This window comes from Melanaphis sacchari, unplaced genomic scaffold, assembly GCF_002803265.2.
Source record: "Melanaphis sacchari strain LSU unplaced genomic scaffold, SCAv2.0 Contig48_pilon_pilon, whole genome shotgun sequence".
Lineage (NCBI taxonomy): Eukaryota > Metazoa > Arthropoda > Insecta > Hemiptera > Aphididae > Melanaphis > Melanaphis sacchari.
This window is the reverse complement of record NW_020271327.1, coordinates 3,340,146-3,412,234: the sequence shown is the minus strand read 5'-3', so window position 1 is coordinate 3,412,234 and position 72,089 is coordinate 3,340,146. Positions and strand designations below refer to the sequence as shown.

At 25.3% G+C, this 72,089-nt stretch overlaps 4 protein-coding genes across 4 annotated transcripts; 2 read left to right on the top strand and 2 right to left on the bottom strand.

The window, feature by feature from the left end:
* Nucleotides 1–19,585: 19,585 nt before the first annotated feature.
* On the top strand, nucleotides 19,586–32,342 carry LOC112598433 (uridine phosphorylase 2). Its single transcript, XM_025344896.1, has 7 exons — nucleotides 19,586–20,036; nucleotides 25,498–25,624; nucleotides 27,036–27,197; nucleotides 27,375–27,560; nucleotides 27,676–27,814; nucleotides 30,907–31,100; nucleotides 31,902–32,342. Exons 1-7 carry the CDS (start codon nucleotides 20,008–20,010, stop codon nucleotides 32,082–32,084), a joined length of 1,020 nt encoding a protein of 339 aa, XP_025200681.1. The 5' UTR covers nucleotides 19,586–20,007; the 3' UTR covers nucleotides 32,085–32,342.
* A 5,275-nt stretch (nucleotides 32,343–37,617) lies between these two features.
* LOC112598438 (general transcription factor IIE subunit 1) lies at nucleotides 37,618–41,120 on the top strand. Its single transcript, XM_025344900.1, has 7 exons — nucleotides 37,618–37,785; nucleotides 38,000–38,292; nucleotides 38,360–38,488; nucleotides 38,903–39,120; nucleotides 39,195–39,402; nucleotides 40,139–40,343; nucleotides 40,634–41,120. Exons 2-7 carry the CDS (start codon nucleotides 38,002–38,004, stop codon nucleotides 40,819–40,821), a joined length of 1,239 nt encoding a protein of 412 aa, XP_025200685.1. The 5' UTR covers nucleotides 37,618–37,785; nucleotides 38,000–38,001; the 3' UTR covers nucleotides 40,822–41,120.
* Nucleotides 41,121–43,490: 2,370 nt separating this feature from the next.
* Nucleotides 43,491–55,757, bottom strand: LOC112598586 (peroxidase-like). Its single transcript, XM_025345110.1, has 13 exons — nucleotides 55,743–55,757; nucleotides 53,012–53,116; nucleotides 51,202–51,388; nucleotides 50,476–50,652; nucleotides 48,821–48,996; nucleotides 47,490–47,688; nucleotides 47,200–47,397; nucleotides 47,002–47,134; nucleotides 45,766–45,922; nucleotides 44,820–44,996; nucleotides 44,551–44,749; nucleotides 43,704–43,806; nucleotides 43,491–43,569 (listed from the first exon to the last, which is right to left on the bottom strand). Exons 1-13 carry the CDS (start codon nucleotides 55,755–55,757, stop codon nucleotides 43,491–43,493), a joined length of 1,905 nt encoding a protein of 634 aa, XP_025200895.1.
* Nucleotides 55,758–56,733: 976 nt separating this feature from the next.
* LOC112598439 (peroxidase-like) lies at nucleotides 56,734–64,281 on the bottom strand. The gene is made up of 13 exons (XM_025344901.1): nucleotides 64,096–64,281; nucleotides 63,877–64,030; nucleotides 61,259–61,460; nucleotides 59,904–60,086; nucleotides 59,612–59,778; nucleotides 58,759–58,939; nucleotides 58,480–58,677; nucleotides 58,222–58,354; nucleotides 57,980–58,136; nucleotides 57,717–57,887; nucleotides 57,293–57,491; nucleotides 57,083–57,185; nucleotides 56,734–56,906 (listed from the first exon to the last, which is right to left on the bottom strand). The coding sequence occupies exons 1-13, from the start codon at nucleotides 64,143–64,145 to the stop codon at nucleotides 56,825–56,827; spliced, it is 1,980 nt and encodes a 659-aa protein (XP_025200686.1). The 5' UTR covers nucleotides 64,146–64,281; the 3' UTR covers nucleotides 56,734–56,824.
* Between the last annotated feature and the right edge of the window lie 7,808 nt (nucleotides 64,282–72,089).

The window sequence follows — 72,089 nt, the reverse complement described above, 5'->3', positions numbered from 1 at the left end:
TATATTATATTCTTAAGATTAGTTTATCCACCAACCAAGATTGAGACTCGGGTAAGAAGTATAATTAATAGTTTTTTTTTTTTTTGATATTAGATAAAATAGAATATTTACAATCTATAATATTTATATACATATAATAAGTAAATTTGATAATATAATAAAGGAACAACACGAATGGCGTGAGGAGGGAGGCCCACCAGTGTGGATACGCTCTAGCTTGGGGGGGGGAATTAATAGTTAAGTACTATTAGATACAATAATAATTAATAGTATAATATAATTATAATATTTTATTACATTATTATTTATACAATAATTGTACGGCTATACCTAATTAAAATTCATTATCGCTGTACAGTTTAAATAGGTTTCTTATTATTTGGGATCTATCACTAAGACTTTATGTACTAGGTTGATAAAATTATCTATTAATTTATAGGTAAAAATTAACGTTTTGTGTAGATAACTTAGATAATTGCAGTGTTAAAATGATCCACTACGATAATTTGACTAATTACACGACCTACCTGGAAAATTTATACGTATAAAATAAAATATTTAGGTATTTAAATACCGACAGACAGGATAGATTGCCGAGTTCCACATGATGTTACTCGGTTTCCCAATTAGGTTTAGGTACCTACCTCATTAGTCATTTCACATCAAGTAAACGATTTTGAATTCTTTATTTTACGATTTATTTATGAGTTTAATTAATTTATACTTTATTTATGGAAAAATTGAAATTAAACGGTTGTAACTGCAGTTAACGTATGTGTACTCTAACTCTATTAACGAGTACGAATAAAATCAACACAGCTATACATACGTATACGAAGTATTTATAAGATTCGTATTATATAATGTTGGTACACTCTTTACTGTACCTTTAACGACATCATGTTGTTAGGATGTTAGTTACCTATTGCTTAGATACATAAATATTGATATTCGTCACTAAGTAACGCGCAGTCAACTTTAAAATATATACCAAGGTATATCAATGTTGTACACAGCTGCATAGGTTTGCAGTGTGCACTACTGCACTAGTATAAAGTGGAGTAGTACCAGTGATCTGTGACCTTATCCGGAAAATAAAACTGATGAATCAGAATCGCATACAGTTGTCCCGAACTAGTACACTGAAAAATAAATTAGGATGCGTAAAATTTAGTTTGGAAAAAATTATATTGTACAACAGTTTTCTCATATAAGCGCATATCCTAAGCATTCAACCGTATTTACTTAAACTTTGCAAATCCTTCCTTTTATTTTTTAAACCTTATTGATATGATAAGCATTTTTCAAATAGTTTAAGTAGTGATATTTTTCAAATAATATGATTATTTAAAATAAATTTAATTCTGTGTTCTTTAAGAGTTAAGAAATTATTTCCTCTATAACATTTTATTCTTTTTGTTTATTTATCTCGGACAAATTTGCAACCAGCTTACTCCAATACCTAAATACTTTCTTACTTAATATAAATCAAGCAATTATTAAGTTACAACACTATGAAAAATTGCAAAATTTACTTCAAAATTATTTAAATCTATAAACTTATCTTAAACTATTAGAATCCAATATAACCTGATAGTCCACTACTTAGTACTTAGTAAATAATAATCGAATTCTGACTTTTCGTTGTGAAAAAAAAATAGTGCAGAGCCATCTTAATATCTTATAATCTAAAATTTAACTTGGTAATCATTATTAGATCATCTAGTTATCAATGATACGAACTAAAACCTATAACATCTTACCTTCGTACACTCTATAAGTTAATGATATTATCAAAAAATGAATTTGACCAACTCTGATAATTTACATCATCGAACGATAATGTGAGTACGTTTATTGCTTTTACGTTTGTTCCCTTTTTTAAACCTGATTAACTCAATGTCTTGTATACCCTAGCGGCCCATTCTAACTTAGTCAGTCCTTTCAGAAAAAACGTCATTAACGAATCAATGGTTGTATACCTTAGCCTAGGCCCTGGATTAGTCCTCAAAAATTGAATGTAAAACGAATGGAAGAAAAAAATACAAACAAATATTATGGTCTGAAACACGTATTTTATTACATTTAAATATCGTTTGAGGTCTGTATGACGTTTGTTTGCATTTTTGTGTAAAATCGTCGCACCTACAATGCTCCTGGCGAATTCTATGACATAAGCGGCATTAAATTATATATTATTATGTTGCTTCAATACAATTCGCTTTTCGGGCCCTCCCTATGTTAGTGACTATTACATGTTCATGATATATATATTTCGTATATGACTTATATCTATATTATAATATTGTGTAATGTGTTCCTATTATGCTACATATAAATTATATTATATTATAAATGTTTATAGTTGTATTTTTTTTTTGTAAGCGACATAATTGATAATTTTATGTGAACTCAATTTAACAGTTTAAGTTAGTCCAACTTACCATAATGTTTTTTTATCAAACACAATGATTTATAATTGAATTAAAATTGAATGTTTCCATTATAGTGTATAATATCTTCTCAATGACATAGTGCATTAAACACCAGATAGGTTTATACAACAAAACGACTTCTCTGAATTTTCGTTGTATTGTTAACGTATTAAAAATTTTGATTTATAAAATTTGTAAGCAGCTAATTGACTTAAATTATAATAACTGCTTAATATAATGTATCTATACTACTTTTAATTTAACTATTAAAAATGAATTTTGGGTACCGTACTCATATATTTTCTGTAAACCAATTTTCGGTTTTATGAAACAAAAGTAAGCACTTATTTTAAATATTTAAAATGTATTTTAATTTCTCTTAATTATTTTACTTGCCATTAATAATTACTAGTTTAACTTATTTAAAATGAAAAAAAATTTTTATTTAAAATGTTCAGAAATACATGTGTAATGGGATCATTTTTTTTTTATTGTCCCATATTTAAATTATTTTTAATATAAGGAATGCATACATTTTAAAACCCACAATAACATATTATATAATGCATGCAATACGTGTTGTGTTAGATTTAATTTTCAGGATTATGTAAAATGTCCTAAGGGTAAATATTAAAATTTGCGGATCCTAATAAATTCCACCGATTATCATTACGTGTTTATTAGCTATACGTATATAGTAGGTATCTGTGTAGACAAATTTTTCTCTATGTCATATTATTTATTCGTTCAAAATTAATTAAAATATAACTTTGAAAACGAAATTTATCTTATTCTTTCAGTTGATATGATAAACTTACGCATGCATAATTAATAATGTGAAAAAGTGTATACATTGTTTGTGCCTTACACACGGTATATGTAATATTTTAAATATAAAAATCAAAAAATGTCCACTCATATTCTTGGTATAAACGATAAAACAATATTATAATATTTTAATTTATAATTATTTTTATCTAGCAATCCAAATAAAATAGTAACTGTAGGTACTTCAAAATCAATTATATAATATAAGATATGTAAAGTATTTATAATATAGTGGACCTTAGTATTTCCTAAGATAGAACACATTTTTTAGAATTCATACTACTTAATAAGCGTGATACGGTTTATTATTATTATTTTATTTTTTATGATCATAAAAATACTAAAACGTATTCAATTTTTCGTTAAAACCCGGCGCTTACCTATAATATGTTTAGATTACTACTTCTTTCTTTGTGTGAAATTTCCGACTTAGAAAATCTGATTATGAACTGTCGGATTCTTTTTACTTTATAAAAACTATAAATGATAAAATGGTATAGTTGTATCAATTTTCTAAGTTAACAAAAACAATATTTTAATAAAATTGCAATATTGTCAACGTAAGTACTAAGAGATCAGACTAATCACTCGCACCTTTTAGCATGTTCGATTATGTATATTAGTATATCTATTGATATATTCAGACAAACTTGACATCCTGAAAGTGCTAACCACGTTATGTAACACAAATACGTGACGAAGGGTGATTGATCACGTGATGGTTAGTGGTCAAATAATGTAATTTAATATTAAATGTATACAACAAAATATATGGTTCAAGTACGTAAACAAAAATTCTTTGGCGGTTTTGATCCTGATATTTTTATTTCTAATACCTAGTTATTTTATTTTTAATTGACAAAATATAACGCTACAACTAAACCTAACGTTCCACCGGTGGGAGTTAATGAAATATATCAGATGTTTGAGGTGTTCTATAGTTAAATTTATAAATAATATAATAAAATTATACAACTTGTAAAAAGTATTGTAATTGTATGTGTCTAAACATTATACCTACATGTTTAACCAATATTATATCAAATTATAAAAATAAAATTTATTTACTAATCAGCTGAAGATTAATTTATTTTTAATGTTTTATCAAATTTATAATTCAATCTTCACTAAATTCAACGTTTGGGTGTACTAAAAAAGTAGCTTTTTTTTAATTGATCTGTGAATTATAATAGAAATTAATTGCCTAGACGAAACTCCTAAATAAAACGATGTAAGTGAAGTAAGTATTGTTTCAAAATAATGAAGCAATAAGCATTACAATAAATTTTCCTGATAATCATAATATTATATACACTCGATAATAATTTTTGTTAAATGTACTTTCATAATGATATTTTTTACGTCTTAAGTCTTAACGATTGTATAAAAACTTAAGATTATTGTAAATGTTGTGAGTTAACCTATAGACTGTGGCACGGGCGCACAGCATGTTATTATTTTATAAAATTATAAGTAATACATTTTCTGGTAATAAAATATTTTAGATTCTGAGCAGAGCGATAAGCTTATTAATTTTATAATGTTGTGTGTGTTTTTTTTGTATGCCTGTATTCACAATAAACAGTTGAAAAAAATAAAAATGTATTGATGTTAAACTTTGAGGACGGTTTTTGATATAAAATTGGATTTTGGTTGTTGAATGGTAAAATTGAAAAAATGTCCATTATTTTTTTTAAATAATTGAGAAGCACAAACATAAATTATGGGAAAGCTTGAATTTTTACGCAAAACCAGTTTTTGACAAAATTTATATTATTTTTATAGTGTAACTCAAAAACTAATAAGTATAGATACTTGTAATTTTCACTAAATGTTTATGTGATTATTTCTTACATATTATAATATAATTTTCAAGATACTTTAATTCTTTTATTCTTTTGAGTTATAAAAAGACTTGAAATTTTCTATTTTTACATTTTTTTTTTTTATAATTATTGATAACAGTTTTTTTATTTTTGGATAAAAGTTCTCGAACATTGTTGAAGAAATTTATTATAAGTATTCATTTACCAATTAAACATATCAAAAACTTAATTAACATTGTTTTACGTTGATATTGACTCAAAAATTAATACAAATTACGAGTATATGATATGTGGTAAACATACAAAATTATAAACATAATAAATTCATTTTTTTTTTTTTTTTGGAAAAAAATTAAATCAACCTACTATCTTATTATTAATAAAATAAATTACTTTAATAACAATATCATGAAATTTATTTAGTAGTATAGGCTAACAAATCTTCTTTGCTCAGAATCGTTTTTCGTAAACAATGATTTATGTTTCATTGAATTCAAATTTAATATATAAATTATTACTGTGATACCTTCAATATCTACCAAACAATATAATGGAATCCTTATTGCCTGCCTTTTTAATGTTAAACAGTGAATTATAATTTTTTTTAAAATTAATTGAAATTAGAAAACACTACCATTTCTACCCTGCTGTAATAGTAAGTGAATGAAAATAATATTCTATCATAAACATAAAATTTAATACGTAAAAAGATTCACTTCGATATATTTTATATTATCTCAAAACCTCGAATTCTCGACGAAATAGCACGTTATGTCTACAAATTTACGGTAAGAAGAGTGGTTTTCAATTGGAAAAATAAAGAGTTTGTATAGTCACATAACATTAAATGGGTACGAAAAAACTAAGTAATTATTTGAAGAAAATAGCTCTTTAAGTGTACTTAAAAATTTTAAAATGCAATAGTAAAGGATAAAAGGGTCTCGGAGATGCATGCTTGGTGAATGAAAGTGTACAATGTATATTGTACATTTCATAAATTATTATATGCATGCTCTGCGGGAGAATTTCGAAATATATATCATAATCAACCTAGTGTTCTCAACACGAGCACGACGTAGACAGCGACGGAACTCGGTAATAATAGTTTATATCGCATAATATATTGTTATATATAGGTGGGTATACATAAAGAGTATCCGATGGTGTCTGCGAAGATAAAACGGAAATTATATACACTACTCGTATACATTTACTATACCTCGTATAATTAAATATATATCATATAATTCTAGCTAGGCAAAGGTTTTGTATGCAATAGAACTATATATATAGGCTGTAGGCACTATGTATAAGTGTATAACTTGTAAGTAGTATAAGTACGCATTCCGTTCGAGTGTATATTACATAGACGGCACTCGACGACAGGTCCGGTAACTGACCCCACTCGTCAAATCAATGCGCGCGCGGACGAAATTCCAATTACTACAACACGTAAACGTGTTTCGTACACCCACGTACAAGATATCATAATAACATATACATATGTATGAGTATGTGTAAGGGTGTGTGTGTATGTGTACACATCAGAATTTTCTCGAGCGAAATGCCGAAACACACTTACAAATGTTCACTCACTCTTGCGCGCGTGCGCCGTCATCATTCAGTGAGCTATTTGACACACCCGCTCGATTAACCCTCGTGTGGTGCTCTTGTCATCAAGCTCTTGACTGTTGTTCTTGAGTGAGTAATGTGTTATTATTATTATTATTTTGCGTTGCTTTATTTTTCTATATAAAATGTATTTTTTATCGACGTCGTGTAAAGTTATCATCGGGAGTCGACCACCGAGTTCGAAACTGCAACAATATTTGTTATTATATTTTTTATGAAATTTAACCAATATAAATTGTAATGTATAAAGGCAATATTCACTAAGATTTTTACGAAGAGTAATACCAAAGAGCCGTCAAACTTTTAGATTTAAGCGTGTAATAGCGGAGCGCCAACTATAATTATATGTTTCTGGACTATGGTTTTGGGCTTTGGCATCGTATATTAACATTTAATCTCTTCATGGTGAAACAGTATTACAATTCTGTTATGGATTTCATGGAACTTAATACTAGATTTAAATGTGGTCAACAAATACACATTAATAACATTGTGTATGCGTTTAAGTGTAAATATTAATAGATAATACTAAAACACCTATTGTATAATAAAATAAATTGAAATATTAATTGTTCACTGCATACTGTGTACGGAGTACGGAAATACAACTTAAAACAATTAAACTAAATGTCTGCTAAACTTACTATAATACTTATATAATGTTATTTTTAATATAATTTTTTTCTTCTTTTTCATATCAGATATTTTATAAAATGAACCTATAATACACTAATTTATTCATTGAAATCATTATGTTATATTAGCCCAGTGGCGAATTGAACTTGTTTGCCAGTGAGACAAAAAAATTTCCTTTGCATTAACCACATATGTTATTCGCTGAATACCACAGGCTTTGTAAACAGACAATTTAACACGATTTTATGGGAAATAATAGATTTTAACGTGAATTCTTAATACCTACCTACACTTTCTTATTTAATTTTTTTTTTCAAAAGTACTGAATTTGAAAATGTAAAAAAAAATACATTCTTTTAAATTTTGAGCGAATACGTTGAATACATTATTACCGAATTGGTTTACAATGATGCTCATTGGTATTTATTATTATTTTGTGTTTATCTTCTTTGTTCTTTGGATCAGTAAAAATGCTTGAATCTTTAACATTAAACGTGGCTTCTTAGTAAAAATTTGAATTTTACACTAAATATTTAGGTATGTAAGAATTTTTCAATAACTCAATGTAATAATTTTCAAAATATTTTGACTCTATTTGTGCTATTAATAAACAATGAATTATCTACTTTTTTATTTTTTTATTTTAAATCTATATATATGTATTACATGTGATTAAATTTTAGTTTATAAGAAAAAAATGCTCGAAAATGTTATACATGGTTTTCATAAGTTTTCTTATAACAATCTAAAATTATCAAAAACAACAACTTTTAATCACATATCAAGTTCAAATTTTAATAAAAACATCGATTTTAATTATTTTAGTTTATATTATTACCTATAATAGCAAAATTACTTTCCTTTAGTTTTTAATTATATACATTTTTACTATAGTTTATATATTGAATTAATTTTCTTCGTCACCTTTTAGATAAAGGCAAAGGGTAAGATACTTAAATGTTTTTCTAAGGCGCCGCGTGTTTTAACATCTGTCTGGCTGTCTATACTATTTATTGCATTTAATGATTTTTTTTTTCTTAACAGATAGTTACGAACTTCTATACTGATGTGCGATGACTTACTAACTGCGTAAGCTACTAATAATATAGGTAGCTAAACTGGAAATTAATCAAAATAACTTAATAGTTTGATTTTTATGTTCGTTGTTTTTAGTAACTTTTTATTATTTTAATATGTAAGTGATCAATAGCAATTAGCAGACCATTTGGAGGGAGGGTAGTGTTAAAAGACAAGTAATTATATATTTTAGTGAATTGTGTGAAGTTTAATAATGAAAATGTTTAATTTTTATACTATATTAAAGTTTAAATTAACGCATAAAAAATTAAAAAAATTACGATTAGTTACAGTAAGTAATATAAACGTATCGATTATGAATTATAAAATACTTGTATTATGTATTAATAATATTATGTTATGTAAAATAATGCTAAAATTTAATTTTTCACATCAAAAAACTTACATATTTGTTTTTTGTAATTTTCTACATAATTTCATCAACACACGCACACATTAAAAACTAACTGGAATGAAATTTAAATTTAATTTTTTTAATAACCTATGAGTATCATGATTTATGACATTAATTTAAAAATTATAATTTTAATAAAATAAATAATTATAAAATATTTTTAATTGTGTATATCTATATTTTTTTTTGTCCCAAAATAGCTTATCATTCAATATTAATCAATTGGTAGTTGGTACTCTGACAATTTTCATTTAACTAAAAAAGATAAGGTATGATTTTGATAGAAAATCAATTTAAAAAAAAATAAATGAACAATAAAATAGGGTTAAATATTAATATATTTATATAGATAGGTATACTTAATTTAAAAAGGAATTTGTATAATGATTTTTTTTTATATTTTATCAAGGAGGGATATTTTCATGTATTGTGTATATCATATTTGAAATGAAAATAATAAATACAACAAATAAAAAAATAATAGCTGTATTGTTTAAAATTTTTATTTATAATTTAATCTTTATACAGTTATACATAATATATAAATATTTATAGTTAAATCATAAGAGTTTTAGATGAATGAAGTTCATAAGAATTTTATCAACATAATCTGGCATCTGATATGTAACATATTATCATCAATCCGGAGAATATTATTTTTATGTTCACATTAAGAAGATTCACCGAATTCATATAATATATTGTGTTTTGTATAATCTAAAATAATCCATCATAATTATTAGTACATCGAGTACGTATAAATTATTCCGAATAACAAATATCGTTTTATTTAAACTATAAATAAGCACATTGTTAGTAAAACATTTTTTACTAAGTAGTAAGTACTTATGTATTCTGTGTATATAAATATATGTATATAGTATAAACTGCAGAACGTGTCAAAAGTTCTAAATGTAATTTTGAAAAATAAGTCTGTGATGATTAACACATTTTTTATAACTCTTCAGTTAAACTAATAGTCAATATATAAGTACGTACATTTATATAAGAATAAAATAGAATAAATTGAGTTAAAAAATATCTTAGTTTGTTTTTCAATTTTCTCAAGCTAAAAGTTACCTATACGTACTCTAATATTTATTGTAATTTTAAATTATCTAAGTTAGTTTTAATTTTTAACTTATCATTAATGGCTAGAATTATGACTACAAGAATATTATATGAAAAATCTGTAAAACTTAATATTTTAATTAATAAGAAGTGTAATAATTATTATAAGATATACATTAGCTTTAGTGTAACATTTATTTCCCCCGTATAATACTTAATATTCTATAAATTATATTATAAGAAATAATGAACATTAATTTTTTACTATCAGGTATCATAATATTCATATTATAATGAATAATAAATTTAAAAAAATTATTAGAAAAGTTCACTCACAACTCCTAATAATTTCAATACGATTTAAAAGATTCCTAACATAAAAGTGAATCTGGAGGGGTCTGATAATGTTGTACATTGTTCTTAAATTTTACTTTTAAGTAGGTATGTTAAAATTTTCAAAACCCAGATATAGGTATCATGTATAGTATTTTAAAGTTTGACTGTAGATGTTTATGGATTGTCTATTTCCTATTTGTATTTTTATTCGTAGATACTTAAATAATATAGGTAGGTATCAATATTCGACACGAAATCAGTCAGAACGGTATTCTACGGAAACTACACGTTTATTTATTGCTTTCGCAGAGTAATATTATAGTAATAATAATGAAAAGTTACGTTTACTAAGACTAATTCAAACTAAGTACATGATATTATAAAACTACAGTCACGAAACGAAAGATTTAAAATGTGGTTTTGCGATTTGCTGTGACACAGCAGCTGAGTATGAAATACTACACAGATAACAAATATTATATATAATAATATACTTTATGTATATACAGCAGAGCCTCTCTAATCAGTCACTTCTAGGACTAAGGTTATGGTTAGAACGCAGAAAAGGTCAGATTATCAGAAAATAAAGAAAAATACAGAATTATAATATGTAAAATATTAAATAAATACAACTTACTGTACGTGTATTAATAACAAAAAAATTGAATATAAGCCTACATCATGTAGTATAAAATTATAAAATTACTTAGAAAAAAGTCAATTATAAATATTATATTTTATAATTTTATATACCCATAATTCGTAGATCTAAATGTATTTTTAAAGCAACTTACTTTAAATATTGATAATACCGTGGCTGGATCAACAGAGTAACAGACTAGTCGAGGGTGGACGAGATAGATTCTACTGTATAATTATTTATGCACGCAGCTCGCTGACAGCCTCTTAAAACTTACAATAATTAATGGTCATTAAATAATCATCATATACTATGTATTAAATATTAGTATTATATAATATATTAAGTTTAAAACGGAATTATAAAATACAAAAAAATATTTATTTAGTTAATTGAATAATATGATATTATGTGGTTCTTTTACTGAATTGATTTTATAAAAAAAAATTCATCGTGCATAATATATTATTATATAGGAAAAAAACCATCGAGTAATAATAATAATAATAATAATAATAATAATACATACCAATAATTTTTAACCAGTAAAAAGAGTAAAATAAATTATAGTTGGCAAATAATATTACGCTACATAAAATAAAAAATAAAATACGAGTATAATAATGGAATATGCGCCTTTGTAATTTACCTTTTATTGACATTTATTAATGGAATAAAAGAAAAATTTACTTGGAAAAAGCTGTGATAAATTATTATATACTAAATAAAATATTGAAGAATGCTTAAAAACTTGATAGTTTGGTTAATCATGATAATTTATATAAAAAATAAAAAAAACGTCGCAAGTGTATCAGTAGTAATATGCTAACGTTTAAATTATACAGGGGAAAAAATCAAGATAGTCCTAAGTGATGACGTTGTATTAATACATTTTTCGTGTATTACTAAGTATCATATAAATTATACATAATAGTCTGTATGCTGGCAAGATATTTATATAATATAGAATGACAAAACAGTGTGTTAAAAATGTGCAATTATATTACAAGATAAGTATTTATTAATTAAAAACAAATCAATTAACAATTAAAAAAAATATATATACATTATATTATGGTATATATATAATACCTTAATATTATTACTTTAAATGAAATGGTTGAATTTAATTTTAATTTTGATTATTCGTGATCAGTGTATCGTAATTACTGACTTAGTCATAAAAACATCTTCTGTTGTATAATAATATAAGGCATTCACCATTCACTGCACAATGGCTTGCAGTGCAGGGTGACAAACAATTTATTACGTAGTATTAATTTTCTTATACAATATATATACTATTTAGTGTAAGATGCGTAGACCGTTAATTTTCATTAGTAGTAGCCGTCTACAGCAGCTGTACAATATGTATTATAATAAACTATATTTTTTTTCGATTTTAAAGTTTATGAGAGACTGTGATTGGAAGAAAGATAGAAATTAGAAGTGAACACTGAATGAAAGGTAGAAGAGGAATAGATGAGCAAGTGTAGCTTGCAGGGATTATCAAAATAACTTGGCTTGAATTCTACACGTATAATCATTATTAATTATTACTAATGTATGTCATTTTTTTATACATAATGATACTTTTTAAATGTTGGAAAAAATGTTTAGATATTTAAAGGTATTTTAAGTTTTCAATTTTTTTTAGGTTTTTTGTTTTTAAATATATATTTTTTTCGACAAAATACTTGTATATGTAATATAAGGGATTCTCTTAAGTTGTATTTATGAAAATTTAAAAATGTGAAAAATTTAATATTCAAATATGTATGCAGAATATTTTTTTATAAATATTTGAAGTTTAAATTTTTACGAAAACGAATATTAAAATTAATATTTCATCGATACCCGTTATTTAGATGGTAAATTAAGCTATTCAGTATTCACCATTACGCATATTATTATTATATTTTTTTATTGAACATTTATAGGTACATCAGTTAAACCTACACTAGGCCATTAGTTAATAGCTTACATTGTATTTACGTCGGAGTTAGAGAAGAGATAAATTAAGGCTTATATTAGGTTGTATAATTTAATTTCTTTTAAGAAGTTGATCATGTTTATATTGATTGGAGATCAGGTGTTGAAGGGCTTTTTTTAGAATATGAGATATATGGTAGATATTTCTTGATTCTTTGTATTTGAGGCATTCTGTTAATATGTGTTTAATTGTAATGTCTATTCTACATGATTTATATTTAAGAGGGTCATTTCTGGTCGTGAGGTGATTGTGTGTTGTAAATGTATACCCTATTCTGAGACGATTTAAAATGGTTTCGTCTTTCTTGTTGAAGTTCAAGTTTAGCCATATATGAATATTGTTTTTAATGGTATTTAATTTAGTGTTTTGTTTTATCTAGTGGTTTTGTCATTTGAGACATAGAATCTTCTGGGTGTATTTTTTTGTGTCTGTGTAGTAGATTAAGTTTAGAGTTGGGGTGCCAGTAAAGGAGACCGACGCATATTATTATTTTTATGCAATTAAATTTTCAAAATATTTAGACCAATTATATATCACAATTAGATTCACACCGTTTTAAAATATGTGGATTTATAATTAAAATGATTGTTATAGGCATATAATAATTAATAATACATATAATTTGTTCATTCATGTGATAGTTTTGGAAATCTTTAGTTAAAAATTTATTTAAAAATTTAAGTTAATTGACTATTTCGAGTATTTTGTTTATAAAACATATATGTATTGCGATTTATTTTTAAATTCAAATTTAACACGAATTCTTTCAGTAATTTACTCAATGACAAAGTACACTCGAAACGTGATTATGCAGCAGAGCAAGTTTCCTTATATTTACATGAATAAAAACTACAATTTTCTCTTTTATTACTTGTATAATGCTGTGTGATGACGTTTTAGGAAGGACGTGTGGGTCAGCTGGCCCTCATCGCCATAAATATTCAATTAAAATTAAAGAAATATTCGAAAATAAATATTAATTATTAATAAATATTTAATTTTCATTGTTAATAATTTATTAAATATTTATTAATGATTATTAAATATTGTTTGAACCGTTTAGATAAGTTTTCATGAATATTGAAAATTAATATTTAATGGTAGTTTTTTAATGTTTAATATGTATTGTATAAATATAATTTAATCAAACATAAATGTATATAAAACATTTACTTAATATGGTATTTTTTTTAAATATATAATGTATATTATACATACATATATTCATTAAAGATATTAGTATATGACTTTTGGAAGGGGATTCAATATATAATATAATTTAGTGGTACTTTTCACCCCCCTCCAATCTAAAAAAAGAAAAACGTCGGATACGTATGTATTTTTAACTCCTAATAACTGATAAAGATTATATATTTATATAATAATTACATTGTTAGTATAATATTGTATGATTAACTTTTTAAAAATTGTGGGTGGATGCAGATTGGTAAATTTTTAAAATCAGAAGTCTAAAGTACTCTGTAACAACATCTATTTTATTGATTTATTAAAATTTATGTTGTAAGTAAATTTTTTTTATTTTGCTTCTTCATGTTGAATGGTGCTTGAGCAAGAATGTATTTTATAACATCTTCTAATTCACTTTAAAACATTTGTTTAAATTTGGTTTGAATTTTAACAGCATCCAAAAAACCATAGTAATGAAAAATTAGTATTAAAAATATATTATGATTATAACATATTTATGTATTAAAAACAAAAATGTTCAAAAGTTTATCGATATAACATATAACACATTCATGAACTTCCCCGCAACCTAAAATGGCCCGAATGTAAGTAGATAAGCCTTGGTATAAATAACAGGATAGACTTTATAAAGTATGAAGATATTAGTATCTCATAAAATAAGTTTAAAATGAAAATAATTAGCTGGAATTTATTAAATTCTATTAGTTTTTATTTATAATTATCATATATATTACACTAAAAAAATATTTAAAATTGGAAAATTAATTTGGTTTTTTTTTAATTATCTATTTATTTTTATTACATATGAAAAATACTGAAATTACTCAGTATATATCACAATGTAATGAAAAATAATAGCTTATTGAAGAAATGATGGATTTTAATCGCTAGTAATCTAAATGGCTCCTGAGTAATTAAGTAAATAATTCAGTTTTTGTCGTAAGCATTCTATAATGACTACTATAACATAATACTATCTATATGTTATGTAACTGGTAAGCTTATGGTAGTTATTATAGAGTTAAATTAATTTGTTTTCTCTGCTAACATGGGTTACCATTATATTATGAAATGTTACCATTTTGAATTAATACATAATCTTACTAAATATAACTGAACAAATTGACAAGAATGAAAACTTTTTTCCCTTTTTTTTCCAGTATATGAAAAGTTTTTAAGCAATTCATTTTTAAACAATTTACCCGTGAGCCTTTTAGTTATAGATTTGACATGTTTGTCGCCTAAATAGGATAACTGATTTACTTATATCAGGGATGGGCAACTCAAAGTTATTATAGGGCCAATTTTCAGAAATTTAAAATATAGCGGGCCAGAAGATGGAAAGCAAAAAAAAAAAGAGCATTTATTTTTTATATAATGAAATAGGACATAGGTTAGGTTAGGTTTATATAATAGTAATGAATAAAAAATGAATAATTATTAATTAATTTTTATTTTGGAGTTTTTATATAGTATTACTAAATTTATGTGGAATGCACCATATTCAGAAATCATACTTCAAATATTTCAATATTTTGTAAATTATCTAATGGTAATAAATAACTACTTTTCACATCTGTTATTGGTGTAGATGACTTATTCATACTATCAGACAAGTCAGATGATGACATTTTTTCTAAAACACTTTCCATTATATCAAATCTTTGAGTAAAATCCCTTTGGTTGTTTACTATTTATTTTAATTCATGTTTTATAAAAGACAGAGTATGAAGGACTTCTTTTTGAAACTCTTTGCCTATTCATAACAAAAAAAAAACTATTAATGAAAGAAAGTACAAATTAAGTGAATATTAACAGTATCACATCACATAAAAGTAAACTGACCAAGTTCAGTTGGCGTAATAAGACCTTTTGGTGTTTCTGCTAATGATGATCTAGATGCTGGTGTTACAATTATTATTTGTGGACTTTTTTTATTAGCTAAAACTAATATATCGGATGTTAATAAGTTTTAATTTTTATAAAAAATTATATTTACTATATTTGATCTCAGCCAATCTTAATGAATTATGATTATAATTGCTGTTACTACCAGTAGTATAATCATTTTCATCATTATCATCACCGCTGATTTCATAGCCTACCAAAAAAAATAGATAGAAGATTATCATAATCAAAGTTATGATTTTAGAGACACAAAGAATATTAAAATAAATGAATTTATAAAATGTCAATATTTGTTTAAAGGAACACACAACACAAAAATAAAATTTCTTTAAATTATTATTAAATGTTAAATTATTGTATTCGGAACAACTAAAAACGAATTGGTCAAAGTCCATCTAAAAAAAAAAAATAATACCTAAGGAGATATTGAGATATAAATAAGAAAACACCACAGATACAATAAAAATTATAAAATATACTTTAAAGATAGGTAAATTATTGTGTGAAGCAATAAAATTTACTTCTTAAAAGATTCATAGGCAATTACCACAAGTCAAGTCCAATATTATATTGGCATCTTTTTTTAATTGCTCATAACACATAATTTAATCAATACTTATAAATTATAATATTACAGGTATTTGTTATATAAGTTTAATACATTATCGTTTGAAATACTTAACTTTTTATGGAAATAAATACTAAATTTAATATTCTTTAACCACTTATTCATTTTTCCTTTATCACTTTTAACAGGAGATTCATTGTAAGACAATTTTTTACTATTGATGGCCTTTGAGTAAAAGTTGTACTAATGCTAGATGTAGGTTGTGTAATGGAATTGATAAAAATGGATGAATTAAGCTGAACTTTCTGTGCTACAAATCGATAAGAATAAGATCAAAGCATTATTATAATATTATAATAATTATATTTATATATGTTTGTTTTCTTTAAATTTATATGTATTTTGTTATTAGACATTTGATTTTGAAAGAACACAAAATTAGAATTTAACGTTCAATATAAATTATTGAGTGAATTTTTGATATTTAATCTATAATAATATTATTCTAAGTAATTTAAATAAATATTAAAATGTATGTAATGTAAAATTTGTTTTATTTTTTAAATATTTGTTTATTTGTTGTCAAATGTTAATTAATTTTTATTAAATATTTAAATCATAACATTAAAAATTAAATAACTATTCAATGTTGGACAAAGTTTTAATTTAAAATATTTAAATTCCAATCCAAAGTTAAACATTGATACAATCATTATGATTAACAAATTCTGTGTGGAGCTATTAAAAGTAGGTACCTATAATACATTTGATATTTTAATCCTTAGTCAAACTATGATAAGCACAAATATCTGAAATATCACATAAATTAGTATTTGTATTAAAGGCTGGGTTTTTTTGACATTTGTACTTCAAAGGAACATATTACTGTTTCAGATATTTACCATCATTGACATATTCCTTTTCGCCGTTGAAAAAAAATTACGTTTACGTCATTGTGATGAAATTTAAGCTAGCATGTATAGTAAATCCGGATATCGCCTATAAACTAGGGAGTGGCATGCTAAGGCAATTATTTGCAAAAATCTATAACAAGACCACGTGCTGCGTTTAACGTGTTTTGTCTTCCAATCTGGGCAACATCTACGTAGAGAGATGTACTGCATTTAATATTACGACCATCCCGAAAATAATAAATGAAACGTATCGTAAAATCTAAATGGCTTTGCTTAGAACACCATAAGCCGTCCGTCGAAACGACTTCAACTATGACCACCACTATAATGAAGCTATACAACATATAACTATAATATAATACATATGAACGGTAAAAAGATCATTACGAAAATCTGTATTACATCAATTATCGTGCAATAGTTACCATGGCATTTAATCAATGCCACTGCGTTGCTTTCCCGTTATCAAATTCGCTGCAGGATTTAATAAAATAATGACCATGCGAGTTCTCTTCGTATATAAACATACGCCTGGGGAACATAATTTATAGTACTTACTGTAATACTTAGTGTGAACTAGTATACTATTATACATTTATACAAGTATAGTCAATATAGAAAATATGTGTATAGTGCGTATAAAGTGTGCACTGTGCATGTGTAGCACACAATATGAATATGGATCTAATGTGTGACTATTTAATTGATTGAATAATCTTTTTTTTTGATTTGTCTGTAAAATATAATAATAACGAAAAAAATGTAGAAATTCACAAACTGTAGTACTCGTAAACACGATTCATGTACATTATTGTTATTATAATAACCACACTCTTCGACGGCGTGCGGCAGTAGTGTTTTAATTCATAGTGCACACAGAGTGCGTGCGTATACACTATAAACATTACATCGGTTATAAGACGGCCGACGCGCATAAGTCTGTGATTAATGAATACATAACTAGCGAAAATAAATTTTTTTTAATAAAAACTTTATTTTCTCGTTGTATATTTTTATTGTCACGATCGAGAAAACGATGAAATCACACACTCAGTGGTGGGTATTTTATGTATATTACAGAATGATTCATCAGCCATGCTCACCCCCGATATTCCATTAATTCCAATTACGAATGTTTTCGCACTTTGATTTTTGGAATTTTCGAGTTTACTTATGACCAATTCTTTGACTTTCTAATTAGATATTTAATGCCATTCAAGAAGCGTCTTTTTGTGAGAATTTTTTTTTTCAAATGAAAACGGCTTTTTTTCGTGTACTATCATTTTTAATTTTATTTGTTGTGTACGCCAATGATTTTTTTTTAAATGTTGATAAATATAAATAAAAATGTATTGAGTAGTTTCTGAATAATTAACAATAGCTTTATAGAGGTACTAAAGATAATGCTCATGATAATAAATCCAATTAGTTTAAAAATCATATGTAGGCAATTATAATTTTTAAATATTTAATTAATAATTAATTATTAGCATTTTTAATTTTGTATAAACTGCTTAAATATTAATTAAGTATTAAATAAAATATTACATTAGTTTTAAAACCTGATGTAAGCCCATTAAAAGGAATGTGAATTATTATCTTTGATACATAACGTTTAATAATTCAGAAACTATTGAGTTAAAACTTCAAATAGGATTATTTGACATTTACAAAAAAAAAAAAAAAAAAAGAGACCATTCAATTATAGCTTACCGTAAAAAAAAAGGATACAAATTACAAAACATTATTCGATCAATGGTATAAGAATACGAGTAAATGCGTGAGAATATTACGATTTTTAGAAGCGTCGAAAAAAAAAATTCCAAGTATCATAATTTTAATAAATGCGTTTTGAAACGATATAAGTGTGGGGGGGGGGTGTGCTCGGCGAATCACCCTGTATGCACGAATGTGTGTGTATATATATATGTATATAATATAGTACTGCGATCGCATCGATCGGCGGCGTTTTACGGCGACGACGTTGGCCGCCGAGCTGGCGAACAACGATGGGCATGCGCCTCGATCGGATAATGTACACACACACACCCACACACATACACACACTCACTAACGCCTCAACGCCGCGCGTCCAGTGTTCGTTGGAATAGTGAGCACCGCAAGCGCGTGCAACTGTTGATATATATATATATATATATATATATATTTATATATTTATATTTATATATATATATATATTGTCAAGTATATCGGTTCGGGCGAATTTATTTTTTTTTTTTGTTCCGCCGCCGCCGCCGTGCAGTGGGAGCTCTGAGTCCTTTCAGTATTCGCGTCCACTCGTCCCCCGAAGGAAATTATTATTGTAGTGTAACCGGTGGCGCATATTGGTTCTTACGCGTCGTCACACAGTGTTGTCGCCGAGAAGAAATCCCTCACAGCTCCGCTACCGCAAAACGATTAAATATAATTAATAGATATACACACATATTACAATAATATTACAGTCTATTGAATATTAAAGTCTTACACCGTCGCCAGCGCCGAACCGAAGATTCACAATGTCTTTCTTTCAGGAGGAGAACGACGAGTAAGTGTAATCGTACAATTCAGTAGATCCAAGATAATAATAGTGTTTTAACGAAATTTAAACCATACGTAGAAAACATAAATTTTAATATCATGTATTATGCATCGTCTCTGATAGCAACGCGAATAAAACGTATCCGAACGTGTTAGTTCGCATTCGTATATTTTTAATGTTTATGTTACATATTGTATAATAGTAATATTATACCTTTAATATAGTTGTTTACCTTGCTGATGGAGTTTTATACTTATGTATTTCATACTCGGCATAATAATAAATAATAATATTATCATAAAGCGATTCGTTCCGAAATATTATGTATACATCTACCTACCTACTCATAACTGTCATAACCGTTTCAAGTGTATCGTGACTGTATTAATATTTAATGACAAAATAAAAAAGAACGATACGACTGCATTATTGTACACCTATACATAAATATACATGTTTATCATATATATTTTTTTTAATTAAATAATATATTAATGTTCGGTTCACATAATATTTTACTATAATGTATTATAAAACATTACCTGCACTAGCAAAAAACATTTTTACGATTTTACTATTCTCGGAAATATTAATATGCTAACAGCAGGTACCTACCTATAATACAATATATATATAATAATATTCTAATATATTTAGTTATATGGTGTAGTTTATTGTTTAAAAACCAATATAATATGAGAAAAAAATAATATATTTATTTGAATATTGTGTTTGGTGTAATGTAAAATTATTGAAATAAATATTAAATTATTTTCAAAATTGAAAATCACATAGAAATATGTAATTTAAAATACTATAAAAAATATTTTTGTAAAATGTGTATTTAATATAAATTTTACATATTCCCGTATTAAAATTATTCAAGAAAAAAATGATTTTAAAACCCGATAAAAGATAAATATTTTTTTTCAACTTTAAAAATATGAATCCTTAAAACTAAAAAAAGAATTTATTTATTTTTAAAAGACTTTTAATAAACTTTTACACAAAAAATATAAGATGTTCTTAACCTTTGATGTCTGCAAACAACATAGAAACAAACAACAAAATAATTCAACAACAAAGAGTAAAAATCAATAGTGTGAAAGTTTCTGAGTTTTTAACTAAAAAAATAATAAGTCAAATTTTCACTCAAGAAGATATTTACTACCAAGCGCTGTGATAATTAATTTCTTTAATTTTAATTTCAAATTTAAAATGCAATATTTAAATAACATTGATAAACATTTGAAATTAGAGTAAAATTATATATTAAAATAAATTGATTAGTCGTTAATTTAAGTACATTATAGTTTTTTATGCAAACATTGTGAGACAATCAAATAATATATCTTGCATTTATGTTTATGGAAAACGTTGTGGTAGACAGTATTATTATAATCTTGCGTTGTGTAGTATACTAGTATATAAAGTATAAATATTTACTATAACATAAACACAGTAATTTATTGGTTGGTAACAATAATTTAATAATAATATGTATAATAAGCAAATTTAGGTATATAAGTATGTTTTGTAAAAATTTATCTGTACTCATTCAATTTTATCATGAAAGTGACCCTTGTAATTTTAAAGATTTTAATTAGCATCTATGTTGTTTTTATATAATATTATATTTTATCAAACATTATAAACTCGCTCGATTAATCAATGAAAAGAAATCATGATGTTTAAAAAATGAATGTGCGATCACGATAAGTCAGATTATCAATTAGTTTTATTATTATAATCTATATAGTATACTATAAGGTTATTAATTATGAATGGGGCTAAGGCTTAAAAAACATTTATTGTTTGGGTGATGCAAAAATAACAGAAAGGTCATAGCTCATAGATGTGTAACACTATGTACGAGTCCAATGCTCAAATTGTAGAGTGGTGTGGGGGGCAGAGTTTCTCTCTAATTTTTTTTTCATATTTTGAGAGCACTCCTTCTATTTTTTTTGAAATAGAACGGTGAGACAGAACGATTTATTTTGTCAAAATAATATTAAAATTTTGTAATTTTTATCTCGTAAAGTTGTACCTACTACCTACCTATTCAGTGAGATATTAAAATTCAATTTTAAAATTTTTTTCATGATAAATGATAATTGATAACGTGATCAAAAGTACTGACTAAGATATGGTAGGTATAATATTTTAGTTTATGGTCAAAAGTCTTTTATCTATTTATCATTAATATAAAATTTATGATTAATTAACTTTGATAATCGGTTAATTCAAAATAATCACGTGATATTATAAATAAACAATAATCATATCACATAATATCTCGATTAATATTTTTTCAGAATTTTCTGTTTAAAGACAAATAAACTTACATTTTAATGTATTAGATCAAAACAATTGACCTGACAATTGTAATATTTAATACGGCGATGGTATGTCGTCAGGCGATTAGTAAAAACATTTCAAGTTAATGAAAAGTCAATAATGTGTGGCTTTCGAGAATTTAAAGATACTAAAAATAAATTTTCATTACAAAATCTAAACTTTCTGTTGACTGTAATAAAGACAATAAAATTGTTATATCATCAAGTGGGCGTGAACATGCTCTTAGTTATATGAAAAATTTAATGATTATCAATAGAAATACATTAAGTTCTATTCAAATTCTTCCCCTAGTGTTAATAAATTGTATTGGACATCCAGTTAAACATTTTTAAATTAGAATCGTATATATTGTTTTGGATACGCAAAGGAAAGATATCCGCTGAAAATTTTTTTCTTGTTTATTAAAGAAATAACTTTTTGGGGCATTGAAAATTTTAAATTACTCCGATAAGTGATATTTTATATGCATTGAAACTATTAGGATACAAATTACAATTGTTATAGCAAATGAATTATTTTTAATTTTCTGTATTCATATTGCAAAGAAAATTGGATAACAGTGATATTGACAATAAACTTGCTGCCGTCAAATCTTTATTAAATTAACAAAAACATTTCAATATACAAGTTATGTGATATGAATATTAAATAACAATTATCGTTATATTTTATGAATATTAAGTGTGTCTACGTGATTGTGTAGATAATAAATATAACTGTATAAAAACACTCAGAACTATATAATATAATCTACAGACTATTTTAAAGTATACTTAAGTATCAAATTTATTATTTAAAAAATTAAAAACAATGTTCAGTATATTCGAAATTTTTTTCTATGCACAGATATAGAAATTTTTTTGACAAAACCTATTTGAGTTCTTGAGTTTAATATTCAAGAGAAAACGTCATTATTTTTATTTTGCTTTATTCAATGTGCAAGAATAATTATACAAAAGAAATATGAAATACTTATTTCTATTTTGTTGTTATTGTATATGCTTGTTGATTATATTTTATATTAAAATCTATACACCATTCCAACTTTGCAGTGTACTATTTTTAAATAGAATGATTCAAAAATTTAGTATAATACTGTAATATGTACGTTGTAATTTAGAGCTGTTATTCTCTCAAAATCTTAAAACTCTTAATGCATTATCGTAATTTATAGTTACATAAAATGAACTAATAATACTGTGCGTTTTTATTAAAAACTAACAACACGTTGACTGAAGGTTATTGAAATATATTTCTATGACTTCAGTAATAATATATGAACGCGTCAACTGTTCTTTTGTCAACACTCATAGGAGCAAATAGTTACAGTCGTTTGTTTGATAGTAGTTTTTAAGACATATCTACTTGTATTTATTTATAATATACCTACTAAATTAAACAAGAATTAAATAATAATATAATATAATATTATGCTTCTTTTTATGCATTGCGTATACTTGTATGATTGTTATTGTAATACAATATTTATCCAATAAATTCCAGACAATATAATAGACAATATAAATGCTCGCTTAAACTCTTAACTTTAAGCGTTTTATCTTTTATATATTATATTAGTAAGTACGAGTAGTAGGTAAATCGTAGTTACAAATAATATAAATTAACGCACACGTAAACGCGTAATGTAAGTCCTCGTTTAACGTTGAAGTTAAATTCCTATAAAAAACGATGTTAACCGAAAAAAAATGTTAATGAAAACATTTTTTACATACACTTTTTTAATTGCGCGATGTAATTATTTGAATTCAATTATATATTATGCTAAAAATTAACGAACAATTATAATCAAATACACGTACTTATTTACAATTTATTTTTTAAAAAATGTAAAACGATTACGGGTTATATACTACATAAAATAAATAAAAATAGTAGCTAAGTATGGTAGGTATGTCTACAAAAACGTTAACAGTATTATCTGAAAAAGGTCGACGAAATTAAATTACTTATTGTATCGACTTATACGAAATTTAGATACATATAACAAAAATTTGATGAACACATATATTACAAACGACGTTATACTGAAACCGTTGCAGTATTAAACGAAACACAAGGACTTAAACTTCTACGACGTAATAGTTATACAACACTAAATTGAGGCGACGTTAAACGAGGACTTACTGTATACATCTTTTATCTAAAACCATGTGTCTGTATCGACATAATAGGTACCTATGAGGCATGAGCTATGATTTAATAAGTAGTAGTCGTCATGGGTGTACGAGATATTATCTTTATCGTCGAAACATTTTTAAACAATTTTTGTAGATGCGCTCGATTTTAATCGTTCATTTATGAAATGCATTTTATCTTTTTATTTTTATTTTAGCGATGGTGAATTTAATGTATGAATATTCTTTATTAATACACGGGAATTGTATAGATTACATTACTACAGCAATCTTATGAATATTATATCATAGTGATCGCGGTAATAAATTCCCAATTTGACTAGATGTTAAAATGCATAACACCAGTATATTCTTACACAATAATATTGATTACAAAATAATGAGAGTACATATAAGAGGTATTATATTATGTGTAAATGTATAGTATACTTATGTTTATTTCGATCGAAGAAAATTGAGTTAATAAAATAAAATATATATTCCAGTGAAAGTTGAACTACATCACTTTAATATATTATGGTAATAAATATAATGTAAAATAATGTATGATGGTTATAGTCTGTAAAGTATGTATATTCAAAAGTTATATACTTAAATTGACTTTCACTTTTCCGAGCTTTCTATCTTATTCCATCAAACTAATAATAAAATATTACGCAATAATTATTATAATTTTATTATATTATGTAAATATAATCTGGTATATTGATATCATATCATTTTAAAATAATACCATTGATACCCCCTATTATAATAATACAATTTATGGTATAAAAATATTCAAAATAAAAAGAACATAAAATATGCGTAAGAATATTATGACTTAGAGGCATTTGAAAGTAATTATTTTTCATTTTTTAAGCATATCTACGTGTTTAAATTTTATTAATTACTATAAAGACTAATCAAAATATAATAATGTAAAGTTTGTCTTAATTTTGTTTTTATTACAGGTATGAAGACGTGAGCACTGTTATGGTTCGAAACTCTCATCTAGATCTCATGGATCAAGATATTTTATATCATTTGGCTCTAGGAAGTGGTTCGCATGATCTAAGAGCCATGTTCGGTGATGTTAAGGTATAGTTATGAATAATTACATTAATGTTATTTTATTGTGTGCAACTATAAAATTGAAATCACAATTTATTGAAATGTATATCTATTCAATAATTATTTAGTTTGAGCAATACAACGTTTAAACTTTAATGTAAATAACAATTTGTAAAAAAAATAAAAAGATAAAAAGGAGAAAAGGGTAACAAACTTGCTATTTAATAGGTGTAGTATAAGTTGAGTGTACCTCATTGAAAAATCACTATAATGTATGAATTAAATTTGTAATCAATAATTAATGACTATACGCACGAAAAACAATTTTAAGCGAAGATAATATTCAGTTAGTCTATATGACTAAGTGTATTTCATAGTATATTTATATTTTAGTAATTTATTTTAATATTAAAATTGTATTAATAAAACAGCAGGTTGAACTATTTTTTGCCAAAAACATAGCATTTATTATATTATTAATATTGAATAATCATAATTAACTTTTGAGTTAAACCAAACTTGTAGAACAGTGTGAATAAGGTTTGTGGTATAGATAGGAAATAGCATAGAATTAATCTAAAAATGTTTTAAAAATAAAACCATTTATATTTTATTTCTAACTATGTAAAGTATCAATTAAATTCACTTTTTTACCAAGAAGAATATTGAAGTTGAAAATCTAAGCATTTTTACTGCTCCAACAACATACCAAAAACAAAAACAAAAAACACATTCCATTGTAAAATCAATACGTTTATCGCTCTGCTTAGAATTTAAAACATGATATTATATTATAATAGTTATAGAAATTAAATTAAATAATAATTTTTTCAACTATCTATAAATATTTTTAATTAATTTCAAAATTGAGTAATATTTCATAAATTTTCTGATACATTCAAAATATTCCTGATAGAGATTTAATTAAATAAAACCATAAGTATTATTCTCTATATCACTTAATCCCATGACCTCTGGTGAAATTATATTTTTTAATTAAGTCTATACCTTAAGGCGAAATTACTAATTATGATCTCAAATAAACATATTATTATGTATAAAACAGTTAGATATTTTACTAACATAAGATAATCACAATTCCTAATCATCTGGAATTAGTTTCTATAAGTATTAAATACGTACATTATTATAGATACCTAATTAGGAATATCAGAGTTATGTTATTGGTAAATTTATTATCCTAGTTTAGACGATAGCGTCGATGTCGGTAATTAAAATTTTTATAGTAATAATAATATAAACGAAGCCAACAAAAATAAATTTATACAAGTAATATATACACAAAAAAAGACCTTACAAGTTATAATACTAATGAGCATGAAATAATTGATTATTGATTTTATTTTATAACATATAAATGTATATAATCGTTATTTGCTTATATCAGAATAAAGAATCTGAATTATTTTTTATGTAGTTTGTGTGTATGGGTGGAACGCCAAAACGCATGGAACAATTCGCTTATAGATTAATGGAAGAAATATCATACAAAATACCTACAGGTACCACGTTACAGGACATCAGTCGATATTCGTACAGATATTCAATGTACAAAGTAGGCCCCGTTTTGTGTATAAGCGTAAGTACAATATTATTATTATTAAAATTTTAGTAAATCATTAATTATTATAAATAAAACCGAATGATTACCATGTGTTTAATATTTTCGTTTCGTTGTTACCATCCGCGGAAACCAAATTATTTCCCAGTTTTGCGTTGTTAAAACATATTTTTTTTATTCGATTTTTATTTTTAGCATGGAATGGGCATGCCTTCAGTGGGAATCCTTTTACATGAGATCATTAAACTGATGTTCCACGCCAAAGTTGTAGATCCTGTTTTCTTTAGGATAGGTACAAGTGGTGGTATTGGGCTGGAAGGTGGGACTGTGATCATTTCCGACGAAGCCGTGGATGGAACTCTCCAACCACATTTGGAATTAGTAAGTGTATTACATTTGATATTTTTACGTATAAATATATAATATTGGTTGAATTGTATATCGAGTACTTTTCATACTTTTGTAATTAATTATTTGAAAAATATTACCTATGCAGCAAATTTTGGGAAAAACTGTGAAAAGAAGTTCAGTCCTTGATAAGAAACTGCAGTGGGAGTTAAAATCACTAGCAGAACCGGATGACCCGTATCCAACAGTGATCGGCAAGACTGTATGCACCAGTGATTTCTATGAAGGTATATATACTATAAATCATAAATATAAATTATTATTATAATATACTTCTGCAATGTGCTTTGGATATAAAGACTTAATTGTTATCGCGTTATTCAGTTATCTGGAAAGAAATATGTCTAGACACCCAGGAATCCTATTATTATGAAAAGCCATTAATTATATCAATAACATCTCCATGAAAATATTATATGACCGTACTGGATTAGGTTAAGTAATAATATTATATCAGCTATAGCCTTTAATTGTTGAGTTAATATATGTATCTAACATATTTACAAAATTGATATCATATTATAAAAATATGTGTTTTTTGAAAACTGTGAAATATTTCCTCTAGTCTAATTTGTAAGTCAATTTTTTTTTACGATGATATTATACTCGTATATATATATATATTTAATAATAACATAAAAAATATAATAAACATTATAACTTAAACAATCATTAATCTCTATAAAATATTTTTAAAACTGTCTGCGAATTGCATATTTGTTTTTAGTTTTTACAAAATAATAATGAATACAACTATTAACCTAAATGGTGTGAAATCGAGAAAAATTGAATTTCTGGTTATTAGGTTCGATTTTAAAATTGCTATATTTTATTTTACTTATAAATCAGGATAAAATTTTTTCCTATACTTTTATGGAAAAAATCTTCTACAGTTCTCTGTGATCAATCACCTGTTTTACTATAATTTTTTTCGTACCTGAAATACTTTCATGGCTACATGTGCACAAATATACAATGAACAGCTGTCTTCGTTTCTATAACTCACGTTTAGGTATAAAGTAAAAACTAATTGAATGTTATTAATTGGGATGAATAACTGACAAAAAAGTTTATTCACAAACTGTTAACATACATTATTTAGTAATTATTGAAGTTAAATTCTGGAACAGTTGGCCACCCTTTATTGGTACATTGAGAATCACTAATTGGTGTAGTCATGGACAACAGTTAATACCAAAGTGTATATTATTATGATTTAACGATTGTTGATGTTGTAATTTTGCATTTTAAATATTTTAAATTCTGAATGGGATGAAAAATGTATTAATTTTACAATACTTTGTGTTTTAGATTGTGAGGGGAGCAATGAATGTATTGATTTTAAAACGATGTATATTTTTTTTGTGTGTGAAAATACTTTTTATAGCAGAAAAAATTAATTCTTCAATATTAAACTGCAATATCTTTTCTTATAGAAAAGTGAATGTAGTTAGTACTTTTTTGGTGGGGCGAGATAATGAATTATCTAAATTAAAGGAAAACGAGAATTATATTATTTATACACAAAATACATGAATATATTCACATAAAAGTAAATAATAATAATAAATGATAGTAAATTTATGCTATCTTAATAATTAAGCAGTATATAACATATTTTTTTGGTAACCTTGGTTACTAACAATTTGGAATTTCTTCGCTCAGAATCGTTTTTATCGTAAATAGTTATTGAATTCAAATAAAATACATCTCAGTAACCTACTCCATGATGGATAATGCACACTTGACACTTATAATACTGTACAACAGAGCAGTTACCTACTCAAGGGTTTTTTTTTTTATATATACAAGTATTGTGCTAAGTGTTATTATTTTTTTTAACTCGACAAATTGTGAAATGAAAAATAAATAATAATTGTTCAAGATTTTATGAATATGATAAAATGAGCTGTTAACTTGTGTAACTAATAGGTTATATTGGTTGGCAAAAAAAATCTAGGTCAATTTAAAAAAAATATGAACTTGCTAAACTTTTAAAAGCAACGAGATTGAATTTTTTTTTAATTTAGTCGTTAAAAATGAGGCTAAAAAGCAAATTAATTATAATAGCTCTAAAATAAATATGTTTTAAAATAAATAATAAGTATTTTTATATTATGATAAAAATTTCAAAAATATTAAATTTTATTACTTGTTCAAGGCATATTTTAGCACTTTAGAATAACTACATATACATGCACATTGCACATTTAAAAAAAATTAATAAAATATATAATTCTCTACCCTAACAATAATAATTTAATGGTATCATTCATACATTTATAAATTGATTTAATTTTACATCATTTAAAAACGAAAATGATAAATGTATACTTAATTTTTAAATTTCCATCAAAAAATTGAGCATATTTTATAGAAAAAATAATGTTAAACTAAGTTATATTTAAACATAAAGAAAGTCATAAAAAATTAACGCTCTATAAGTCTTATCTTTGCCTAAGTTAAGGCTTGTTGGTTGAATACTATTTTGAAATATGGTTAACCATTGTATAAATAAAAAAACTAAAAAAAATAAAAATTAAATACCAATTTAAAAAAAGTCTTGTATTATTTCTTATAGAATTAAATATATTTTTGCTTAAATAATTTTTATTCTTCTTAGTTTAATACTTTGTTTGATCACGCACCTGAAATGTTTATTTTTTATTGAATATTCACGTTTTTCATATCTCATTTTAGGTAGTTATTATTTAAAATAATAAAATAAGCTGGTTTTCATTCATAAAACTTGTTGAGTTAAATTCATTAGAAATTTAATGAGAATTAAGTTGAGCTTTTTAGTGTTCAAGACAGTATTTTTTTAATACTAAAAAATCCAAATGATTGTAAACAATATACAAGGTGCTTTATAAAACCATGTAGCCCTGTAGTAGAATCGTTCCAATGAAAATCTATAATATTTAGCAATTTATAAAAAAAAAAAAATGATAAATAATTTGATTTTGTTATAATTCATAAATATATAATTTTAATTTTTCGTTTAAACATTAAAAATTAAATAAATTAAGAAAAGAATGAATTCTTTTCATGTTGGTTTTTATACGTACAATAATCATGATGGGTTTTTGAACTCATCTTAACTTCTCAGTAATCTTATAGAAATTTTAAGTATTGAAATATCATGAAAATATTTTAACAACTTAACAATATTGCGGTAATTTAATAATAGTATTTTAATTTAATAAAAACATAAAATACAAGAAGTCGTAAAATGTTTTACAATTAAAGTATTTTTTGTATAATATTACGTTTGTCAGTGAAAACAGTAAGTAAATTAATATTAATTATATTTTTGTAGGCCAAGGACGTATGGACGGAGCATTTTGCGACTTCACAGAAGAAGAAAAAATGGAATATTTAGAAAAATTGAAATTTAATGGTGTGAGGAATATCGAGATGGAATCTTTAGCTTTCGCAGCGCTCACGCACCATGCAGGAATTAAAGCAGCCGTAGTTTGTGTCACTCTGTTGGATCGGTTAAAGGGAGATCAGGTAAAATTTTATTAAAATGTTAATGGTTTTCGTTTAAATGAATAGTCCTTATAAAGTTAAATTTCCGGTGCAGATCTAAAAATGTTTAACTGTTTTATAATTTTATTTGAAATATCAAATAATAATAGGATTAGAATACCTAATTAATATTTTTCCAATCATTTATTGAATGCATATAAATTATGATGTACAATATAATATATAACTATATTATTATGCAGTATGTTTTTTAAATGTATAATATATACATATATATTACCTATGAGAAATAATTAAGTTTTTGAATACTTTATTAACTTAAATGTATTCGATGTTTTTAAAAATAATAGAGTATTTAAAGATCAAATAATTATTTAATTTAATTTAATTTTTTTTTTTGTGTAGCAGTTAAATAATTGATAAATATTTATTTTAGTGAATAATAATATTTATGATCACATTAAAAGTAGGTAAATACAGATAAACAAATTAGAACGGTTAAACACGATAAATGACAAGGGATTACTGAATCCCCTAAATCCATACCTGCTACACACACACATACATAAATAATAATTAAATACCTATACAAGTATATAGGCTTTTAATACATATTATGTATTATATATACACTATGCGTCATGTACACTCATAATTAATATTCTGTGATTTTCCTCACCTCCTATACGTATAATCATCATTCTTTTTGGCTAACATGAATAAATTTAAAAATTCCTTCTCTTCCCTTGATATTAGCTTTCGTCCTTATTTTGTACTATTATATTGTTATTGCCACTTTCGAAATTTATTTTATATTTACAGATCCATTACCCCAAAGAGGTGTTGGACGAATGGCAGCAAAGACCGCAGAAATTGGTATGCCGTTATATAAAGAAATATCTTTCAAAACGTGGTTTGATTTTGAACAATCACTGTGGATCGGTGAACGTCAAGAGCCCGAGGAGGTTTAAGCTTGTCCAACAAGAATCCGAAAGTTATGACTAAATCAAACGATTCAATACAATACACTTACGAACGTGCGCCTCAGCACGATACGCGTCTAAATAATGTAATATACTATAACTGTTGATGATTAAATACTACCTATCTATACACGATAGTATACGTATTTATATGATTTAGGTACGCGGATTCGTGTTGAACAATGCTATTTTATTCCAACTATTTCTTCTTTTTAAAAACTTTTTCATACTTATTATTATTATACTCTATCTTTATATCATACACTTATATATATTAAATATACCTAATCTATCATTAATTATCATATATTCTACGATATATACCCCACTCTTAAAATATTTTTTAACGTTTTTTATATTAATTAAATGTGTATTAAGTATAACTTTTCTGTAATAAAAAACTTAGTATATTAGCAATATTTTAACTAGTAGAAAACTAAAATACTCACTTATATACAATTTACATATTATTTCATATAAACTGGTTTTACTCAGATATATAAAATCTACTTTTTTATTGACTATACAGACCTATTACTTATTGTTAATTATAGTCGTACAATTGTACTTGAACATCACGTATTTACAAAATATTCCATCTTTTCTTAGTAAAAATAGTTTACGCGTTTCATTATAAAAACTGCTTTTTGAACAACGTGTATTGTTTATAAAGCCTTTAACTATGTTATTATTGCTCAAAATTTATTTGCAAGTAATTCTAAACACCAATAAGTTGGCAGCTAATAATGATACAAATACAAATTACAATTAATACCTTATGTTATATAATAAATTTACTCAGTTTAAAATTTTAAACTATAAACAATAATATTGATATATTTTAGCAAATTTAGGTAAAAAAAAAAAATAATTTTAGGAAGTTAACCAATGGTACTGTTAAATGTACCTATTATTGTTATACAATTATAGTTTAGCTAAATAAATGTTTTTAATTAGGTACTGATTTTGCAGATCATAATATCTTATTGGACATTTTTTCAATTTATACTATTTATTATAATACAAAATGATCTTCTTGTATTAATAAAAGGTGATTGTTAATTATTGTATTTTAAAGTTCAGTATAGCCTTATAAGATCATGTTAATTATTTTTCCTGTATATTTTATGTAATTACAAAAACCAAGAGAACTGTATATTATATAAAACGCACAGTAAATTTTTGACTCAATGTAAAATTGTTTATAATTTAATATAACTATTTATATAAGTGTAACATATTCAACTATAATAACTATAATTAGATTGTAATCGTCAATTGTACATGTTATTTAGTTAGATCATTTATAAATCAACGATTTAGACTAGATTAATTTAATTACTATATCTATAAAAATATAAAAAAAAAAAAAATGTAAATCAACAACCATTACAAATAATATCATACCTATTGTTTACATTTTATAATTAAATATAAACGAGTTTGATAAAAAAATATACGACAAATATAAGCGCTATAATATCTGAATATCGGTTTATCTGTTTCCGGGTGTACTGAAAATCCTAGCTTAATGATAGCATTAATCATCGCAAATGTTGATGACAAACAGTTGGATGCAAATCTGTCTTAATAATAATTTTTGTGGTAAAAAGGTTTTTCTTGAGTCGGTGGGAGGGTGGTGAGACTTTTCTAAAATAATTTTGCTCGTTCGACCACACTGTCTCCTGTAAGACGACAAAGATGTCCAAAGTTTTGTACTAGACTACTAGAGCCAACGTCTTTGTCAACGCTCGATGTTGACAACATCAATCAATAGAAGTTCCTTGAACAAGATTTTTTTCTTTAGAGATCGGAAATCAAAAGTCTTAACAACTGATATTTAATATTTTTAATTTACGTTTGTGATTATTTTATTTAAGTCACAACTCACTATATTATGTACACAGCAAGTTATTCTTTTATCGAAAAACACCAACACATATTTTAAAAAGTTTTTAAAAATATATTTATTTATTCTCCCTTCCGTAAAAAGCTTATAGACTATTTGACAGTATTTTTCTCTTCTTTAGAATTTTCGGATTTTATTTTTCTTAAATTCATAGTATATTTCACACCCTATATTCTTCACTATTTAATACGGTTTAATATGGTATATTGTTTAATATGGTGGTGATCTTCTCTACTATTTTTCCTTTCTATAGATCTTTTTTTTCTAATATATTGTTATGTCGTATCGTATGTCTAATTAATTTATTTCTTCTAATCTTCAGGTCTTTTAGAAAGCCTCCTCTTTTTTCTATTTTACAAAAAATGTTTTTGTTCATTATACGATCTATTCAATTTATTTTAAAAATTTTCCTAAAACACCATACTTTAAATGTCAGTTATTTCTTTTCTTCATACTTTCCTTTAGTTTACGTTTTATTGACGTAAAGCGTTACGTTCCGGATATAGGTTTTAAAAAAAAATTCTCTTAGTTTTAGATCTATATTCTATAATAATAAGTATTGAATTTTGCCGGACATAATAACGTTAGTGTATGTATATAACACTATTTATAATATACATATAAATAAGTCAAATTATTTTATAATCAGGAAGCGACGAGATTAGTAAGAGAAAACACGATGTACAAGTAACTTCAGATTTGCGTATTTCAGGCCCTGAAGATGATTTTAGGAGATTGTCATGTGACACGATTTGCACACAATTTATGCGATGAATGCGAATCAGATATGACTGCCAATGTTCTGCTAACCAGTACTGGCGGTCGCAATCGCGTCATTATAAAATCGCGTAGTTTGTGAATTGTGGATCTATATTCACTTTGCTAAGGAATTTCAAGAGGCAAAATCGCATCGCGTGACAATCAACCAGTATGCCAAAGGCCTTATTTATTGCACGTTCGAGAAAAAAATATGCATCTACGTCACTATTGTTTTAAATAAAATATTTTTTTTGTTTTTAATACATTCAACAAAATTTTTACTAATTTTTTATTAATACCGAAATTTCATCAACAAAACTACAACATTTTAGTTCAAAATCATTTTTTAGAAATTTATACCAGTATTACTAGTTAATCAATTCCTATGAAAATAAAATAAGGAAAACCAATCAATTTACAGAGAGTTCATTAGAATCTCAATTTATATTATGGCTATCTATTGATTTAGAATGTAGATGGTAGATTTATTGTAAATTTCATTATTGGAAAATCAGTATATTATATACTTATTTTGAATTTTTTAGTACATATTTAATCAACATATTTATGTTGTATAAATATATATTTTTTGTGGCATATCAAATTAAATATAATATATAATGGTTATAAAAGTTTAGTTAAAAGCTAAAAAATATCCACAAATTAAATTTATTTGTGGATAATTATTCAAACTTTCGTATTAGTAGTAGGTATTTACAAAATTATTAAAAATATTTAATTCAAGTATTTACAATAAGAATTGTTGTAAAATAAATTTGCCTCAAAATCGTATTAAGTTGTGTGGGGGGTCTTTCGTTGTACGTTGGTACTAAGCGAGTAAAATATGAAGATGGTGGCAACTGAATATTTTCGTCTCGCTAACAATAAAATTCACCGTAGAAACCTAAAATACATGATCCATTATTAGCGTGATCATAATTTTCTTGTTCAAAAGTGAAATACTTTCTAAAAGTTTTTTACCGATACCAGTTAGTGGTTAGTTACAATAATTATAAAATACTTATTCATTAATAATTATACTCGCTATTAATTGTATTCTTAAATACAATTAATATTTTTTTAAAAAAAAAAACAAAAAAAAAATCGAATACTAATTTTTATAAAATATTATACATAGGTATTTATAATAATATTATAATAATTTATGATTGAATAATGAATAAAATTATAGTGGTTACTCCATACACCTCAATGGTGCACATTTCATAACTAAAAATTTTAATATTTAGGTAATACAATGTAATACAATATTTATTTAGGTGCACATATCATAAAAATTAAATAAAAAAATTAAAATATTGAATTTTTACAAATGCGTGAAAAAAATGGGATTATTTGAAAAGAGATGCAAATTTAAAAAGAGGAACAATCTTTTCTAATGTGAGACATTCATAGGTTAGGTACATTATCTATATATATATATATAAATGGAGCCAAAAATGTATAACAATTCATCAATTGAGAACGGCTGAGCCGATTTGGCTCAAATTTTTTTTAAATTGTTCGTAATTGCTAGGAGAAGGTTTTTACGAAAAAAATTGAGAATGAAAAAAACAAGAATGAAGTAAAATTTTAATTTTGTAATTTTCGTATCGTTTTTATTTATAACCGTAAATACCCTCTCCTTACATAGTTACATTGAACGCAATAGTCGATAGTAGAGATAAAATTTAGATTTTAATTTTTATCTATATGAAATACGATTTCATTATCCATTTTCCGTTGTTGACGTTACCAGAAAAACTGTGTGAGTACAATTGTATTTTATTTTATTTTATTTTCATTTATTTAATACCTGCGTTTCTTATAACATCATAGGTGGAAATCCATCGGAATTTCATTTGGAATTCCATTGAAAGTGCCCTCAAGCCCCTCGGGGTTAAGTTCGCCGTGTCCACTTAATATTTAAAAAAACTTATTGGCAAGGTTTGCCGGGTTAGCTAGTTAATTATAAATACTAACCATGATATAATTTTCTGTTTAAAAACTGCGGCTAAACATTTTAACTGAATCATTCATTGGCCGAAACACTAACCATATAGATTTCTGAGTTTGAATTTTTTACCGAACTTCAGTCTCAATAGGAAATAATTCAATAGCACAGTTCATATACGTACATGAACTGTTTTAAAAACACAGTTGTGAGAAACCGACTCTGAACGTCAAAAGACTGAATGCTACCCGGGATTGGTGTTTTAAAATGTAACGATTCAGCAAAATTAATATTATAAATTTAATTTAGATTATTATTATTATATACCTAATGTTTTATTAATTGGGAGTTAGGCCACTTTGGTAATTAGTAAATATTAAATAATTAATAATACTAAATAAATAATAATTTGTGTATATGTATGGAATATCTATACTTTAATGTCACCAAATAGTTAACGAATTTTATCCGGCCCGAAGTCTAAGAATAATTTTTTCAAATGCTTGTAATACCTACTACTAAACAATTTTCTATTTTTATTGTATTTTTATTTAAAATTTTTTTAAAAATTTGTTATTAGTATTAATAATTATGTTCTTAATGTTTATAAACAAAAGCAAATAATAAATAAAATAAATAATGTTTTTATTATATCCAATTTTAAAATAATACCAATTATATGTTAAAAATATGTACTTAGAATTGTAATGGCCCGCGAAAAATGTTCAGATTCCTAATAATATGGCCTTTCAAAAATATTAATTGGTGACTCCTGCTTTAATGTTAATTAAAAAAAAATTTTTACAGATTTTAAATTGACTATTAAATTTAATTTTCCAGTAAATGGCCATACTGCGGTATTTGTCAACATCTTATCAATTATTGTTTACTATCAACAATATTCTATTTATCAACAAATTAAATTTTCAAAATACAAAAACTGTTTTCTGTACTTAGTTTCCTTGTTTTTATGTTTTATAATGATTTAAAAACACCATTAGGAAGACACAAAAGTGATGAAACCACTATAATTTTATTTTATTTTATTACTTGATATTTAAATGTAATTTTATTTTATCTAAGTATTACCAACATTTAACAGTAAGTTCCTCAAATATAAGTACATTTTGTTAATTTTATAATATAAAATATTAACTATATCATATATGTCAGAGTTAAATAATGGAAATATTTAATTTGCATGTCTTCTTTAATTAGATCAAATCCCAGTTAATAATTTTATGTTAAAGTTTTAGTATCAATGTTAATTAAAGTTATCTAATTCAATAATATAAATACTTATTATTTATTTTAGAAATGTCTGCTGGAGAAGTAGTTATGGAAGTGCCAACAAGCTTAAAACGCCTTGCACGATTGGTTGTAAGAGGTTTCTACACTATAGAAGACGCACTTATAATTGACATATTGGTTAGGAATCCTTGTATGAAAGAGGATGACATGTGTGAACTATTAAAATTTGAAAGAAAAATGCTTAGACAACGTATATCTATACTAAGAAGTGAAAAATTTTTACAAACTAGATTGAGAATGGAAACTGGTGCTGACAGTAAGGCGCAGAAGGTTAACTATTATTTTATAAATTACAAGGTAGGTAATGTTTAATTAGAATTTAATAGTTTTAAATAAACTAATGTTATAAAATATACATTTTTAGTCTTTTGTAAATATGGTTAAGTATAAACTTGATTGTATGCGAAAAAAAATGGAAACACAGGAACGCAATGCAACAAGTCGAGCCAGTTTTAAATGTGTTCAGTGTTTTAAAACATTTACTGATTTAGAAGTGAGTATGCATAACAATTTTTTTTAAATCAATTTTGTTTTAATCTAATTAAGTGAGGTTAAAATTTGCATTTCTTTAAACAATAAAAATAATTAAATTTTAGTTTATATTTGGGTATCTACCTATATTATTATTATTTTTTAATATTGTAATTAAAATAAATACTGTATTTATTAAATAATTTAATAATAATATATTTAATTCTGGAGCTAAGTATTAGTATATAATATGATGATATGTTATGTTAGTTGGGGTAACAGTTAGTAAGGTATAAGCTATTTATGTGCTAATAGTACTAAAATAATAACTTATTATAACTTATTATCTTGAGATTGTAAAGTATAAATATTAAATTGAAAATTTACAAATATTTGTTGATTTTAATTTTTAATGTAAACACATTTAATTTTTTAGGCTGATATGCTATTTGATTTTCAAACCAATGAATTCCATTGTACTTTTTGTGGTGAGTTGGTTGAAGAAGATACTTCAGTTTTACCACAACAAGATTCTCGTGTAATGTTAGCTAATTTCAATGAAGTTGTAGAGCCTTTTTATTCGATACTCCGTGAACTAGATGGTATCCGCCTTGCACCAGAACTTCTCGAACCTGAACCTACCCGTATTCTAGGGTATTTGCACTACATTTTAATTATGTTACTTGATATTTAAAAATAACTATTACAAAATTATTTTGTTATGTTAGACTGGAATCAGCAACATCACAGTCTTCTGGCAGTAAACAAACAAATGGTACAGAACGATGGGGACCTGATAAAATGCGAAATATGGACTCAAATAGCTCAAAAATGGAAGTTACTATTGGCGAAGACCTTCAAGATAGTCGTCCAGTTATCAAAGAACGGCCTATATGGTTAACAGAAAGTACTGTTGTAGAAAATACTTCGACTCGAGTAAGAACAATTTTTCATAATTAAAATTTTTAAAACTAATTAATAAGATAATACATAATATTTGTTTTTATAGTATATTACATTTTCTTTTATGATGCAAATTTATTTGTTTTGCTGGTTTATTTTATTTCATAAGGTTTAGCCTTATTGTTGGAAATCTTAATGTGTTAAACATAGGAATGCATATAAATATTTTTTTCGTATGATAAAATAGTTTAACATAATTCAACTTTTTATATACATTATATTATTATAAAAATTGTTTCTGTAAAAGATTTATTATATTATACTATATACCTTAAAGTCATCAAATAATTTTATCTTATTTCATATTAATCTTATAAGCACAATTTATGCTTATTTTAAAAAGATATTTACAGATTGTACAAATTCTAAATTAAGAAAAAAAATTATGTGAGTTTCCTATTTTTTTTTTAGTTACTGGTCTATAATAATTCCCATATATCAATGTTTTAAGTTTTTTTCTTTCAATAACGTCATGTAAACGTATGTTTTTTTAAAATTATTTTACATATTTAATTAAGTATTATATTTTGTTTCACCTTTTTGAGTTTATTTATCTTAACATATTGGTAAATGTTATAGTTTTAGTTGTTATTATAGTTTGTTATTCTTAAATTGTGTATTAATAACTATAGGCTCTACCATTCTTATAAATATTGGCCTTTGTATTTTGATGTATTAATAAACTAATTGTGTTCAAATACTTTTAAAGGATTCAATTGAAATGGACACTAAAGATCAAACTGAAGGAGCTCCACTTGAATTCACTCCTGATGTAGATATAATGACTGTCCTACTACAACACGAAAAACGTGCTGATCAAACTGATGGACCTGGTAAGAAAAGTGGACAGGACGTGGATTCAAGTGATGAAGACTTTTCAAAAACCATTAAGAATGAACCATCTATTGGTTCAGGTAATAAAGTTGTATTAATTATTTAATAATATTAAATATTCTGATAAGGAAATATGGAATATATGCATAAAGAATATTTACAAACAATAAATTGCATTCATACAATTTTTCAGTAAATAATTTTATAATTTTGAAAAATTAAAAAAAAAAAATCATTATTGATTTGATAAATTAATTAAAAATAAAATCAATATTTATGTTAATAGGTATGTTAAATAAAAATGGTTCAGTTATTAAAATGTTTTTATTTTTCATAAATTTTTTTAATGTATCTATTATAATTGTTTTAGGTGTTGAAGAGCTAACGTCAGAAGAGGAAGAAGAGGATGAAGACGCACCTTTGGTCAGTGTAGCTGGGCGTCGTGTACCAATTACAGAAGTAGTAAACATGACTGATGCCATTAGTCAAATGACACCATCAGAAAAAGAACACTACATTCAAGTTTATCAAGATTATTTCTCTGCGTTGGGCGATTAAATATTCTGTAATGATAACTACTCGTAGGTTGTGATTCAAAACATTGTAATAATGATGGTATTATAATATAAATGTATATTTTGTTCTAATTCTAATTTAATCCATGTGTGTGGAGTATAGGAAATATTAATCAATTTATTAAATAGATAATTTTATATTTTTAAATTATGTTTTGTTTACATAGTATTATAAGCAGGGCCGGATTTACGCCTAGGCCTGTGAGGCCCGGGTCTAGGGTGGCAAATTTTGTAAGAAATGGAAATAAAATCATATAAATATTTAAATATTTTACGTATTTATGTAACTGCGTAAATTAATATTATATAATATTTATAAAACTGAAGTAAATTTATGAATTTGAGAAATAAATACACTTTTTTTTCTCGGGGTAGGGGCGGCATCTGTTCTAAAACTGGTACTGATTATAAGTAATTTACTCATAGACCATATTTTTTCTCTTTTATTATTTAGATGAATTAACAAACTGTTACACAAATATACAATATGAAGATATGAATTGTGGTGCATTGGTGCAGTGGCGTAGTTATGATTTTTGGGAAAAGAGGAGGATATATAATTTATTGGTTATTGGATAAACATAAAAAGTCCAGATTTTAAATTTATCACACCGGAACATCATATTGAATAACCTTTTCTTTTTTTTTTTGCTTATAATATGATATATAATAAATTGATGTATTGTTTTTTTTCTAAGGCTCTAGAGGGAATCTATCCCCATCATCCCCCCTCCCCATAACTATGCCACTGCATTGGTGTATAAGTAAAAAATATCTCCAGTGATACAACCTCGGGTTTCTACTTAACATATAAATCAATATTCTTAATCGTTCAAAATCACAAATTTTTTCTATCCTAGATATTTATAAGTTTTTATACTTGAGAATTCTACTTAAATTATGTACATTCCTAAATATTCATTATAGAAAAGAAGAAAACAATCTATTTTATGCAAAATATTATAATACTTAATAAAATTTAAATAACTTTGATTTCTGTTGTTATGAATGATTATATTCTACATTTTTGAGCCCAGATCGTGACATGTATAATAATATATAGGTAATAGAAAGGTCAAGATAATTTTCTTAAAAATATATATCTACATATTGCTTGTATGTTGCTGGTACTTACCTTGTAAAATTGATAAAATATTATTTTTTATTAATTTGTGTTAACATCAACTAAAAAAAAATAATTGAGGAACTTCAAACGGTGCAGAAGTAGATTAGCTTTCTTAATTTTTTCATTGCCTCTCCTTTCTTTCTACATTTCTAAATTAATTTCCATAAAAACTCCTGCCTATAAATTATTAATTAGGTACTTTAGATATCTAGCTTTGTATTCTATTCACTCCGCTCTTACAGTTAATAAAATGCTCTTCTTGCTTCCAATAAAAAAACATTTATAGCAGCCAATGCCCATATGCTCGTGCAAAATCGTGAACTTACTGATTTCTGAAATAATTATCATTTTTTCATAAATTTCTTTCGTATAATATCACAATGATCTCACAGCGTCATAAATAACAATTAAATATTTAAATGTACAGAAGTGTTCAATTTTTTTTTTTTTACAACTTTTAACAGTATTTTTAGTTAACGAACATTATAATTTCCGAGATCTGTGGTACATACACGCGATTGTATTCACTGACAAGCTGAAAGTGGTGAATAAATTCATTTTATTGGGATAAATTTCCTCGACTGTTTTCAAAATGCACTCCTTTACAATTTTACCATCAGTTAAAGGTTTCCGGCTATCGCCCGAGTACGAATTAATCGAAAACTTGGTTTTACAAGAGATTCATATTTCATTTTGATATTGTGATCGTTTTGTGAAAATCGATTGTTGAGCTAGCTAGTAATACAGTTCATATGACATATCTACCTACACAATAGTCCATAATACATTAATACATAAATAGTGTGATTGTATTTTATATACCTACCATGTTTACTAGTTATAACTGGTGTTTCCTAGTATTGTATTTTTACATGTGTGGGAAGACTTTCACCCTATTTTGTCCTTTGGCCTATTTGATTAGAAAACGCATATTCATGAAATCATGGATATTTGTAAATATGTGATGTTATAAATAATATTAGATTGATTGTAAAAGTTATACATTTATGATTATTCATGGATTTGGCGTAAATAACTCCTATGCATATATTTTTATGTAAGCCTATCCGTGGCGTGACCCCAACAAAGCCGTGTGTATATAAGGTCATTATTTTATAGAATTACTAGAATTACTTCTACAAGCTTACGTAGTTCTCAGGTACCGCGCGTAAACTCTGCCTTCAAATTTTAAATGCAATTTCATTACATTGTTACTATTTCTAATTTACTTTATTTTATTAAAACATACTGTTTTAACGTATAATATAACTTTGACTTTATTTATTTATTTCAACATACCTTTGTGACTCTACCAAATATCAACAACAAGACATCGAAGCACGTCATTAAATAATTAAGGTGTACAAGTGTAGTGCGAGAGTACTACATAAGTTATCTATAATTATCTTCAAACTTGGTTCATAAGGTAGTTAATATAGGTTTACCAACCCATCATTTTATAAAATAAATCGATGTATTAAAATATGATACATGGTTTTAACTAAAATGATAACTTATATAACTACCTAATCACTAAAATAAATATCCTTCCACGCGTTCAGATTTAGCGTAAAAGCGGTACAATCGATTTGTCTTGTATTATATCTGTAAAATATACAAAATATAATTAATCAGATTAGTAGTTTTTTTAAATTTTAGTCTCAATGTCATTCTCAACACAAAGAAAAAACACGTCATAGTACAGCAAATGTAGGTACAAGTATAATTAAGTCACTTACTTGCTGTCGAACGGCATAAATATGTCTTCGGGTAAATATCGTAGATTAGACGTCGCACATATTACACTGCCGAAATTTACATTTTTCAATGTATGTAATTGTTCTGAAAACATAACATATATATTTAACTTATAAACTATGCATACCTATTGAATATAATATTTAGTTTAAGTCCACTCTGTAATACCTAATAAATGTGAAACATGTATAAAATTAGACTGTCGGTTACACTGGCATATTTTGGGTGATTTCCAAGTTGGAAACGTCCAAACATGGAGTATACCCCCCAAAATACGCTACTGGTTGGTTAGGTCGTTAATCGACGGAAGAAGATAATTGTACAAAGAGCTCGTAATAATATTCTTTTTTGAAATCTTACTAAAATATTGTAAGATGTGTTCAAATAATACACAATTTCATTTTTTAGTAAATTTACTAATTTAGGTATCTACCGCGAGGTAGGTTAGGTTATTTTTGAAATGTTATGTAAGGGAGGAGGGATTTAGTCATAATAGCCTCCTTTTGTATACGTTTCTGGCTTTTGGTTATGTTTGATTTTTAAATTTATTGTATACAAGTTATTAATATCCGCTGTATGGTATTAAAAAACTTTAATTAGTCAGTTATTAAAGTTGATAAAGATTAAAATTACAATTTATAATAAATACTTTTTCATAGATTTATATTCATTGAATTTATCAGTATTTAGATAATAATGAATAGTATCAATTTTAATGAAATTCATTTTAAATTATAATCTATATACAGGTAATATCATAATTTCTATAAAAATATATCATCAATAAATCGTAGAGCTTTTTTTTCCTAATACTGTAATAATGCCTACCCGGCGTAAAGCTTCCAGGTTGTTCTCGTACATCGTAAAAAAAACGATCACCAATCTTTTGACGATAAAAATTGTCAGCTATTATGCACTGAGAAGTGGGACCGACTTTAGAACCTTCAGCGGGCATTTCTAGTATTGCACCAACGATAAAATCGATGTCGTCTACACTTGAGTAGAGGGTTTTCAATTTTTGGATGTCCTACTCGTCGGATAATAACATTAATGATTATACACATATAATGATTGTGTTCTAGAAAAGGAACACCAACCTCGTAAGCGATTAAATCAATTAGATCGTCAAACTCTGTAGCTTCCGGGATTCCACAAATCGATCTAATTTTATTATATGGCGGCATCCCGGTATCACGACCTCTTTGTATATCCGCCGAGAGCAAATCATTGCTACTGAATTTCGGCGTAGTTTGTTGGAATAAGAAATTTGAAACCTATAATGGGTTTTACAGTAAAACATACAGTAGACGCCGCTTATAAGACTATTAAGACTCACTTTGGGACCAGCACAAAGTGAGTCTTATAACCGAATGAATCTTATAGGCGAAGTGGAAAAAAAAATTAATTACGTATTTATAAATTTTATTTTACTACATATTTTGCTTTGATTTTAATACATTAACACATATTACATATTACATACTTTATTATTGAATAAATTTAATAATCCCGATAAAAAAAACTAAAATTATAATCGTTATAATTATCGTTGCGATAAATGTGAACTTTTATCTGCGATAAAAATTATTATACGTTATAAGGTACCAACAGAAACTAGAAATAATCAACAAGAATATTATTTTATTTTTCAAAATCAATTTATTTCTAAATTATAACCAAAAAAGTTTATTTTCTACTATTTATTTTACGAAATTTGAGTCTTATAACCGATTTTTTTTAATGTATTTGGATACGTCCGGACCGTTCCAGACGATTTTGAGTCTAATAAACGACTGAACCTTATATTCGCGAGTCTTATAAGCGGCGTCTACTGTATATTATAAAATTAAATTTTTTTTTATTATATAACAGGTAGCCACTAGCCGATGATGAATTGAGTTCAGAAATAATATATGCTATAAAGGTATAACATAATACAATATCATATCATAATTCATAGTCGTTAACTGTTAATGGATATATTGTATTAATATATTTAACAAGCACACTTCATACTTAATATTTTACATTAGGTTAATATACCCATGTGTTATAAGATGGTTGTTCTTCACGAGTAGGTATCTCTTGAAATCCACGTAGTAGTCCATCAAAATGATTTGGTAATGGCAGAAGATCGGGCTTGTTCATCCAGTCAGTGAGCAGAATACGGTGGATGTTGAAGTGGTTTTCATCAATAATACTGACAAAAATATTGCGTTTATAAAGAGATAATTAGTAATTCGTGTTTTATCGCCATATTAATAATATACAACAATATATATTTCGTTCAGTAGAAAAAAATGTTTAGTTTTAATATTAGAACGATTTAACTTATTATAGGATTCAGCGGTAAGAATATTATCAGAGGCATATCATAGCTTTTATTGATATTTTTATTTAAATTTATTTTTAACTTATAAGTTATATTTTAAGATACTTTTTTCCCAATAAATAAAATTACATGAAGCGTTCAGAAATACGTATTTCCTGCTTTCTTTTCAAAATAATTATAATTAATATTTTCATTTTTTTTTTTTTTTTTGCTTTACTATAAAATGTTTTGTGCTATTATATACGTTTAGTATTAACTATATACAGAGTACGAATTTAATATCTTATTAAACATAATTTTCTGTATCCGTAAACTCGTGTGTAATCACTTGTCAGTTATAAGTACTAAGCAGCTGCTTACCTAACAGTATCGATACATTTTCCTAAAAGCATCTTAACCCGACGTTTAGTATCATCATTGGTATGGGAAATTGGCTTGGTGTGTAAACTGTGACTGTCTGACGTTGCAGGAAAAAATTAACTTCAGCGTTTGCATATAGCATAAACTATAAGATATAAAATCTACCCACTTCCAATTCAGAGTCAATTCTACATATTATATAGTTTAAACTTTTAAGCACAGCAGTGACAGCAGTTAGTGTTTTAACTAAATTAAGTTATAATGTTTAAGATACCTATACAATATACACATACCAAACAATATAAGATGAATTAAGCACAAATACGGATTTAATTAAAAATAAAACAGTTTTTTTACTTATGAAAATTTAAAAAAATTATATAATCCCTTAAAAATCTTTGTTTATAAAATGACGAAAATTTAAAAGCAAACGATTTTTAGTTATTAGGTAGTTATATTTATTATTATATTTTGCTTATCTATACATAAAAAAACTCTATTTAACAAGTTTTATTTAAATGTATTAACTTAAATTTATATTTTATATATTACGTGATTATTTCATGTAAATATATTAATATAGTTACTTTAAGACAGGAGGAATTTGCTTGTGGAGTATTCGGAATGCACCAGTAGAATGCTCTATAGTGGTACTTGGATTTACGGTTTCGTCGTATACTGTCTGTTCAAAGAATCCGTGTAAATACATAAAATTTTCTCCTAAAATATTTTAATTATACTCAAAATATGGAAACCTCGTAAATATTATAAATTTTAACGCCTACCTAATAAAATTGGTAGATAATGAGTGTAAGTAATGTGCTGAATGACGGCGATTACGATTTTACGCGTTTCTTGGTAAATGTCTTCATCACACCATGACGGATTGAAACGAAACAATTCATATGCAACAATATTGTGAAATCTTAAAAAAATGTTTTGAAAAAGAGCTATTCCTAGGTTTTGATTTACTCGAACGTCGCCTAAAACAAAAAAAATAAAAATATTGTGAACGAAACTTTTCAATTAAATATTTTATTTGATGATAATGATGATATTATATTAGTATTTGTACCCGCAAAATAACAAATTAATGAATTTTTCGACGTGTCACATTGCAATGATGTTCGATTCCTTTGTGGACAAAATTCTTGTCGATCCACGAAAAATTCCGATTTTAATCGACCGTCTTTGAACGACCGCAAGTTTGCAGCGAGTTCTTCTACGGGACCGTATATTTGGGATCCGTCGATGAAATGCGTCGCCTGGACCATCTGGAAATAATTGATTATTGTATTACATAGAATTTACAGCATGTTTTAACTTTTGAGCATACATGGCTTAAGAGATTCATTCAATTTTACTAGTGAAATTTTTTATTTTAATAATATTATGTTCAAAGTTAGCATACTGATCAATGTTTAATTCATATTAAAAATTGTTGAAATATTAAATTTTAATTTAGTTATTACTCAGTAGATTGTATACAATAAGTAGTATCGTCATACTGAAGATTAGCTATATAGTTATACATTTATAAGGGAAGCAAAATTGCTGAGATGACATTCTTATTTGTGTGTAGCATTTCATATTATACTGCTATATTGTGAATTGTTATAGGACAGTCGAGTTATACGGCCTGTTCTCTGTATACGTTCTTTGATTTAATATTATAGTACCCACACTTTATATTATAAACGTATTTTATTCTTATTAACCTATTTCACTTAACAAAAATAGGTCTATTTTATTATGGTTAAATGCTTAAATTATTAATTGTTATCAAACTTGTAAATATTTATTTAATATTCTAGAATTTACAAATATAAAGTATTTAATTATAAGATGGTAATATCTATTTATTAAATTAATTTAAATGGGAGATATTTTCAAGAAAATGCAAAAAAAAATCCTATATATAATATATATATAATTAAGATGTAAACGATTAATGGGTAGAAATAAATGCCTTTTTTTGTTTTATTTGATTTTTTTAGGCAATTTAATAAACTTTTCAATATTATCATAAATTTAAAATGAATAATTATAGACTGTATCTGAACATACTGTCTGGAAATGAAAAACAAAATAGGTATTATTCATTTTTTTCTCAATAATAATATATAATGATTGAGAAATCAAGTGTTTGAGAATATAATATCGTATTTGTCTAAAAAAATCATTTTAGTTCCTAAAAGTATTTCACCAAATTATTTTTACAATTACCAACGATGGATAGTCCTAAGACAAATATAATATTTTATATGTATAGGCCTCAATAACTGAAAAACAATTGATTATATATGATGTATTTTATATTAACTATAATATTAAATTTAATACCATACAAACTATAATATTTTATCATAGTTTTGGATGAATTTAAAATATTTTTATTGTACTGACAAATGTTGCAGGTTTTAATTGACAGTTGTCGGAAATAGACGTCCGCGCGCGGTTAAAATTGATGCACGTTTGTCCGAGTTTTGAATAAATCGGATCATTATCCGGTACTTCAATGACCGCTTGACATTGTGGAGGTACTGGATTGATTTTTTGCAAATCGCAACAATTGGCACCAACTGAAAACGACCCAAATTACTTAAATAAATATACTCAAGGAAATTAATTACTTGATTCTTTCGTAATAGAATTTGAGTTCAGCTTTAGATTTATAGGAATATATAAATATATGTATAAGTTAGATATTGCAGGCTACATAATATTTAATATAGACTATGCTTGTATAAACAGTATAATGTTGCATAAAAATTGTTTAAAAAAAAATTGTGTACATTATTATAATTTGTTAGACTCAGTGCCGTGCCTAGTATTATTAGTATCCGGTGCCAAAAATTATTCTTAGTGTTCTTATCCTCTCTATCATGTATGTTTATAGTGTTTATACCTATAAAGAAATAAAATAAGAATAGGAGAGTGAAATTCGTTAGATTTACCTTTTTGTGCACATTTTTAGATTAATAGATTAGTAGTATAATATTTAAATTGTATACATAGAATAAAAAATATTGATAGATAGGTTAGGTACCTATCATACTAAACTGGTATAATTTATTTACGAATCAAATTTGTTCGATTGCATAAAAAATAACTTATCTTCAAATAAATGCTAATAAAAAATAATTTCGTACCTACTTCTGCAATAAGTGATGTGAACATTATCATAGATGGGTTCAAAATAAAACTGTGCAACTTGTTCCAGTCGAAATTCTGTTATTAAATTATTAATTATATAAAATAACAATAATAATGCAGTATACATATATTTAAAGTATATTATTGTTATTTCGAGATAAAAATAAAAATCAATTATATTCATACATGAATAGATATTTTTATATAATTGCATACAATACATTTTAAAACGTTATCTCATCGCCAGTCAAAATAATGAATCGACACCGCCGATCAGGATGATATTATTATATTTAAACCATTAAAAAATATAAATTATTGTGGTTAACTTTCATCTATCAGTAATATTACTTGGATTATAAAAAGGTTTTGTATAGGTACGCATACGCATACGCACCTCTTGCACCCCCCTAGGCACGGCATTGGTTAGATTAATAATGTAGCTCTTTTATATTACGCACACTTATAAAGAATCTAAAATACAAATTCGTTATATTATAACACAAGCATCTAACTTTAAAAATTCTAGAACACATAATGAAGTATTGAATTGATGTGTTAGTTTATTTGTTGTTTTCATCTCTAGCTCTCCATTCTCATACTTAAAAATGCTGTGGCTTTATGTATACATTAGTATGTTGTATGGTACGTTATGTGTTTTGTGGAGCGTTATATTTTGTTTATGATTACTACTTCCTGAGCAATATATTCACAGCACTCATTTTTAGCAGTGAGATTTTATAATATATTCTGAAATTACATCTTCACGTAAACTTTTTTTTTTGAAATTATTATGATTTTATGTTACACGGAAAAATTAAGGATAAATCCATTATATACTAGTTTAAACCTTTATAATCTTTTTGCTAAAAATTGCTGTGAACATACAATTATATACTACTTACCTGAAACGTCAGGTGGTAGATGAGTTGTGTCGTGTGCAATGAATTGACCCCATTCCATAAAAAGGATGTTATGGTCATTTGGGTACAGAAACTGTTTGTCGAGAAACAGTTTAAGTTGAATGTATCTTGCGTTAGGCAATGGATTGCCATTTGTTTGTCTACGGAATTGGTACTCCCCTGCGAAAAATAGTTTTAATTTTTTAATCGATTCCAATTATTTCCGCTTGAGATAATACAGAATTGTTAGAATTCAGTAACAAAAACTCTAAATATTATGAGAATATGAAATTAAGAACAGCTGGTACTAGATGCTATATACCGAAAATCGACTTATAGTATCTAAAGATCATAGATGTTGGTATATAGTTATATTATATATTATCTTTTGTAACACTAAATATTTATAGAATGCGGTTGCTTTGTTTGTTCACAACAGTGCATTTTATACTAAAATTAACTTTTAATTTTTATAACTATTTGTAAATGTTAATAATTATTTATAATTTAATTAATTTGTGTAATAATATTTGCTGATTTAATTTTTTTTAAAAGTAATTTTAACCTATACAGTCTTCTGCGATAAAAATACTTAAAAAAAAACTTGTTTACTATAATATTTTGTTTGCAATTGGGTGCCTAAATGTCAATGTAGCGCTTTCTTAATATTAATTTTTAACTTTAATTGTATAATATTTATTTTATTAATTGATTTAATGTATTACTTACCATCGTCGTAATAAGCATCGAGTATTCGTAAATGTGGAGTTATAGATGCACCAAGCCACGGAGTTTTTAAATTGTTGCATGATCCATTAATACTCCGGTATTTAATACTTGAATCACACGAAATGGTTGGAGCACATAAATTGGCATAATCGTCGTACGTTAAAGCATAGTTCGGCGCTAACTCAAACTTAGACATAATAAAACATAGACGTATTTAAAGTTGTTCTCATAGACTATAATCATGTAGACGACATATAGAAATATGCATAATATGAAATAATTTTAGGTGTACAGTGTATTGAACAATAAAGGTTAAACGAAATATTTCGAAGTACGAAATAATTTAACAATTATTTAATTTAATAATTTATAATTTAATAATAATAATTTTTTTACGTATAATTTAACTTGTGTTATTCTTTTAGTACAAAGGACTTAATAATTCTTGCATTTATTTAAAACTTCATCAAATTTTCATAGCATACGTAGCAAGTCAATTTTTTTAAATTTCATCTTTATTTTTAGCTTTTGTAATTAAATTTTATTTTATTTTTTTAAATCACTTTGACAATACTTTGTTTCTAAAAAATTCACTAATTGATGTTTGAGAGTGAGTAAGTTTCAATTAAGCATAATTAATCACACGGAAAATGAAAAATTGTAAATAAGTTGTTAAATGCATTTATAAATCAAAAAATATATCTCTCCCTCAATTAGTTAATTTTTAAGACGGTAAAAAATTTTTGAAATTTTTCTTTAATTTGCTTTATTTTCAAACATATTGAATATAATGTACTCTTAATTAAATATATTTGAAATAAAAGTATAATTAATTACCGAAATTTCGATTTACAGTTAAAATAAATGTCTCATTGTCTGTATAAGTTAAAAAAGTTAATATGTACATTTTTAAATTCACGAAATGAATTTTTTATAATTGATTGGGGTATGAGAATGATGGACGATAAAATTACTAAGATCTATGAATAAACAATTGCGTTAATTTAAAATTCAAAATTTATGAACAAAAATGAATCAAGTTTAAAATTATTGTAATCAAATTAGTTAAAATTTGAATATACATCTGCTAAGCATTTAAATTTTCATTTATTGATGTGATTAAAAAGTAATAACAAATAACTTAAGTCAATTATTTAAATACTATGTATATAAGTGAATTTAATAACATGCCTTTTACATTACTTAAATATCTTAACAGAATTATTAAGATAAGTCAAAGTTATAGTTAAATAGTTAATTATATAATAATAAATGAACTTATAGGATATATTTTAAATTAATCTTCCAAGCTCTGATAGAAATTTAAGCATAACATTTAACTTGATATTCAAAAATATAATTAGAGGAAAATTATTTAATGTGACTATGTGAGTAAAGAAAAATAATATAAAGATCAAGTATTCTTTTAGTTGATATGGCTTATAGTATAATGTAGATTATACGTATAAAATAGGGGTGGCCAATTCAAATAATTTTACGAATCACTTTGGAAATATATTAAAACCTGTAGGCTGCATACAAAATAATATATCCCAACATTAAATTTGGACACATAATGTATAAAAATAAACATACTTTGTAAAAGTGTGATAAATCACGTGGGTCGCGGATTAGCCACCCCTGGTATATAGCTTAATAATTATAGTAACCGGATGTAGGTATATAATCTAAATGACAAAGGGTTAATTTAGTTATTAGAAATAGTGAATAATTTATTTTATTTTGATAATAAATTTATAAATAATAGTTACGCACATTAAATAATTATGAAAATCTAAATTAAACTTACCAATATAACAGACGTACTAGTGGATATAATAATATAGAAAATTGCCGTATAAATTATCTTTAAATTCGCCATGGTTATCGTTTGATGTGTCTTAATTGAGGGCAACTATGAGAATGACAATGCCAACGAGTTTAAGGTATTATATATTGTCACTAGTATATTAAATTGTATTGTTGTTCTTTGCTAACTTATCTGAAAACCTATGAATTATGCAATAACTAGATTTTAAACATAAAAAAGTTTCACGGAAAGATAGATTATTGAATGACTAATAGTAACTGTAACGGACACGTACGTATATAATTTATATACATATTGTGTATGTTTTATTACGATTTCGTTGAAACACTATTAAAAATGGATAGTAATATTTCTCTAAGTTTTAGTTTTAATTTCAAATTTGCATACACCATCAATAAAATAAAATAAAAATAGATTATTTTGTATACAAAAGTGATTTGTAGTTGCGGATTATAATTATATGTCTATGTTTATAGTTTCAATTGTTCTAACTATAAATAACGAGATAGAAATTTGCACACTAAGTTATTAACATTAAAATATAAATAATAAATCAAATCTATTTAGAAAAAAATATTTATTTTTTCACAAAATTAAATATTTTTTATTAATTTTCAATGATGTAATTTACAAAATATTTTAAACGTTCAATAATTGATTTATTTACTATGTATTAATCAATGTCTTGATTTACAACGTTCTTATTTGAACTAAATATTTTTTTTCCTTAAATTTTGTGTGCAATAGTTATGTTTATTAAAATTGTGTATAGTGTAATATAGTGTACTTATAATTTATAAGTAATGATTAAATACTTATAATAATCATATTATAAGAGTGAAAATAAAACTGATATCATAAAAGATTTTTATAAAATTTATTAAAAAGATATATTGAACTACAAAGCTGGGTAAGTTAACCGATTTTTTTAGTTAGTTTAAGTTAAGTTTTCCTAAAAAAAAAAAACTAAACATACTAAGTTAATTTCAAAAGGTAAATTAATTTGAGTAACTAAGTTCAGTTATACATTTTTAGGCAAATAATAATTGATTTGAGTTAAAAGATAAGCTACATTTTTTTAAATACTCCTAAATATATATTTTATAAAAAATTTTATTTCACTGAAAATAAAATGATTAGTTTATATATTTAAAAAACTATTACTATTTTTAAATAGCATACTGGTTTCGTCTAGAAGATTTGTCGTTGCTTTATTCACGCGATAGTTTTTTTAATTAAAATATTATTCAATTTTAATCCAAAAAAAAAAAAAAAATATATATATATATATATATATATAATATATATCACAAATGAATGCGAAAAATATATAGTTCACAAAACAAAAAAAAAAATAATAATTTTCTACGAATAACTTTAGTTTTAACAGTATAACTAAGTTAAGTTAAAATTATTTATAAAAATAAATAATTTTGTTATGTTGTATTCCATATGAGATACGTGTACAAAATTAAAAAAAAACAATTATGTAATAAGTAACCAAATTTAGTAATAAGTCTTAATCAGTAAGTATTAGTAAACCAACTACAAATAAGTATATCAACTAGGTTAAGTAGGTTAAGCTACGATAATAGATATATCATATATAAGAAATAAGAGAAGATGAAATTCTTCAGCGGCGACTGTTCTATGCACTATGCAGTCGCTATGTAAAACACAACATTTTAATAAAATGCTAATGTTTTAAATTGTGTTTTATTTGTATTCGTATGCGTCAAAGTGATTGGTGTTACCAAAAAATGACTGTGTTTTGGTATCTCAACTAGCAAAATTTGTGAGTATATGCATGTGTGGGTACATTTTTTTAAAATTGAAGTATTTAATTATGGGAAATTTGCGGGAACAAATTATTTTGTGTGTACTTTATTTGGGTTGTGTAATCCTCGAAATAAGTATAATTTACAAACATTTTATGTGTGTTCCGGGTAGTGTATCCGAAGCACAATATTGTTTTGTCTGTGTACTACAAAAAATAATATTCTAACTAAGTTATTTTCTAACATTCTAATTTTTTAATTAGTTAAAATATAATTATTAAAAAAAGTAATTCTTAACTTAACTTTTAACTTTTTAATTACCTAGTTACTGCCAAACTTTGTTGAAATGTTGTTATTTGTTAAATAAAAAAAAAAATTGGAATTGGGGAATATAGTTCTGCTATACAGTAGATGTCGAGTTGGTCACTGTAATGGATGTGTTATAAATTTGTATTCAATGATATATTATTGTATACAAAAAACTATTCTATTTTTTGATATTAAATATAATTTATTTCATATTATTATATTTTTGTTATTAAATTTGAGTCAATATTATCTTAGTTCTTATTGTAAAGCAGTGTAAATAAGTTAATGTTTTATGATATAAATAGTTAATATCTTAAAATGAATCTACATTTTTTAAATATCTGCGCTGTGAGTTAAAATTCATAATTTACGTAAAAGTTTTAAGTCTTCAAGAATAACTTTTTTAAATTAGGTATAAAAAAATAATTATAATTGATATTCATCGTTTAAATATGTGAAAACGACCAAATTTAAACTACATTTACATAATATATAAAAACTATTTTTATATAACTCTTTAGATTTTTATTTTCCGTATAAAATACTTATAGAAATATTGTTTTCAATTTTCAAACCTTAGCTTTAATAGTTGAAGATTTTATTGATTATTTTCTACAGAATACTTGTGGTTTGTACATTTTTGCGTTTTTGACTAATTTTGTGAAAAATTGAATTTTAAATGCAAATTAAAAAAGTTTGAGCACACATATTTTAAATACTTATAAAAACAAAACTTTGAATGGAATCTTGTATTAAATTTTTAAGAATTTTGATTTAGTGAATACATTTTTATCAATTGTTATAGAAAAAAAAAACTATAAATAGCCCAAATATAGTCAAAATGTTTTCAAATTAAATCTTGCTCGGAAAATAATTATATAAACACTTGGTGAAAAATATTAAACTATTGATTTTTTTTATTAATTTAATATTATTAGTTTTACCGTTAATTATTTTATTATTTTTATCTAGTAACAATTAAAATTCTAGAATAATTCTAAAATAATAGATTTAATATTATTATCAGTATAGTAATTGTTTATAAAAATTTAATTAATTGATGAACGACTTTCAGAATAACCCTATGTCTATACAATTTTCAAAAACTTCAAAAATCATATATAAAATATTGATTAAAGAAAATTATAATAGAAACATTTAGTGAAAATGTTAGGTTTTTACGATTATTTGTTTTTGAATTATAACAAAATAAATAAATTAAATTTTTCAAAAACTGGTGTAGTGTAAACGTTTCTTAATTTTTTGTTTGTTTTTCCGTTTATTTTGAAAAATATTGTGTATTTTTAATTTTGATTCTTATAAGTATAAACTAGATAAAATTTTTTATTCAAAACCATTATACAAGTTGAAAATTGAAGCATTTTTCAACTACTTATCGTGTATATAAACACACATTCACACACATTTTATTGTAAAATCAATACACTCATTATGCTTAGAATCTAAATTGGTATTAATGTATCAAATAGAAGAAATAAATAATGCAAGAACAAAAAACAAAGGAAATAAACTAAAGCTACGATAATAAATTATACCTAGGTACTTAAGATTATTAAATAAAATATATATTTTAATGTTTATAAAAATCATGAATACATTTTAAATATTGTACTATATTGAGTTTCGAATAAGAAAACAGACACAATTTACAAAACGAAATTATGTTTGCTTTTAATGACACTAATCATGAATCATACTGTTTTTTCCACGGTTTAAAATCTATCATATATTTTTCATTGCAATTCCACTTCATTGAAGAAAACCATCTAAAAGATATTAAAAACAATAAATTACTTTAATACATTAATAGTATAAAAGATAAGTTATATTGAACTCTTTTATATTCAATAATAAATCGTTAATAATAGAGTAGTTTTAGAACTTATATAATATGGATATATAACTATATCTATTATTATTAATAACAAATAATTATTCTCACCCATTGTCTACTTTGGTAAAAATATTTTTTTGTAAATTATCAACAGACGAAGTAATGCATATTATATGATCCAAATTAATTGATTTGATTATTTCAAGTTGATCTAAAAATTTAAGCATCAAATTAAATGAAAACATTTACTAAACGTATACAAAAATAGAAATATGCCACAACTGCCACAGTTATTTAAGTATAAAAAAAATTATTAACTTTTGGAAAATTGGCCGGATTGTCCATTATTATCGTAGAAAAATCGATCGCCAACTCGCGATCTATAGAAAAAATCACCAATAATACATCGTGAAGTATTTCCAACTAAAGCATCGTTCTCTGGTGTCTCCAACAAAGCCCCTACAATGAAGTCTATGTCATCTACGGAGGAGTAAAGTGTCTCTAAATCATAAATGTCCTGAAACAAAAAAAAAAAAAAAAAACAGTAAGTGATTGAACAAGAAACAAAATATAAGATAATTATCAATTAACTGTGTCAAAATGCTATGATTAGATGCTTATAACTATATTAAAGATTCGCAATGATAGAATTTCTATTTCTCCAACTAAAAATATATCATAATATTGTAATAACAGTAATTCGTGTTTAAAAAATAAATATTTATTAGCTCATCACTCTAACATCTGCTGGTATAATGTCAATCAAATCGTCAAATGATTTAGCAACAGGTAATCCACATAATTGTCTCATTTTATTGTACGGCGGGAGACCAGTATCGCGCCCTCTTTGGATATCATATGATAGGAGATCCACGCCAATCGAATTGTTTGAATGAAACATAAAGTTCGAAATCTATTCAAAAATAGAAGTTAAGTTAGCAGCTAAATAAGTTAATATTGAAATAGTATTCTTTAATTATTATTTATTAAATAAGAAAACATTACTAAAGGATTGTATGAAGGTTGACTCAGGCGTCCTTCTGTACTTATTAAACCTCGAAGTAGCTGGTCATAGTTTGATCCTTGTTGTAAAAGATACGGACAGTTCATCCAATCTGTAACATTGATTATTTGCACAGTTGTGGAATTCAAATCAATAAATCTGAAAATAATAAAAATAAAAATTTTTTGTGAAAATCTTAATTACACTTGATATTTTTATAAAAATAAGTGTATTTTGTTTGCACCTATGTTGAGCTGGTACAATATTGTGCAGTACACGAAATGCACCAGTTGAAAATTCTTGTGAAGTTGATGGGTTCACAGTGGAATCATATGTGTTGTTTTCATTAAGCACTTCGTCCTTAGTGTAATTTTCGCCTAAATAATAGGTTATGCTATGACATTAAACGATTAAGCATAACATTTTAAAAATTCAAACAATGTTGAGGGGTAAAATATTTTTGTATATTCTTTAAATTAGTATAGCTATAGTATAAACTTACCTAAAATTATTGGCAAAAACTGTGTGTATGTAATATGTTGGATAATTGCACCAATAAATCTGCGTGATTCTTGGTATAACTTTTCATCAGACCACAAAGAATTCTCAGCTTTTAGTTTAAACGCTACATAATTGTGAAATCTCAAAAACATATTGTGAAAAAGTGCTATCCCAAGGTTCAAGTTTGCTCGTGAGTCTCCTGTAACAGAGTATAACTATAAATATATTATAGTACATGGTGCATGGTCAGCAATCAGTGTCAACGCGTGGATAGTTTTACCGGAGATGTACAAATATTTGTTGGTATCAGAAGACTTAAAGGACGAACGTGGACAAAACTCCTGGTTGTTATCGAGAACAGAAATTAACATTCCACCAGTAAACGATCTTAGTTTCGATACAATGTAATCATTAGAACCATAAATCTGAGATCCGTCAATAAAGTGAGAAGCATCGTTTATCTATAAATTCAAGTTTACTAATAAATTGATTTATTAGATTGAAATTGACTGTGTAAACAAAAAATTAATTAGAAGTATATAATGTTATCAATATGATTAAATTGTAACTTTAACGAATTATGATACTATGCGCTATACTTCTAAATCTTATATTGTACCCAAAATACTAATTTATTGGCATATTTTTAACTTGTTAACTATGAAAAAAGTAGTTAAGTAGAATTTAAAAAACTTAAATTGGAACTCAATGAAGAAAACCACTCGTCTTATTGGCTACAAATATTTAATCAAAATGTGCTGTATAATATTATAGATATTCTATACACAGTAAAGATTTTTGTTATAATAAAATAAAATAATAAAGATAATTAATTTGATACTTTGGCTATATAATGTTTAAGAGATATTATTTTTTTAAAGAGCAGTAAAATAATTTTATTTACAACGGAAGTCTTAGCAACTATTTGGTTTGGCAAACAATCAAATTTATAAAAACCAAATAAGAAATACTGAGACTAGGTGACATAATACTATAACAGTGAGGTATATTATAGTTACCTATTTTATTTTATTGTTTAGGCCTTATAACCTACACTACAAGGTATTATAATTTTGAGTACAATATTATGAATCATCGAATTTTCTAGAATAAATAATATGATAAAAACTTACAAACGTCAATGGTTCTATGGGACAACTATAGTTGTTTGATGTCATTGCCCGATTAAATCTCATGCACGTTGTGTTGTACTTTGAATAAATAGGATCATCTATTGGTATTTTGATGGTAGCTTCACATTCTTTTGAAACCCAAAGATTATTTTGATATACACAACAATCTAAAAAAAATATTTAAATTATACATAAAATACGCATATGTGAAATTTAATTACAAATTTTAATAAGAAGTAGATCTTACACATACTCGAATTATTAAATATCAATTAAAATTGCATTTTATTACCTTCTTCGTTTGTATCAATTGCTAAGTTAGAAACATCGTGAGCGACGAATTGGCCCCATTGCATTAGTAGTTGATTATTTATATCAGGGATTCTAATTTGTTTATTTAGAAATAGTTTTACTTGAATTTCTCTTGCACTCGGCAATGATTTCCCATCAAACGATATGCGTAGTTTAGAGATTCCTTAAAAAATTAAAAAATATTACTATGTATATTAAATATAATGCACGTACGACAAAGATGAATAATATTCTTAAACATATTAACGCATAATATTAGTAAAACTTATAAATTAATAATACACATTTTTTTATGATAGCTATACAAATAATTAGTTACTTAAAGTAATTTTTTTTTCGTAATTGCAGTTTATTGCTAATTAATCGGATTCAAAATACATTTAATTTAAAAATCGTAATAAGGTATATTTAAATATTTTTTTATAATAATTAAATATAGATGTAGCTATTGTCGTATATAATATATCATACTGTAACAATACTATAAGTATGTTACATGACACCTATATATTAAATATAAAATCTACATTACGGTCAACTGCTGATCAACACAATAATATTAACAAATGCACATAATTGGAAGTAACTTTCTTCTATTGATAGATATTTGTTTATTTAAAATATTTTTACATTTTTCTGATAATAAAATAATTCACAATCGTGTAACTTAAATACAATGCCAACTATTTTTTATAATATGGGCCTGTTTTTAATTACCAACCCAATGTTTACTAAAATAAAATAAACGAAAATTATTCGAATTTCTATGTTTGAAATTTAGTCGAATAAAAAATTATTCGACTAAAATGTTATCTAAGTAATCATCTAGATAAAATTTCATTTGAATAAAGCACAACTCTGCAAGTATTACATCTAGACATCTAAGATAATATTACTAATTTGTATCAGTGCCTGTTAATATTATTTTCTTATTCACAAATCGATTATTATTTTATACGTACGTTATGTTTTAAGAAAGTTTTAGCTTTAATTCAAAGTTTTCAATTTGTAATATTTAAGATATGTGTTTTGGCATAGCTGTAGACTAATATAATACAGAGGTTAAATCAATGTTCCAGCCTCTTGAAGTCTTTAATAATACGCGTACATATATGTACGCGTGCTGGTGTATTATTATTTGATATATACGATTATTTTAGAAAAGTATTTAAAATATTTATCAATAAAAGATCATAGTAACAATTATATTAAAACCTTCAACAATAAAAATCATCAATACTTTCCCTGATCTATGTGTTATGTTTTATGTACTTATGTCATATATAAAATAGTACATAGATATGAACAATTGTTTAAACAATAATTATTAATTACCATCGCTGTAATGTGCATCGACAAGTCTGATGAATGGGGTGTTCGATGAACCCCAAATTGGATTGTTTGGATTGTTACATGTCCCATTGCTAGTTCTATATTTGTCACTATAATCACAAGAGAAAATAGGTGCACACTGGTCGAAATACTCTCTGTTTTTTATTGCAAGATGATCTTTATTTTTAATGATAGCGTACTGTGACTATTTTAAAACAATATAGGTACGTTATTATAAAGCATAATATAAATATAAATTATAAAAAAAATATAAATATTATCTATTATGAATAGTTTGTATACAAATCGTACTTATCAAAGTATTAAATAAGTCTTTGCAATTTTTTTTCGTATATTTTTTAACTATTAATTAGTCAAAGTTTTTTAAATCCTTTATTAAACAAATATATTTTTTTTTATAGAATTATCTTTGTCCGTAATAAATACTTAACGAGTATTTAGCATTTTGTTACCAATTTTAAATGCGTAGAAAATGATAATATAACTGTAATAAACAATGATTTATCTAATTTATTATTAAAGCCATGTTCTATGATTTACTTATTATTTACAAATTATGTGAACTATGCTGTAAATATATTTTTGAATTTTTCTTACTATTTCAAAAGCGTTTTCCGAAATAAGAACCACATGAATATATAATAGCAATAATTTTGTTACGCTAATATTAGTAGCTTATAAAAAATAATTATCTTTCATATTTATATTTAATTAATTATGTTTTGTACATTTCATTAAAAATCGTTTTCCATCAATAGACACATATTTGATGAATATCTATAAATTATAATATAATAAAACAGAGATGGGAAACTCAAAGTAACTAGCGGGCTACTTTTAAGTACTTTAAAATCTAGCGGGCTGCAGTGCATAGGAGAAAGAAAGAAAAAAGTCCTTTAAATTTACTAACATTTATTTTTTATCTTTATTTATTTATATTTACAATTATTATTTAATGTGATAATTGAGGATGAGATTTTTCAATAGACAATTTAGTAAAATCCACTTCTATTTCTGTAGTTGAAACTCTTAGTAAATGTCCCAAGGTTTCATCTGTTAAACGATTTAATAATTTAGTTTCGGTTTAAAACTAGATAAGAATTTTTATCCAAATATTATCGAAAAATGTAATAAAATAAAATAAAATACAGATAAGTGCTAAAATTATATGAAGTAATTTGAAAATGTAGCGCGGGCCAGATAAAAAAGGTACGTGGGCCGCATTTACTGATATACCTATAGTTATTAAATATATAATCATTGTTCGTTATAATATCTATGTAAATATTGACCTCATTAAATATTAGTTTATCAGATTAAAAAAAAAAATTTATTTATAAGGAATATTCGACCCACTCTATAAATTTAAAAATTTATAGGTTATAAATTATAATGACGATTGAATAGAGTTCGTTTAACGGTTTACATCAATGTATTATCTCTGAGTTCTGATAATCATACGTGTAACACAATAAATTAATTTATGTAGGTACCTAACAGTGGTTAAGAACAATACTGGTTCTAGATGAATATTAAAGCCAATAAATTGAACTAAAATTATCAAATTGAAATATAAGAATATTGATTTTGATATATTTTAATTATTTTATGAAGTGTGTACACATATACATTTTTTGTTTGATTTTTATTTTATAATTTTAGGTATTAAAAACTTGTCATTAATAATAGACTATTTTTTATATATGTTCTATATAAATAAAATATTTTATTTCATAGTTTTTTAGATACAAAACATACAAATAATTAAAATTGTTTTGTATTTACATAAGAATAAATTAAATATGGTTGAATATTTCGATATTTTACTTATGGTCTGTTCTCTGTATAACACAGACTACTTAAATCATTGGTAATATTTCTGTTTTCGAAAAAGAGTTGTATGCCCTAAGCCCTTTTCCCATTACCGTGGGAGGTTAACTTGATGCAAATGCACACACATGGCTTTATGCAAGCCTGGGGCATAAACGAGTTAAAAAGTAAAAGTTAAGTTAATTTTAACTTTTTAACTTAATTTTTTTAAAATTAATTTTCAATAATCTAATTTTTAACTTAACTGATTTTTATTGGTATTAACTTAATAAATAACGAGTTACTTTTAATCATACCCAAATTAAGTAAATTAAAAAAAAAAAAAAATTCCATTTTGATATCATTTACTTGTTTAAAAATGTATAAAATTTGTTTTAATAAATTAAAAAATTATATTTTATTTTATTTATCTTTTAGTACCTACTACTTAATTCTTTCCACCTATATTTTAATTTTCCAAATTTAGTTATTTTATGTATAGTAAATCTATTTTTTGGGCTAAATAATGTTTATTAATTTTATAATTTCAAACTATTTTACTGGCTATTTTATATATTAAAAAAAAAATAATAATAATAACTTAACTTAAGTTAATAAGTTAATTGAAAATTTCCATATAACTTATAACTTAATTGAGTTAAGAAAAAATTAGATTAACTATTAATTTTTAACTTTTCAAAATGTATTCTATCAATTTAACTTAACTTAGTTAAAAATTATCATAAACTTGCTCAGGCTTGGCTTTGTGTAATCATCGTATTTTATTTTACCTGTACAAATTGATCATCGTCTATCCAGAAACTGAAAACTGAGATAAAGAACGTGATAATCAGCAGCAAAAATGTAAAGAAGATAACCAAAAATTGATTTCTAAAGGCATACAGTGGTTTTTTATCCTCATCGTTACTTTGGTGAAGCAGATTACTAAAAAAAACGAAATGAATTATGTAGTGTTGTATATTTAAAAACATATTACAGTATATATTTACGTGGTTTCTCCATTCTTGGTCCATGTTTTTAATGCAATATCGTTTGCCATTTTGAATCAAATAAAATAACCATTTAAATATTTGTTATTAAAATGCATTATTGGCACGTCAGCCAGAGTTTATATTCAGACAAACTGAATGTACCATAACTGCTTACATATGAACACAGCACATTAGTTACCTACTAACAGACACAAATGGCTGATAACATTTTTTATTCATTACAATCGTATTGATTATTGTTGATAGCTTGCTACTTACATAATCGATAGTTGTTTCATATGTATATTTGTTTATATACCGGTTTGATAATTATTGTATTGTATCATAATTAATGATTATGAATAATATGGAATATATTTTAATAAAAATGCATAATTTTTAGTAAATTAAACACAATATAAGTACAATTTTAAATAAGTTACCTGTATATGTTGCATTTTAATATTTTGTTTTTACTCTTAACGTATAAACTTAAAATGTAAATTAAAAAAAAAAAAAATTAAAATCTTAGATACGTTCATTTTTAAATTCTCGGTCGCATCGATTGTTTTTTATGCTGTTACACATTTTGAATAAAAAATGTTGAGAAAATCAAAAAATGGCTTCTCTTATCCGTAAAAAAGCACAAGAGAAGAAAGCAATTTACGTATTTAAGCAGGAATTTTTAATGTATTTTAGTTTTATATAAAATATTAATAATTATGTGATTGCGTGATATAAATATTAAGTAACTTCAACAATTTATTTTGTTGAAATATTATACATTATAGCGCATAATAATTATTTATTAGGTACATTTCATAGAGCTAAATATTGGAAGATTAATGTTTAATAATTAGCACACGTTCATATAATTTATAAGGTTGTAAAAACTAAATATGTGTAAATACACGGTGATTTATATTATTACTGTGCAATATGTAGGTATAAGCTGGAGTTTAAAATATAAATATCAAGACATTTTTTTCTGACCGGAAACGTTCGTTATTATTATTATTATATAATATATAATATGTACCTATATTATTATTAATTAATTATCATACATAAAAATATAAGGTATGTAAAGTAAATTAAATAATAATAATGTATACTTCGATAATATTTATATAATTTGTTTGAGCGCACCATATGTATGTACACTTAGACATACATACACATCTATGTAAAACATATTTATATATATGTACTTCTCGTTGAGTTCTACATGGCCAAACTTACGCAGGTAGGTATATAGTTTTATATGTGGAGCGTCAAAATGTCTTGTCTAGAAAATGTCTATTCGGACAACAACCGCGTGCGCGTCCTCTCAGTTCGTGTATGGCTCATACACATCGGGCGAAGAAGTGTTTATTCCAAACACACCATCAATCTCCTTCAGCAATGACCCGAAACAATTATTTAATTTTTGTTTTAATTGGTTGGCTCCCGGGTTGCGGTTATATATCCGCGAGAGGAAAACGGAATAATATCCCGAGTGTGTGTATACGCGTATATATGAACGCCGAAGGGATACCCTGCAGGTTCTGTGCTGGGTGTTTCAGGTTGACAGCGCTCTTGATCGATGACCATAACTCCACGTCCTATACACAAAACACTCCCCCTCAACATCTATCCATATTATATGCTTTTCCTCTTACCCTGTATCGTCACATAACGCCCACGGACCATCTCCGCTCGCGCACATGCACTATCCATGGTGTATACTTCTCCCTTGCACGACTCACACACGCGTTATAGCCCCTTTACCCCATCGCTACAATTTTACCATCAAACTACGGACGGCGAACAAACCACTTCACCCCAACCTGGTGTATAATAATAATAATCACAGATGCTGGTGATCGGGCGTGTACATGTGGGAGTAGAGTCCGATGATTTTTATGCCTCCGAAAAAAATATTCCAAAACTCAGCAATGCGGTTGTTTTTGATGGTCTTTATTTGGGAATACTTGTGTCTAATAAAATTAAATCAAATTATTATTATCATATTATTATATACGCGTCTATATTATATATTGAGGATATATTTTTTTGCTTTCGCGAATCGCGGATTTCATCACTGGCTTAAAATAAATATTATTGTACATGTTATGTATATATTAAATGTTATAATACCGATGAAAATTTATTTATAGAATGAGGATCGTTATTCTATGATGTAAGGAAAATAAATATCTTTTTTTATTATCTACGTAAGCAACAGTGTATCCAATCTGCAAGCGTTGGCCGTTTTAATGATATAATGTAAATGATTAAAATGAAAACAATTTCAAATTTGTATATGCTGCAGTTTAATAGTGAATATTCATTGTATTAGCTGGCCTTTTAATGATTCGGTTTTTTAATTGAAAATCCTTGATTGACAGTAAAAATATAACATATCATTGATAGTCTTTATACTCACATAGGCACATAGTTATTAATATTAGTTACTGTTTTTCGTAACATGCAGTGTTTGATTTGAAAAGTAACAATATTTTAGCTGTAAGTTTGTTAATACATTAAACAAAAGTGCATACATATAGAATTTCGTATGGAATACAAAATAATTAACCAATAACCACGATAAACAGAACCACTAGAAAAATAGTTACTCTCAAATTTAAAAATTTTAACCAGCATTACAAAATTGTAATATTAATTGTTTTATTGATGTGTAAACATCTATGCTATCGATTTGTAGTACGACCGTCTTGGGGAATTGAGCGTCAGGCGTAAGTCATGTAGATGTGATTGCTTGAGTGTGTGTGTGTGTGTGAGGCTATTGCGCACGGTATTCGCGCAGGCTACCCAACATATGTAATATTATATATATTGAGATACGCCGGTTTCTATAGAAATTATATTATTTGTTTATCGGAGTTACGTCTAATGCGTATCAATTAACACCGGTTTCATGGAAGAAAACACACTTAAATATTATGATTATGATACCAATCGATGCGCATTTTTTTTTTCCATCTAATGACATGAAAAAATGAAATTTGAATTTTTTGGAGTTACGCCGTTTGCTAAATAGGCTAACGATATATAATATATCATAATTAATAATATATAACAAATAATTATAATATATATATAATAATAAAAAAAAAATATATAAAAAATAAAAAAAAATTGAGTATACATTTTAAAGAGAACGCGATCCTGTATGATAATTGTTACCTTATTATACAAATTCCCACTCAAACCATGAAATTATATTCCCTAAACAAAGTCGTACTGCAGCTAAGATATTTACACATCATTCGTGAGTACAAAGGCATTCACATAGGTTTTTTTAATAAAGATGAAAATGAGTAACATTCTTAGCGTTTAAAGCAGTAAAATTTCTTTAAAGTTAAATCTCGTCTTTAATTAATTTCTAGTAAAATATTTAGTCGAGTGGAATGCTTTTAGGAGTCAAAAGTAAAACAATCCTAGTACTTTTTAAAATAATTAGGAATACGTCTTAATACTAAAATGAAATAATTAAGGTTATCATCCTTTATGTATTTACAAAATAATTTTCTGAAGGATACCTATGACTTTGCATTTTTGATAGTTTATAATTTTGCAGGTTAGATTATTAAATCACTGTAATAAAATTAAAAAGCGTGTATTGTACTAAGTTTTTTTTTATTTACAAACGGAAATATTATCAAACATAAATCTAATAAAAATCAAAAATAGCCGTGAATAACATATGTGTATAAAAATCTCAGCAATTTAAATTATGTTTTTAAATTGCATATTAATACGATTAAAAAAAATCCAGACTGATTTTGCGTAAAACAATCTATCAATGTTTCTTGTTTATCCCAATTATTTAATAAGTAACTGAAAAATTTCTATTTTTAAATCTTCAAAGTATAAATTAAATCAAACTCGCTATTAGAAACTTTCTTAGAAGTTTGTTGCTACCATATTTTTTCTATTATAGAAATTAATACTTTCATTTTACTGCTTAGAAACTAAGATTAAAAACGTTTATAGCAATCAAAATGTTTTAAATCACACATGTTAAAAAATTTTCTATCAATTATTTGTAAAATAAAATAGCAAATAAGTAGCAAAAGAATATGATACATAGGAAACAGAACAATTAGTAAGATGTTTAAATTTTATTTTTTTCAGTTTCGTGGAAGGAAGTAGTAAAAGCAATAATAGTTGCAGACCACATTAGTAGTATTGTAATAACAATAAATTAGTCATACAGAATCGATTCATCGAGCCATCTGATTATTTAATTAAACATACGAGCAGTATATTAATACTCGTTAAATCATTTTTTAATTATTAAACTAGAAAGAAAGTTAAAATTACAACGAAAAATCAAACATTTATTTTTGGTTTCAGCGATATCGATATTATACTATTGCATTATTAAAAAATATTTATATACAATATGTATAGAGACGCATCTGATATAATTCAATAAAACGTGAACCAAAAGAATGTCGATCACACCCACTCGTAATGTATACGGATAATATAATATCGTTTAAGCCTCGGGGACGGCATGTCAAAATAACAGAACGTACGTATTAAAGAGTTTTGCGAGTATCGTCACAGAGAGCCAGAAAGGTGACCTTTTTCTTCTCTTTTTCTTGTATAATATTATGATGTGTAAGAGGAAGAGACCGGCAAGTGTGTGTGTGCATGTGTGTGTGTGCGTGTGTGTGTGTATGTTTGCGTAAAAACAAGACTCTCTCAGGACCTCCCGCGGTGGGAGGGCTTGCGAGCGCTATCGTGAGACGCGTCTCGGATGTCAGGTCGTCCGTGGCCTAATAGACGTTTAAAAATACAGATATCTTCGTACACGCACGTTGGATATTATTATAACGGGCGTGCCTATATATGTGTATACTGTTCGTATGTTATTATACCAGAACGAGCGCTGTCAAGTCACCTGGTATAGTATAATAACGTGTGCCAAGAGACACATATTATATTTTATATTATTATACTATCAATTGTAATCGCGGTTTTTACTCTTCTAATGGCCTCGCCATCTATATACATGTAGGTATATAAAAAGGTATATCGAAATTATTATATGATATATTTTTATATCTATAATATACAGTTTATATTATATATGACACGTTATTGACGGTTCCTTTATTCTCACGTCCTCCTACTCGTCAGAGGTCTTCACGAAAAAAATAAGTCATGAAATATACGTTGGACGTCCTATTCTTGCTACAGGATTGCACAATATAATCTCTGTTATTATACGTATTGCGGACGCTGAAAATTACGATTGATTTTATTTTTATTGTTGAAAAACAGATCGCTGTAACTTTAATTGAGTAATTCACATATTATTTATCGCAAAACATAACAGTGAAATCAATAATCATTTACAATTAATCTGTTTAAAAAATATCCCCATGTTAATCGACTACTATTAATTCGATTATTATCGTTCTATTCCTCTTCAGAATGTTTGTTTTATGGATAATATATTCATTACACAATACAAATACAATGTTTATACATATATTATGCTGGTAAATAACTAAAATAAAATTAAACATGAGATGTGCAACAAAAATAATTAAACTCTGACGTAATATTTCCCCTTTGTCTGTTTTTGATTTTAGTAAATATTTACTTTTGGCGCAGCTGCCGTTGAGTCAACTTTGACGTAATTTAAGACACATACTATGTGTTTATAGATAAGCTAATGGACTTGAGAGCTATAGTACTTGGTTAAAGTAACTATACCTATGTATGATAAAAATGTCTTTATATTCTCCAAAATGTGTACAGTGAAACCTCCATATTAAGAAGTCTCACGGAAAAAAAATATCATGCTATAAAGAAATTTGTTTAATTAAATTAAATGCATTTAGTTTTGATTAGATTAGATTCTTAAACAATTTCATTAAATTGAATTCCTTTATATGGGAGATAAATACGTACAACAATTGATAATAAATCAGTAGATAAGTTTTCTAATTTGGAATTACATTTGAGTAGTCCGTTGTGAACTCACTTTACCTAGCACTCAGCAGAATATAAAATTATAAAAAAGAATGATCATATATTGAAGTTTTTAATAGGTACTGTAACTTATGACGTTAAGAATATTCTGAAATACAATTACAAAATACTTGTATTATGTTCAATACAATTGGTACAAATCTCAGTATTCAAAGCTATGAATAGATGATCATGAACTAAAAAAAAAAAATGTTTAAAAAGGTACATAATCGTCCCATGGGTACACACCTCACATCAGTTATACTACCCTCCACAAAACGCCCAAACTCCTGGACAGGACCGTATCGAATTGCATACTTATTTGAATTGTCGAGTTATGTGGGGTAAATCCCTTGGGTGAGACACACAAAATTTGGTGGTCATGCTAAAAGACACGACCGATTATACACCCCTAAAGCAAAAATAATTTTTATACGTCGAAAATAACAGTTCTTTTATGTGTAAATGTATAATAGATATAATACCTGAAAATATATTATAGTAAAATATAGATGGTTAAATTTAGTTTATTATAGTATTGCGTAAATATTATATTCAGTTATGCAAATTTATATTATTAAAATAGGTTCATTAAAAAAAATAGATAAAATGATGTATGAATCAAAAGTAAATTTTAATGTTTTTTATCTATAATTTATATTTATAGTTTAATTTAATTAATGAAGATTAATATTTTTATTAATATTTTTTTTAAACATGTGTCAAGTAGATATTTTTACTAAATAATTATTATTTTATAGATTTAAAAATAAAATCTCTGAATCCGTAAATTATTTATACAATTACTTTAGTGAAGAACCTAGGTTAAAGCCTTTATTTAATAAAAAATAAAATTACCTTAGTTTCTAATTCTACAAACAGTTATAATATTTTGTTTTAAATCAGCTCGTCACAAGTATTGGTTCAACTCGGGTATATTTTTTTAATATTCTTTTCAAAAAAACTAAATTTACGAGCTTTAAAACCATAATAAATATCAAAATATGGGTTTCAAATCTTTTAATTTAAGTTAAACATATAACTATATTATAAAATTAAAAATACCACTTTTCACAGATTTACAAATTTTTCAAACTTGAGATTTTCATATAATAATAATTATACTCTTCATTATGATTTATTCATGAAATTGTGAAATCATGATATTAATAAATAATTAAATTATTATACATGCAATCCCATCGATACAATAAAAATTTCATCAATTATTATTGTTTTTTGTGTTGTATAATAATGATAAAGTTTAACAAAATACGAGTGTTATATTTATTATTTTTAATATTAAAAGGACACCCGCATGTGTTATCTCCGTCTTATATACATATAACATAGCAAATTTTCGTTCAGCAAAATCCATTTTATGTTGTTAGTTTTAATATTAGAATAAATTTACCTATTATCAAACTTAAAATTAAGAATTTTATCTAGGTCATCAGATACGCTTTTATTGATATTTAAATTTTTAACTGAGTAATAGCTATGTAAAATATTAAAACTTTAAAATGCTCATATTTCACTTTAAAATAATAATATTAATAAAAGATTATGTGATGGCCTGGATGAAATTCTTACCTTTAAGTTTGATAATGGTAAATTTACTCTAATATTAAAGCTAACAACATAAAATGGATTCTGTCGAACGAAAATTTGCTATGTTGTACCTATATGTATGTAAGATAGAGATAACATATGCGGGTGTAGCGTCTTTTTAAGATAGTAATATATCACAGTTATTTTGTATTTTTTCATCGTAGTATGGATTGTTTACACATAATATTACACAAGAATAAAGTAAATTTATTTTATTTTTATAATTTAATGTTTATTTTGAGTAAATAATATATATATATTATATATATATTTTTTAAACTGCCTATGGCATTTTTATTTAAACGACCAAAGGTCTTTATAAATATAATGCATAATACATTGTGGTCGACTAGAATATGATAAATTATAAGTACATAATATATAAATATATAATTTTATTAAATTTT

What these genes read in the sequence shown, in the direction of transcription:
- LOC112598433 (XM_025344896.1), top strand. Translation starts at nt 20,008, where the DNA reads ATGTCTTTCTTTCAGGAGGAGAACGACGA. An exon ending in GCCCCGTTTTGTGTATAAGC is followed by an intron (nt 27,198 to 27,374) that starts GTAAGTACAATA and finishes TTTTATTTTTAG; the next exon opens with CATGGAATGGGCATGCCTTC. An exon ending in CACCAGTGATTTCTATGAAG is followed by an intron (nt 27,815 to 30,906) that starts GTATATATACTA and finishes ATATTTTTGTAG; the next exon opens with GCCAAGGACGTATGGACGGA.
- LOC112598438 (XM_025344900.1), top strand. Translation starts at nt 38,002, where the DNA reads ATGTCTGCTGGAGAAGTAGTTATGGAAGTGCCAACAAGCTTAAAACGC. An exon ending in AAACATTTACTGATTTAGAA is followed by an intron (nt 38,489 to 38,902) that starts GTGAGTATGCAT and finishes TTAATTTTTTAG; the next exon opens with GCTGATATGCTATTTGATTT. An exon ending in TGAACCATCTATTGGTTCAG is followed by an intron (nt 40,344 to 40,633) that starts GTAATAAAGTTG and finishes TAATTGTTTTAG; the next exon opens with GTGTTGAAGAGCTAACGTCA.
- LOC112598586 (XM_025345110.1), bottom strand. An exon ending in AATTAAAACCTGCAACATTT is followed by an intron (nt 47,689 to 48,820) that starts GTCAGTACAATA and finishes AATTATTTCCAG; the next exon opens with ATGGTCCAGGCGACGCATTT. An exon ending in AACCATCTTATAACACATGG is followed by an intron (nt 44,997 to 45,765) that starts GTATATTAACCT and finishes AACCCATTATAG; the next exon opens with GTTTCAAATTTCTTATTCCA.
- LOC112598439 (XM_025344901.1), bottom strand. Translation starts at nt 64,145, where the DNA reads ATGGCAAACGATATTGCATTAAAAACATGGACCAAGAATGGAGAAACC. An exon ending in GTTTTTGCCAATAATTTTAG is followed by an intron (nt 58,355 to 58,479) that starts GTAAGTTTATAC and finishes CCTATTATTTAG; the next exon opens with GCGAAAATTACACTAAGGAC. An exon ending in ATTGTACCAGCTCAACATAG is followed by an intron (nt 58,137 to 58,221) that starts GTGCAAACAAAA and finishes TATTATTTTCAG; the next exon opens with ATTTATTGATTTGAATTCCA.